Source organism: Spinacia oleracea, chromosome 1 (assembly GCF_020520425.1).
Source record: "Spinacia oleracea cultivar Varoflay chromosome 1, BTI_SOV_V1, whole genome shotgun sequence".
Lineage (NCBI taxonomy): Eukaryota > Viridiplantae > Streptophyta > Magnoliopsida > Caryophyllales > Amaranthaceae > Spinacia > Spinacia oleracea.
This window is the reverse complement of record NC_079487.1, coordinates 131,247,013-131,301,944: the sequence shown is the minus strand read 5'-3', so window position 1 is coordinate 131,301,944 and position 54,932 is coordinate 131,247,013. Positions and strand designations below refer to the sequence as shown.

The 54,932-nt window shown below is 34.5% G+C and overlaps 3 protein-coding genes, 2 long non-coding RNA genes and 1 pseudogene across 9 annotated transcripts; 1 reads left to right on the top strand and 5 right to left on the bottom strand.

Moving 5' to 3' along the window:
• Nucleotides 1-1,368: 1,368 nt before the first annotated feature.
• On the bottom strand, nt 1,369-19,480 carry LOC110803078 (nuclear pore complex protein NUP107). 2 transcript variants are annotated; one of them, XM_056828836.1, is made up of 25 exons: nt 19,248-19,480; nt 17,707-18,035; nt 17,550-17,619; nt 16,003-16,118; nt 15,055-15,086; nt 14,822-14,947; nt 13,012-13,170; nt 10,687-10,779; nt 10,445-10,612; nt 10,193-10,291; nt 8,912-9,147; nt 8,769-8,826; nt 7,497-7,585; nt 6,934-7,065; nt 6,399-6,521; nt 6,205-6,303; nt 5,931-6,119; nt 4,640-4,814; nt 4,361-4,517; nt 4,032-4,234; nt 3,508-3,649; nt 2,145-2,305; nt 1,901-2,017; nt 1,693-1,781; nt 1,369-1,578 (listed from the first exon to the last, which is right to left on the bottom strand). In XM_056828836.1, the coding sequence occupies exons 1-25, from the start codon at nt 19,325-19,327 to the stop codon at nt 1,533-1,535; spliced, it is 3,288 nt and encodes a 1,095-aa protein (XP_056684814.1). In that variant the 5' UTR covers nt 19,328-19,480; the 3' UTR covers nt 1,369-1,532. The 2 variants fall into 2 exon arrangements, with proteins under 2 accessions (XP_056684814.1, XP_056684816.1); XM_056828838.1 differs by having other exon boundaries at nt 17,707-18,040; nt 19,248-19,463.
• On the bottom strand, nt 12,076-13,001 carry LOC130460989 (uncharacterized). The gene is made up of 2 exons (XR_008921269.1): nt 12,383-13,001; nt 12,076-12,283 (listed from the first exon to the last, which is right to left on the bottom strand). It is a non-coding gene; the product is annotated as an uncharacterized lncRNA (long non-coding RNA).
• A 1,535-nt stretch (nt 19,481-21,015) lies between the features above and the next one.
• Nucleotides 21,016-25,733, top strand: LOC110804213 (protein FLUORESCENT IN BLUE LIGHT, chloroplastic). 2 transcript variants are annotated; one of them, XM_056828833.1, is made up of 6 exons: nt 21,107-21,245; nt 21,794-22,603; nt 22,861-23,063; nt 23,640-23,802; nt 24,557-24,877; nt 25,410-25,733. In XM_056828833.1, the coding sequence occupies exons 3-6, from the start codon at nt 22,872-22,874 to the stop codon at nt 25,607-25,609; spliced, it is 876 nt and encodes a 291-aa protein (XP_056684811.1). In that variant the 5' UTR covers nt 21,107-21,245; nt 21,794-22,603; nt 22,861-22,871; the 3' UTR covers nt 25,610-25,733. The 2 variants fall into 2 exon arrangements, with proteins under 2 accessions (XP_021865468.1, XP_056684811.1); XM_022009776.2 differs by lacking the exon at nt 21,794-22,603 and having other exon boundaries at nt 21,016-21,245.
• Nucleotides 25,734-26,075: 342 nt separating this feature from the next.
• On the bottom strand, nt 26,076-33,760 carry LOC110804208 (oligouridylate-binding protein 1B). The gene is made up of 12 exons (XM_022009771.2): nt 33,472-33,760; nt 32,397-32,458; nt 32,106-32,208; nt 31,132-31,208; nt 30,990-31,051; nt 30,810-30,897; nt 30,609-30,684; nt 30,497-30,527; nt 29,819-29,938; nt 27,700-27,785; nt 27,079-27,255; nt 26,076-26,694 (listed from the first exon to the last, which is right to left on the bottom strand). Exons 1-12 carry the CDS (start codon nt 33,571-33,573, stop codon nt 26,404-26,406), a joined length of 1,275 nt encoding a protein of 424 aa, XP_021865463.1. The 5' UTR covers nt 33,574-33,760; the 3' UTR covers nt 26,076-26,403.
• Nucleotides 33,761-36,157: 2,397 nt separating this feature from the next.
• LOC110780162 (uncharacterized) lies at nt 36,158-39,549 on the bottom strand. 3 transcript variants are annotated; one of them, XR_008926236.1, is made up of 6 exons: nt 39,194-39,548; nt 38,464-38,591; nt 38,281-38,389; nt 38,027-38,204; nt 37,567-37,862; nt 36,158-36,806 (listed from the first exon to the last, which is right to left on the bottom strand). It is a non-coding gene; the product is annotated as an uncharacterized lncRNA (long non-coding RNA). The 3 variants fall into 3 exon arrangements; XR_008926234.1 differs by having other exon boundaries at nt 36,160-36,806; nt 37,567-38,204; nt 39,194-39,549; XR_008926235.1 differs by lacking the exon at nt 38,027-38,204 and having other exon boundaries at nt 36,162-36,806; nt 39,194-39,539.
• Nucleotides 39,550-45,565: 6,016 nt separating this feature from the next.
• LOC110802882 (protein TIFY 10A-like) lies at nt 45,566-47,342 on the bottom strand (annotated as a pseudogene).
• Between the last annotated feature and the right edge of the window lie 7,590 nt (nt 47,343-54,932).

The window sequence follows — 54,932 nt, the reverse complement described above, 5'->3', positions numbered from 1 at the left end:
GTGATGCTTATGAGACTTTATGACATCATGTTTCTTTATGTTTATCCATTTATTTATAAATTAATGTGAAAATATAAAACACAATTGGTGGTTGGTTAAGATGGTAATGAGTGTTGTCATCCACATTTGAGGTCTGGAGTTCAAATCTCATTGTATTGATTTTTTGTTGTCCATGACATGACATACCATTTGATGAGTGAATAATGTGGCGCAAATAGAAGAGTACTACGTGGCACATAGACTTTTTTCACAACGCCTTTTAATATATTAGTATAGATAACAAGCAAACAAAAAATTCTTTCAACAAAACTACGCTTTTTGTGTAAGAGGTTGAATGTCATATGTATGTGATATAATTTTATTATACTCTGCATCTTAGTCACGGAATATATGATGTGCGGTATAAGTCTATGTGACTTAAAAAATCTATGATGATACTCTGTATAAATAACCTACACATTGTAAAGATGCATTCAATTCTTCTTTTATTTTTAAAATTTCAAGCAAGAGTTTAAAACAAGCTTATACATGAACACTAACGGGCTTACAAACGAACAATACTAAGTTGTTCGCGAACTTAGCAAGTTGTTTGTGAACATAGTCGCTCGAGCTAACTTGTTTTATAATTGAATGTAATTTATTTATTTTTTGTTAAAACTCATTCTCGTAGCAATGACCTTCCCTCTAGGTTGGTCACAAGTGTATCGGCTCATTAATACTCATTTAGTTCACATAAGTTAAGTTAAGTTAATTCAGCTTAACTTATTGGAGTCATCAAGAGTAGGGGGTTGACAAGTGAACTTAGAATAGATTCGGCCAAAGTTTTGTTCAATATAGGTTTGTTCTCGTCCGGGGAGTTTCAGCTTACAGTCTAATGACTCGACACATACATATCATGATGGAAATTAATTCAACTTTGCATGTTAAATTCCCTAGGACTTAAAAAAGTGGAGGAAAAGATAAGACACTTTTTTTTAATGCAAGCTGGGTCAAGACACTTTACTACTCCATAATAGACAATTGAGAAGGGAAATACAATAAAACAACTACCACTATATAATTAGGAGGATTTCCTAGTAATAGAGTATTTACTTCGTATTGCGTCCTAATATTTATGTAGGTAGAATTTGGGAAGGTAATTTTTAATTCTAGTCAAGCTCCACCAAAACAAAAATATTTCATTTTTACTCATATACTGTATAGTCCAATCGTGCTAGGTAAGTTACTAAGTTTGAATAATATGAACCCTCTTCACATGAGAAACAATATAATATACAAATAAAATATAAAAAATCCATGAATTTATTTTGGCAATGTCATTTAAGTTGAGATCTGAAGGAGGGTTAACTACGACAACACCTTAGCAAATTGATTTCACCACAGTAGATTTATACATAGATTTATCTTTGCAACAAGTTACTAAAGAGGAGAGTTCTTACTCCAAAGAATTAAATCAAAATCAAAATCAAAATCATTTCCCCCCCTTATCTTTGTCCTTTTATGTTCCCGAATGTACATATTTTCTTACAATTTTACTGCCCTATGACACATGTCGGTGGAGGGATTCGAACCTGTGACCTATAACAACACAACAATTTACTGGTTATATAGATAATAATTTTTCATTTGACAGCAAATGTATTATTGTCATTAAAGAAAAAGGTATTATTTTAAAAAAATACAAATCAATACTGGTACAGCTGTTCATGGGCGCTCATAGAGCGTTCTTCCTGAAGCTCCATTGCGCATATTGAATACTCTCTCTCAAACAGCAAAAATTCCTGGATCAAATAAAGATGACTTCAGTTAGCAGCACTAAACGTGATATACAACAGTGATTAGTATAGTATACGCTTAATAAGATGTAATTACATGAAACTTTATAGGGTAAATGGTATACCTGCAGTTGCTGTTGACTGAATAAACGAATAAATCCTGTTTCCGGACAAGCAACAAGCTCAATCAACTCTTCATGCCTCTCAGGAACCTCAATCAACTCCACCAATGAAACAGACATCTGCAAAAGTAATCACAAGCGGAATTCAGCATCTATTGACGCATTTACCCTTACAACAATGCAAATAACAGAGCATTTAAACTAGGATCTTCATCAAAAAATTCCATTGTTTACAGAACACACTTACCTGCATGCAGCGTAAAATCAGTTCTGGAAGACAACACCTGCGACAGAGACCACGCACAATGTATGCAGCTTGATCTTTCACGGAGCCTTCAGCATTAGAATACCAAGCATCCAGTCGTGAAATCTCCATTGTGACACCAGCTTGAAATCGAGAAAGTTCACCTGCATTATATAATCTCCAATTTGTCAATAACCGTTAACCAGTACATTTTTCATCCCTGCATTCAGATAGTAAAGCAGGGGACTAAAAAATAATACAACTAATTTGATTGGTTGATTAACGATCTTTCTTATAGTATAATTGGATTAAAGAGTGCTATTGGTGTAAGAAGCAACAGGTACAAGTGATTAGAATTGGTAAAACTTGAAGCAATTAAATCGAATCTCTAAAAGAGACAAGTGATCAACGTTCCCAGTCGCGAAAGGTCACTCAGAATTATTAGATTTCGAAACTAGAAGAAACCACTCCGAAAAAGATGCAAGTGTTTCCATTCAATCAAATGCACCAAACAATCACTAAAAAGGCATTACACACAGCATCTTCTCTCTTTATACCCACCCAAACCAACTCAGCAAGCATGTAAATGTCGCTACACTTACAGACTTACCACAATAGCCTAATTCCAATAACGCAACACAGTAGTACAGTACAAGACATACTTTAGGAACATGATAAATTTCTCACTCACAGAGGTGTACTCAATTAATTACTAGCATCACATTATTACCAACGGTAGATTAATGTCTGTGTACTCAGTTTTGTTGAAACTTTCATCTTGCAACCATACTGATACAGTACCACTACACAGCAAGAGATAAATTGAGGTAACTCAAATTTAATATTTTCATGTCCATTCAACTCTAAACGATTAATAAGTAGCAAAATCTCACAGTATCATCAAAGTTATTTCGCTTCATAACTATGCTGCACAACTCACCCAGTTCTTGTCTTTTTACTGATGGCCACTCAAAAAACTCTTCAGACATGAGATCAAGATAAAGAAACTATCATTCTGTCAAGCAGTGCATAATTATAGAAAATTTTCCTCAACTTTCAAGCTTTCAGAAGTGATGGTGTTTACCTAATGGTATTGCCGTAATAGTATATGTAACACATATTGTCTACAAATACAATTCCAGGCACCCTAATCCGAATCAATATTCACAAAAGAAGACAAAGGTGAGTCTGATATGCGTGAGTTAGAAATAAAATAGAGTATAAAAAATCTACAGTTATGTTAAAACCACATACCAAACTCTTTAGACTCATTGAACAATATAATGCATAACCATAAGTTTAAGCCAAAGCACAACTGCCAAAGTGAGAGTACCATATCATACTGATGCTATCGAAAAATTTCTACCTTTAAAGCCCGCTGCCATTACACTGGCAAGGATACCACCATCATTCAGTTCATGAGGCCCTAATCCATCGCCTTCAACTGCCAAGCAGCGAAGGATAACCTCAACACAGAAATTATTCCTAAAAGAAACCTTCACATCGACCTGGCAATATATATTGGTCAGAATTCAAGAAAATGCAAAAAATTATGATCTGTAAAACTTCTGTTTACGATGCTTCACAATCAAATGAGCTTTAGAAAGATGTTGTAATCATAATAAGACATGTAAGAATAACTTCTATTTGGAGAAGGGACAAATCAAAAGTTAATGCTAGCATTGATCTCAAATTTCCTAAATTATCGCTTATAAGACAGAAGGTTACTACAAGCACCAGATCAATATTTTTATAAAAACAAACATAACCCCAAGTGTGGATTATTTTCAAATAATTCCTAGTTTGATCTCTATCTAGGGATTAATTTTTCTGCAGAACACAATAGTTTGAATCAATTTGTAGCCAACTTTCCTGAATTTAAGGGTTTACCGTCAATTGTCGATTTAACACAACTTCCTCCGTCACCGAAGAGTAGAGGGCACTCATCAATGTGGCACATAAGGTGGCATCCGGACACATGCATTCACCAGAAGGCAAACACAATATCGCTGTAGCGTGCAATTCAAGGACCACAGGTTCTGTTGTGTCATAAATTTGATTTTCACCTGGAACCAACCAAGGATTTTCCTTCCCTGTAAAAAAAGTACAGCATGTTCTATTAGAGCCAGTTGCAAAATGGTAATGGTAATTTACTCTACGTCTAAAAGAAAACAAGCTTAAAAAAAGCAGCCCTTCCTATTTCATAAAATAATACTCACTCAGTAGGAGTAACAGTGAAGAGTTGAGTGCCTCTTGTGCCGCTACAATGACTTTCTGTTTTTCTTCCACAGATAGCTTACTGGGAGAAACCTCCGCATTCTCTAGTTCATATTGAAGCCAGTTGCGGTATGTTGCATCACAGGAGTAGTACTCACTCTGATTCAGGAAAAAAAAAAAAAAACCTCAGAGATATGCAATCTAATTATGATATCCTACGGGGTCAGATTAAGCAGACATAAATGAGTCAGAAAATTGAACAGTATTTCAATGATGCATACCCAATCACTGAACTCCTTCAGGTAGTCGGAAACATCATGATCCTCAAAAGCTAGAAGATTTTCAGTGGGTTGCTTCAAGGGTTCAGCAAGAAAACTAAGCAGTTTATGAGCACCTATGGGCATTGCTGGCACCCTCCACATGGATATTAAAGCAAATTCTCGGAAGAGTATGTTACTGGAGGGAGAAAACAATAATCAGCCAGCAATGAAAATCCAACAGGGGCAGGGGAGTGGAGACCTCTATAAAAAATATTTAATTAGATTTTCATATTGAAGCAATGAAAGTAGACATGCAAAAGTAAAAAACTGACTTGTCAAAGTACGAACACAACAAATGTTGAAGACCAAACAAACATAACAATGGCAGAAATATGATTGTCAGATTGGCAGGTTATCAATCACCCAATTCCTTCTGGGAATAAAAAGTATTCAGGTATTTTTTTTTAAAACAAAAAACGTAAGGGTCTGTCAAAAAGGTCTCAATTATTAGACCTAATCCGCCTTTCTGCACGAAATCTCCTTGCGTCAGGCCTGTCTCTCATCTTTCAGGCTGGTTGAATGGATCATAAAAGGCCCAAAATGTGATCCATTCCTTACTCTAAAGAGTCAGTGAATTGGAATTACCTTGATTAGACGCAAAAGGCAAGAATCGAGGGAACATCAGTTGTTCATCGGCTAAGTCCGGAAAAAAAAAATCTCCATACAGCAAACTATCTGTGAAACCTCCAAAAATTCTGACGCATTGTGAAAGCGCTTTTGAGCTTCATATGGACACTCACAAGCTTAGGTTTTCTAACAATTTGGATATATCCAATGGACGGAATGAGAAATGGATCTTCGATGTACCCTGTGGGCTGGTATAACTTAGTTTACAGAATGACGTCATCTAAAGCTATTCATCCAGTAGGAAGGAGTTTTTGGATTCCTTCTTTAGCTTTAGGCTGGGGTTTTTAGCCTACACCGTCTTTCTTGCTTGAACCTAAAACCATGCTATACCTGCGCCTTAGCTTATAAAAAAAATGTACGTAACTTTAATGCTTTACCCATGCCTCACACTGGCATATTATCATACCCACGCTTCCCTACCCCAAAGTTACATTTCTTGTCTTTATCCAGTCAAATTATGCAAAGCATAAAGACCTAAGCAAGTAAGCATTGCCAAGCATTAATTCTTAACCCTGCCGTTACCAAAGAAAAAAGGGATAGAAGCAGCAAGAAAATAATCATGTAGTTCATTATACGAGAAATGACATCTCATTTCTGAAGTATGCTAAAACTGATTATATAATACCTGTGCATAAGTGCTCGTAGAAGAAGCCTGGAACCAACAGTTTCAACATCATCAACTGTTGATGGGGGTGTAAAGCAAAGCCACTGTACAGTCATAGCTTTATCAAGTGATTGCAACCGATGTTGCTCTGCAACATCTGCTGAGTTATCATACTTGCTAACTTTGATTTCGCGAGATCTTGACAATACACTGTTGTAACAATTTATTGTAGATTAATAAGTTTATCCTGATAAGACCACTCGAGCTTCCAGACTAAAGGAGAATGAGCAATTACCTCTCAATAATTTCTTCAAAGCTGCCTCTTGATTCATCTCCAGGAGAAAACGGCAAATACTCCATAGCAGATACAAATAATTTGTACTTAATGTGTACTCTATTATCAGAGGTCAATCAGAGAGAAACAGTTATATATAAATGATGGACAAACAAAAAGGGATAATATGCTAAAAGATGAAACTGGAAAGTTACCTAGCATTCAATCGTAGCTCCATCATGTGCACAGAGAGGTCAATGCAACGATGACGTGCTAGGTGTGAAGCATATATTCCAACCAACTCCTCATGTTGTTGCGAAAATAGATACATTGCATAGCTGCGGAGTTAAAATGAGCTAAGCAACTAAGGATTTAAGGATACTGTTTTACAAAGAAAAAACCGTGTGTTGCTTAAGAAGAGCAAACCTCTTTGGTGCAAAGTTGGCAATTTTATGGTTTTCACAGTTGAAGAGGATAATAAAAATATTTTGGAATACACATTTTGGTTGTGAGTATTCACAGAGTCAATCTTTGGTGCTTTTTTGACCTCCACGGGTTTTGAGTTTAAATAAATGGTGTACAATACAATTGGCATGCTGCTTTTCTGTCTTTCACAAGTGTTTATAAAAGGTCTCCTACCAATGTAATATTTTCTTGCAGTTATTAATACGTTGTATAAATAAATTTCGTGATTCTTATTGTCAATTTAAAATGACAAATAAATTGAAATGCCAAAAAAGTTGCACTTACATATGAAGGATGAGATCACCAACATTCATTATTTTCTCCTTGAAAACATCCTTCACTTCATCTCCAAGCAAAAATCTAAGCACCAATACTAAATGAGCTCCAAAACGAATCATATGGGGATCTCCATGAGGCCTGAACCATAATGCAAGCCACATCATTACCAAACAAAACAAATGTTTGTTGACTTTGTTCTCAATTTAGTTATAAATAATCTAGCATTTGAGAAGCAACATGTACACTAAATTAGCAAGTAATCCAATTCAATGCTGTAGCCGAATAGAAAAAGCAATCCAAGCACACAAATTGAACTATACCAATCAAGTACTTCTTATAAAAGCACAACTTCAGCAACCACACACACAGGCCAACCTTGATTGAAGACTTTACACTTCAGAACTTTGAAAATTTTGTCAATGCACAAATATAAATTTATGTAAACTACACAATGTCCATAATCCTGTGTTTCAAAATGAATGAAACAAAACTGTTTGTGCCAATACTATGTCAAAAATCTTTTGGAGTACAAAATTCCAGAAACAACTATAAAAAAATACTTCTTTTACCTGAAGGCATTTTGATCATCATCCGAAGGTGATATCCATGACCAAACAAGGTCCAATAGATGTGGTATATCTCCAGACATAAGATTCATCTGATGGTCAATAAACAAACCTCAAATATAAGCAAGCATAAGTGTTACAGAAACAAATGCTTATTAAAGTTAAAGGAGCAATAGATAAAATTAAAAAAAGTATGGCACAGAAAAAGCACCAGCATAAGGCTAAGGAAAATCAATTTCCTACGGGTGACAGTCAGTCATAGCATCTCTGCAGCAACTTTGTAATTGTATTATGTAACTTGTTTATACTTTACACATTATATTTTGTATTTCCTGCTTCCCAACACCATCATTACACAAATGCGCTCTTCCTTCTTAACCATAGAGGGGATAAATATCAACAGTGACAGGTGCAAGGAATTGTTTTCTCTATTGGCTTTGTGGGATAGGGAGCATGGCTATAAAAGTTCACGTCTTGGGCTAAGCATCAACACACCACAGACTACCAGTTTCCTCTTCCATTCAGTAGGATAAGTAGACAACTCTTCTTCTAAGCTAGAAACACGTACAGTGGAGGGCCAGTGGCTGTCAATGTTTTATTAACTTTTAGCTGTAGAAAGGGACATTTCACAGAGACAGCAACACAACCACTGGCGGCAGGGGTCCCCCCTCCCCCCCGGGATCTTGGCCCAAACCAACTAATGTCAAACAAAATTAGTAAAACAGGTCCAGCAAATAGAAATTGGGCCATCCGAAAATTTGGCCCACTGCCTTAGCATAGCGCGGGGAACAAATACAATATGACGTACATCCGAATCCTTTAAATGAAAAGCATAAATTTGGTTGGGATCCTAGACAGAAAGGTGTCAAGAAAGAAGAGAGAGATAAAAGAGCAGTAGAGGGAGAAGGAGAAGAAGAGAGAGATAGAATGAGAAGAAAAATACCAGAAAAATTTTATTTAAAAAAAATGTCAATTGTGATAGTGTTTCACTTAATAAAGTTATTATTTTAAACTAAAATTACTAATACAGAGTACCATGTCATACGAAGTAAGTTAATAATAGAGTTAAAATTTACTACTTGTACCCGGAATGAATTTTACGAACTAAAGTATCATTTTCCAATTTGGCCACTGGTCTAAGGAGTCCAGATATACACATTACAGAACCTTACCTATGACACGTCATACAAAACAAAAAGCATTATGAAATGTTTACGATTGTTTAGCTTTATCTAACTAAAAGACATCAAATGTTCTAGTGAATTAAAAGCTTGCCTCAATCTGTCGGTGCTGCTCCTTGCATCCACGAGTAACAGCTTCATGTACCATGTCACTGCATCAGATAGAGAGGATGATATATATCTGACTACTGAAGCAGAAAAATAGAAGAGAAATATAGTAGTTGTTTTGCGGGCTACCTGGAATGAAGCTTTTGAATAAGAGAAGAAAGGTGTCGTGGTTGCTGGTTCAGAACTTGTAAAGGCCAATTTTCTAGCCCCCCCGAAGATCCAGAACTGCTAACTCTTTGACTAGGACTTGAACCATTAGCCTCTTCATAATTCTTCAAGAGTTCCATTCTTCCAGGCTGCAAACGGGCCAATTCCATGTCCATCTGGACATCAAGCCATGACTTGGCCATTGCCCAACATGCTGACTAGAAAATAGCAAGCATCAGGATAGAAAAACAGTTTTAAACCTTAACTGAAAAAAAAAACAATGAGATTTATATATATCTACTATGAAGTTCAATTGGACCTTTAACATCCACTATTCCAACATCCGACAGGACAAAAACGAAGGCAACACAAAGAAGGTAGGAAAAATGTAAACGATGGAACAGATATGAGTTATTTTTCTGATTGGTTCACTTGATGCCATGAATAACTGCATTTCATTCAGTAGGGAAAACGTAAAAGATGGAGCAGACATGAGTTAAACTTGTAACAAACAAAGGCCAGGACCCTGTTAAACAATAGTGCAACCCATGGACGAAGCACATGAGGCGCGAAGGCAGGCAGGCCGTGCCACACACCCTCCCCACCCCACTCTCTCAACTTCCACAATGTACCTACTGAGAATACTGACAACCCGTTTGGTTGGCAAAAATGGTGTTAATGGGAATGAATTTGTACTGTAAATATGTGAGAGAAGTCATATGGCAATACTCATGGAAATGCCAACTCACCTCAAGCATCTCATTTTCTTCAAAAAATCGTCATAACCACCCATTACCATTTGTGGGTGGTATTAGGTGGGAATGAAAATCTATGAAGAAAACCACAAGTTTGGGATGAGATTGCATTACCATGGACGTTATGATGTTACTTTCATTGCCAAATTACACTTCCATTCATATCCATTACCGTCTTTTTTATCGGCCACCAAACAGACTGAATTTACTTCTTCGAGTCACTGGATATTTTTTAATGAACTTAATAATTATATCAATTGTTTTACTTTTCATTTTGGACCTGCTATTAATATATTCGTACAACCCAAAAAACTTCTGCTGAATAAATTTGGACAGAGATGCAAATATAGTTGAAAAAATCAACACATGCGGCTACCAGAAGAAGTTAAACCAGGCAATTGATTTGGAATAGACTTGTACGTTGTACTGTTTCTGGGAAAAGGGTAAGGAAAGCGGTGAACAGGCGGACAATTTCTGAATGGTAAAGAATAGCTACAGACATATTTACCTCCCAATCCATGCAAACTGGAAACATTCGCTTTAAGTTGCTACACTGAGCTGCATAAACCGCTGTTTCATATTTTCCACCACCCTGGTCAGCAATCCTCTTGAAGTTGAACCAGATATAGAAAGAAACAGATCAATACCAACAGCAGATATGGAGAAGAATGAAGTTCTATACATAAATGATAAATATTAACAGATAACAGAGTAGCTAACAACATTAAACAAAAAACAGATGATACACTATTCTCTTTACCTCTGAGGCAGAGTAACATGCCCACTTCCAAAGGCGCCATTGGCGACCAATTCCACTTTCCAGTTCGATAGCTTGAAGGATTCTGTTTTTACCATTCTTTGATAGCGCTTCAACGGATGGGACTAAGTCTGACCCTCCAAACGGACATAAACTTGCAGCCCTCCATGGCTGTGCAAGAGACTCAATTTCAGAAAATGGTTCAATAAAAATGTCCAGGTTCCTCTTCGAGAGGAGAGACATACCTGTCCAGCAGACCTGCAGAGGTCACATGCTTCTTCTACTCGCCCGGCACGTAGAAGAATCCAAACATCTTCTAGAAGAGACTCATCTTGTTTCTGTTAATGGTAAGCTAGTCATCAGTTTCCAGATATGCGGACAAGTACTTTGAAAAAAGAATCTGAAACAATTATGCACATATAGAGGAGTTCAAAACAATTTGTAAGATAATAGAAACCAGGTAAAGAAAGTAAGAAGTAGGATTATTTACATTAAATAATCCAACCTTTGAGCGAGTTTCCAACATAAATCCAACCTTTTGATTATTATCTATTAATCTAACCTTTATACCCCTTTAACTTATATTGCTCCAAAAAACTGAGAACCAGCTGAACAAGTCAACCAAAGCGTAAGGTTTCTTTTGACCTTTGCATTTTTTTGATTTCCCTCCAAAACCAAAAAAAATCAAAGTCATTAATTTCTTCCAACCATCTTCATCAACCTTCTTCAGCACGCCTCTTCATTCACTCTCATTATCTCTCCACGCCACTACTGCATTCAACATCCCCAACCAAATCTGTACTAGCAAAGCGACGCGTGAATTTATCTCTCCTAGTTTTTTTCTTCTTATTACTATTAGGCGCAACTAGTAGTAGCAGCAACATGTAAATTCCCGACTGGTTAGTCTCAAATCACCCTTTTAATACTCTTCATCGTTTTCGTTGTTGTTGTTTAATTAGTTCTTCATTTTGTGATTCTGATTTTTATGGGTTTTGTGGGTGTTTTGGGTTTTCAAATGTTATAATTTGAATTTGGATGATATTCTAACCTACAGTTAAACAATTTTATTTTTCAGTTTTTATTTTAAATTTGTTTTTTTGTTGTTTTTTGGATTATACTCTCTCACGCCATTACATCAACATCCTCATTAATTTGAGTGTACTCCGTGAATTTTGAGAAGCTCCAAACCCAGCAGAGGTTTGCCCCTTACGAGATGCCATTAACCTTGAATTAAAAAAAAAAAAATTGAAGCTTAGCCTTCAATGGCGATTTCTGATGATTTAGGGAAGAAGAAGAGGAGGGATAAATGGAAGGGGAAGAATAAGAAGGAAATAAGGGGGGAAGTGGGGTTTTAAATGGCCCACACGTTACATTTTATAAAGGCCATAATAATATGCCATGTCTTCAATATGACCGGTTTTACTTTTACATGCTTCGTAACATGTAGGGTGCAATATAAGTTAAAGGGGTACATAAAGGTTAGATTAATATAATGTTGGAAAATCGCTCAAAGGTTGGATTATTAAATGTAAGTAATCCTAAGGAATATTCATACAAATTAATAAATTGACAAAAGATCAAGAGTGCTATGAACCAACTACTGGAAAAAAAATCAGCATCTGTATCACGCTTACTATCACTGGTAGTCTGATAGACAACCCCTGACATAAAGGAGACAGCTCCATCCCAGAAGACTAATGATCAGCAGATTTTTTTTTCCAATAAAGCTCATCATTCTTTTTTAACCACAAGACTCACATGATAGCCAAAGCAATCTCCTCTCTTTACCCCTCCCGCACGTAGATGCAAAGGCAACAACGAGCCTACAATTCAAAAGGAGGACTATCCCACAGAAATAGAGCAGCTCTTTAGTTAGACATAATTTAACTTATTGCTATACTCCAGAAGCAAGTTACAAAAGAAGAACCACCACTGATTTACCTTCAACATCAATGTTGCACTCAGGGGCACAAGCTTGGAAATAACATACTCCCACCAGGTTTTTTTTCCCACTTACTGTAGACTCTTGATTCTAGGTAACTTTGAAAAAGGTGAGTGCGTGTAAGAAAAGATGGATAGAGTAAGAGAGATGGATTAAGAAGGTGGGTGTATCATGTATGTAAGAAAAGGATTGATAAAGTAAGAGAGAGTAAGTGGAATGGTGTAAATATTGTGGGATAAGAGGGTAGGATGGTAAAAGTGGTTAGCCAAAAATAGAATGAAACAGAATGGGTAAACAAAAAAAAAGCACCTCAAAGCGGAAAGTGGGTCTGTGGGCAGAACAAAAATAACGGGGTCGAAAGAAAACATGTGCAGCAATGAACATTCAACTATGACTTTCTACAATAACGTAGAGAGGAACTAAGACTAAAACTAGTCCAGGGACACCATGTGGTACAACGTACAAGAGTACAAGACACACATTTTTCATATTTGTTTAAATTTTAAAACAAGGACCCAATTACAGTTCTACTTAATTCACAGAAGTCGTGAAAAGAGAGTAACATTGGACAGGTGCACACAAGGGTTTAGAAATTTTGACAACAAGACTAAAGGTTTCAGAAACATACTCTGTCATCAGGCAATGGCAGTGCATTTTCTCGCGTTGGAGCATCAAAATCCAAGTGCTTTACAGTCTTCGGACTTTTTTCATTCTTCTTAAGATGTCGTTGAGTATTATGCCAAATGCCTGAGCTAGGAAGATACGTACCAACATGTGATCCACGAACCTGCAAAAATAAACAGTTTCTTTCAATAAATAGAAGCACTTATCTAGGTAGAGAATGCAAGGTTTGCAACTTTAATAATATGATGACCAATTAATGCTGTCAGGACTCATTAGTTAATCTTTCTATCTACGCGAGCATCCATAGCCCAAGAAGTCAGATCCCCAATTATAAGCAAAAGGTATGATCTTATACCTAAAAAGATAAAGAAGTGACACTCAAAACTAAACCATGCCAAGCAAGACACCCCCTCAAATAGACACTCAAAAGCCATACGTCAGAAAGCAAAAGGCCAGTGCACAACGGATAAATATAATAAATGATACAAAGAAGGCTCTTTATGGGATTAATGATTCAACCAACATTTACTAGAAACTTCTTGTTTCAGATATCTAACAGCCATATATATGTCCAAGAAAATGAAACTATGGTAAATATAACAATATCAAGGCTCTTTCAGTTCTGAACATTAACCCAAGTAACTCCGTAATCTTACAGCACACACCTATCCTTCATTAACAAACATGCGCTCATATCAGACCATCAAAAGTCTCCTTCCCATCATCTTGACTATCACAGAGAAAATAAATAATACAAAAAGTATCCACCAGAAAAAAGCTACATACGCAGTCTAATAGTTGCACCGTCTCGACAAAAAGGAAGAAACTCAAAACAAAACTTTGAATGCACAGAAATATCCAAAAACTTCCAACTATCATAGGTAGGTTAAAAGTAACAGATCGCCAATGGTACAGCGACAGCCACATCCAACAGCTAGGTGATACAAGAAGTGAAGAAACATCATGTGTTTACCAGCAACATTTTGTCTGGCATGATTATACCTTAGCAGAAATGTCAAAGTCAGCTACAATAGCCATCAAAGAAGTAAGCTTTGACTGAATTCCAACCGCCAATTAGGTGATTATCTATATTACTCATACATGGGTATGAGCGACGGATACAGGTACAGAAGTACATGTCCGAGCATCAAACATGCTAAGATTCGAAATTCTGGACATGGGAACCTAATACTACACTTGGCCAAAGATGCGTGGACATGGCAATATGGCATTCATGAATCATATTCCTGATTCTAACAAGTACACATGCTTACATTTAAGATTTACTAGTTCACTGATTCTAGTTGAAACTCTCATCTCAAACCCATTTTCAAGCACTTATCATATGAACAACTCTACAAAGATGTGAATCAAGATAATTGAGGTGTCAGGACTCAGGGTGGATATCAAAGTGTCGGATAAGGAATCTATATCCTTGTCGACTGCCGAACACGAGTTATTAAGATAAACAAAAGAGTCAAGGTAACACAGCTGATGAAGATGAAGGAAATAAATTATACACCTTTCTCAGCTGGCCCTACAACTCCTACATCGGGCTTAGGAGAAAAAATCAATATAACATACAGACGATATACTGTTTTCAAGTTGCCACCAACTCAACATGTTTTAAATAAAAGCCAAGTTTCTTTCATTCAAATAACTTACAAATAAAACACACTAGTTTACAGAGAATAAGTGCAACAATCCCTTAGAAGTTGAAACTATCCACAGCGTCAGACTATAGAATGACAAGTTCGATGTAGACTGTAGAGTGTAGATATTAGGAAAAATAATACTTTTAATATTTAAATCACCTTGTTTTCCAATTCAAGGGCTTTGGATGCTAGGTCCTCCAGCCACTGAACAACTCGAAGGCACAATTGTGCAGTGAGATCTGACACAACAAATTGGCAAGCTTCCAGATGTGAAGTTGTTGGATACTACAAAATGGAATGCACATCAGTGTATTTACATCTCACCCAAATCTTTCAGTAAACAAATCAATAAGCATACCAAGCTTTAAGATTAAAATAGGAAAAAAGGTTACCAGAACAACATCTTCAGGAATTTCTTCGCTTCCTGTGGAAATAGGAAAAATTATAAATATTTTGGAGTAGGAAACTTCTACAAAAGTGACCTGATTTAATACGGATATTTGAAAGGAAATGATCATTTCTTGGAGCTCCAATGCTCCTTAAACTAGCCAAATATTCTATACATCAGTCCCAGTGAATAGAATGTGCATTTTTCCACTAAAATAAGCACTCAGTCCAAAGGAACCAAAGCCTAGAAAAACTATACCAGATTTCTTTTTTTACCCAGTTCACGATCACACCAACGAAGGACATCCCTAAATAGACAGGCAATTTAACTTTAGAAGCTCGGGTTGCTTATAGTCTTATACAGAATAAATTCAACTATCGTGACAGTGTACCCACAAACATCTTCCACAAACTATACATAGAAGGAACATTAATTCCAATAAACATACAATGACTCAACCAAACACAAAGGGTCATTGGGCCAAAGCATAAACTCCAAAGAAGATAACCTTTAAGCTCCTATTGTATACACTGGAAGTACTGCAATACCCAAACGTGGAATTCATTGCATGTCTATTAGGGCACAGTCAGAGTTCATATTCACTGGCAGCATAAAGGCACCGAAAGATTTCTTGTTACAAAAGAGAATGCACTGATGACCCTAACACTCAGAAATTATAAACTATAATACTCCAACAGTTTAGTATAAAGTTTCAATGAGTCAAAAGAGCAGAAAATTCACTCAACGGATTAGTCAAAACGAACATGAAATAAATAAACCAAATATTTCAAAATGCTTCACTTTGAGAAAATGCATGTGAATTGACCCAAATCTTAATAAGAATATAATAATAAACATTAAATTAAAACTTAAACGTTGCTCTTGCAAAAGCATCCTTCTTAAGTTTTGGGCCTTTGGCACACCAACCTTTGAAGAGTAGAAAGTTAATTACCTTTTCCATAGAGATACCAAAGAAGTGACCAGGAAGCAGCTTCGTCAAGCAAGAGCTGAGCTTTTTGTCGCATTAATCTGTCTTCTACAATCCGATGCCTCTCAGTAGAGCCATACCTGTGGCAAAATTGTGAGACAATACCATACATAATTTTTTTTAAAAGAGGCATGAAAATATAGCATCGGAGAACCAGTAAGAAACCTTTCCTACCCGGAAAAAGAAAAAAAGGAAAAGAGGTAGAACCAGCATTAAACTAAACAGCATTTAATAGAATGACAAGACACAGCTCAATGGCATACTTTCCAAATAGCACAATGAACTTTTTTACAGGAGGATTCTAGCATATGAATAATACCTACATTACAGAAGTCTAACACACAGAAAAAATTGTTAAAAACATTGAGAGAGAACATCATTAGAGGACAAAGAGTTCCAACAAACAGATGGAAACAGGAATATGCAGATCATGTTTACATCATTGAGAGAAAAACTAATGTATCCCATAAAGCCTCTGGTTTCCTCTCCAACCACAAAACTCAAATAGCAGCAAAGCATGCTAACCTCCCAACTTGGTTTCAAATCGTGGTAGCGGTTGCAATCCTAGTAGTCGTCGCATCACAGATGTGTCACATTTTCATGGTATCACATAACATTTGACACTACATAATTATAATGTTGGTCATATCAGCCTGTATCAGCATTTAATAGTTCTATATGAATTGCATGGCTAATGAGTGATAATCCCTCATAACTAGGAATTAAGAAACCAATGGTTCAGTAAGACTTTAAAAAAAACAGGTATCAGCATGCTTCATCTATTGGCATATTTTCTGAAACCATGCCACCATAGACTTCCTCCAAAGAGATCTAGGTTGACAATATAGCCTCAAGGACATCAACATCCAGATTGTCACTTTCACAATAAACTACGATTTATTTCCAACACAATAGTCATCCTTATTTCCCTGGAAATTTCTTATTCAGGTTATTGAGCACAGATAAATTTAACAATATTAAATTGACTAGTAAAACATATATAAGTAACATTAATGACTCAACAATTATTAGAAGGTTGATGGTATCCTCCTCAATTCCTCCTCGGTAGAGTCAATACCATCATCAAGGAAAATAATTATTCAAATATTTTAACTGTACAAGATTTCAATGGAACAAATATACAGTGAACATATAATACAGTCCATTCAAAACATCTAATAATAGAAAACAGGACAGTCACTCTGAGCACAAAAGGAGTAGTAAAGTCACCCACAAGACACACAAGTGACACAACAAATCAAGAATCCACAACTTCACGATGGTAATTTGATAACAAGAATCTTTTATGTACATAAATGTCACCGACAATATATCTGATAGTAACATTAACAACTAGTAAGACTGGTGTTAGAATAAGTTTTATACAAACAAACTTTCATATCAAATAAACACAGTACAAAAGGTTATGAGTATAATTTAACTTTATACAATAGCTTGTATATGATAAACGGAGTATATGATAACCAAAAAAATAAAAATAAAATATTTACCTTATAGTTTCAGAAACATCACGGCATGATTTTTCAAACTGAAGAATTAGGTCAGGAATTGATATAAGCCCTGACACAAACAACTCATAAGCTACATAACCAATGCGGCTAGAACTGAAGTACAGATATAGCTCAATAATATGGTTAATTTAAGCACCTCGGCTGGAAGAATCTAAAAGAGAAGCGAATAAAGAAAATGTTGTTTCGCCAGAATCCAGCACATCCTCCTCGATCTTGCATGCTTTTAACGAATGGCTTCCTGCCCGGTGAGATGAATCAATGGCACTGCGAAATTCTGGTATTATCTGACTATCAGGGGATCTTCTTTTGTAAGCAGAATGTGTCCTGGAAGGCGTTCCTTCTCGATAATCCAAACTCTCAACCTCTTGTTTGATGTTTTCAAGGAACAATGCAGTATTAGACATCCTTCCTTCACCATAGTTGGAGGCTGGACTATCTTGAAGTGGAGAAGTGCTTGGCCTCTTCCTGCACTTAAACCCAACGAATTGCAATCAATACAACCAATTGCCCATAACAGACGAAAAAATCTCCTGCTTTTCAATTTATCACCTTACAACTGAAAGCATATTTCAAGGACTTGAGCAAAACACATCCTCAGAGAGATAAGGGAGTAGAGGGAGGATATCTAAGGCGGAGCATCTGGAAACACGTAGGAATTGTTAACTTCAGAGCTAAACCCACATATGATAATACCATGTTAAGAAGGCTTTTTTTAGACATGTGTTATGTATAGAGAAAACCCCCTCACTTTGCCACTCATGAGTACTCACCCCACAAAATATTTTTCTGATACTATGGATTAAGGCTTTGGGAGAAAGTCTTTTTACATTGGTGTCTCTCTTGATGGATCATAAGCTTGCATACTTAATAACAATGCTCTTAAACTGGTAACACCCACGAAATCCCCATTTGAGATTTGTATTTTGCAGTTTGGCTTGGCTAAATTGACCATCTCTAAATCCCTATAGCCATAGGATTGTCCCTACACTTCCAATCTTTCCTCTTCCCTCCCCCCCCCCCCCCCCAAACTCTCTCACCCATTTTTCTCTTGAGAGGACCATGTCTGGGATAGGGTGCAAACACGGGACTTCAATCAGTTTTCTGAAGCTACAATCTACCGGCATAAAGCTCCCAAAGAGGTCTATATCAACAATAGTGCCACCTTTCTTTATTGCGTAACTTTACCCTTTTCTCAATTTCCCCTCTCTCACTTAGCTTCACTGGACTGCTAAAATACATACACTGCTTAATTCGCTGCTTAATTCACTGCTTCTTCTCTCGACAAACCTTTCTGCTAACCGAAATAATCCCCAATTCATCAATTCAGGTTTAACAAAATTCCTCACATCAATGAAAGTAGCTAAAATATCCCAAATAGGATCATTCCAACCTAATCCAACATAACCTCACTAGTCACTACAGCTAGACCGCTAGTATATACTACACGGAAAATCGAAAACCCCGAAAAATGGTGCTATAACATGCTTGAAGCATTAAAAAAGCAAACTTCATGGTTCAATAATTACTAAATCAGTCATTAGAATATCAATTACTAAATGCAAAGCCAAAAATGCTAAAAATTGAGATCAAATTCGACAATGTAAAGCAATTTCAACTCGGGGGAAAAGAAAAAAAAGAGAGTAGAAATACAAAAAATGAAATTGAGAAAAAGAATACCCATAACGACGAAATTGCTCCCTGATGCTGAGGTCATGAGGATCAAAGTAGCTCGGAGAAGTGTCCATATCAACGTCCATGATCGGAAAAACCCCAAATTGAATGTTGGATTGTTGAATTTTTCCGATTGTTTGACACTGAAACAAAACCCTAGAAACTGAGGTTTAAGCGCCAAAAGAGGCTAAATGCAAATGGATTTTAATGGGTTCATGGTTTAACGGGGACCCAGGTTTTGCAAACTACTCATGACTCATGACTCGTGAGTCGTGACTCGTGAGGCTTTCGTAGTACAGTTGATTAAAATGCTAAGATTGATTAAAATGCTTTTTTTAGGCTTTTTCTATTGAGTATGTTATTATTATACAATATATTCTCTATTCTATATTCTACAAGTGTGGAGGGTATTTTAGTAATCCAATGGGACATCAAAATTGGAATTACTAAAATAATTTCACCTCTTCAATTATATAATTATTATATAAATACTCGTATAATGTAATAGAGATAATTTATAAATTATATTGTAATGCTTTTGTACAAATATACAAATTTGTCCACCGTAAATTATAATGCCATTACAAAAAGTCTTGCACGCATAAGATTTTCTAGTGTTATTGTAACCGACATACTATTTGGTTGTATTAAAAAAAAAGGTACTGGATGACTCATGCGTGACCAATTTAGACACAAGAAACTTAACGTTTAGAAAACTTGTGGAACTAGCTCTGTATTTAGTAGACAATTAATGAATTAAAGCATTGATTTTACATATTATCTCATTCGTATTACACTGATCGAAACACTTGAGCGTGAACATGGTTGGGTTTGATTTCTCTAAAATCTCAATTGAATTGATGATTCGAGTTGTTAAAGATCATACGACATCAGTGGAAGATTTCATCTTGTTTTCTTGTGTTTGTCATTCATGGCATCGTGTTGCATATGCTTGTGATATAGCTAAATTGAGGAAAAGGTGGTCTCATCAAATGCCATGGCTAATACTAAATGATGGAAAGGAATATCATATCTATAACATGGAGGATGGAACGATCAAACCATTTTACATAAGGGATCATGATTGGTTAGCTTATTGTTTTCCCCTTTTGATTTCCTCCTGCCCTCTGAAAATGTAACTTGTACGGAGTATGGAGTAATATTTTTCATAAGAGGACCATCATCTTGTTATTAGGTACACTTCGAGTTAGGTGTATATCTAATTGTGTATTTCGCTTTTTTTTTCCAGTCGCTTGTGTTTATTCAAATTCTATAAATTAGTCAAATGAGAAGAAAAAAACACCCATTAATACACCTAACTTTAGATATATCCGGAAACATATGTTGAGACAATTCGTGAATATTTCCCAATAAAAGGATTTGGGCACAACCTAATAATCACTTAACAAATTTTTTGTTTGATAAAATATAAACGAACTACCTAGCTCACCACTTGTGATAACCTGCCCTTTTGCATGAAATACAATAAGGTCCTGTTCTTTCGGACTGAAATTTCTTGAACTGAATGCTCTGATTTAACCTTAACTAAACTCAATGTTTATAAACTAAAAGTTAACTTAACTAAACAATAATTATTTTTTATTTGGTGCAAATAAGCCACACGAACGGGGATGAGAATCGATCCCGTGATCAACTAGAACCGTGATAAAAGCTCTAACCAACTGAGCTATCCATGGTATGAATTAGCATTAACACATTTAGCATTAACATATCATTTATAAAAAAAATCAGCATTACATAAACATGTTATCCTTGTTTTATCCACGCCTTGAGGAATCACTCTACTCGGCCAAACGGCACCTTGTTTCTGACAATCGGAATTCATCTTTATCTTGTACAATTCCATTCCCCCTTCTCTTTCTTCTTCTATTACTAGAAAAACAATGGCGATGGTTTTTCACTGTTCCTCCCTCTTATCTCCTGCAAAGCAGTCTGGGATTTCTTCATGGCAACAACTTTTCTCAAAAAAGTTAAAGTTTTTGGGTCAGTGTCAAATTCTACTCAATTATCCCTCTTTTCAATTGTATTATTTCTGTAGTTTAAGCTTGTGTTTTTGTGATTAGGATCATAATTTTGTTCACCCATTTCCATAATTGATGTGTTTTCTTGCTGAATTCATGAAAATTCCATCTGGGTATTTAAGTTTTAGAAGATTGTTTATGAGTTTGGCTCTTATGTAAGCTGGATTTGGGAATGCTTTGTGTTTGGCGCTCGAAATTCGTGTTTAATCATAACCGCTTTGTATCCGTCAACCTTCTGTGATACTTCATATTAATCTTTTTGATTCAGCAAATTTGTTTTGGAAATCAAGAATATTATTTAACAGCAAAACTGAAGAATATGTCAGTGTATTTCACAAAAAATGAGTACAGTTCAAGTGTTAAGCTGAAGTACTGTATTATAATGAAGGGGTGAGGAGTAAATTCAATTTGGCATTGAGAGGATTATTTCTCAAGTTAGTGTTCATTTCCTAGGTAAGAAGTATATATCATAAGTGAGACTTATTGGTACCAATTAATTTGGTATTGCAGGCTGGAAAGGGTAACCCTTAGCCCTAGGGAATACTGTTGATGACCAACTTCATCTCGCAAGAACGGACGGTCCTTTCCATATGTTTGGATATTATTCTTTTTGTTGAGTTGGTTATGCTAAATGCATCCAAATAAGTGATTGATGCTGAATGCAAAATGCTTTTGCTGTTGATTTCATGGCTAATTCACATAGCCAGATGTTGATATCTTTTGCAGTCCATGAAATATACTTCCTCCGTCTTTTATTACTCCCAACGTTTGGACTTTTGCCACTATTCATATAATCTACTTTGACTATTCGTAGTGTTTTTTATATAAGATAAAACATATTCATGTGGGATCTTGTTAGATTCGTGTCAATGTGTATTTTCAAAATATCAACTTTTTATAATTTTTGCATAAAGAGAATTTAAGATATAAATGATCAAAGTTGTGCATTGGCATGCGTAAAACTAACAAACTTTGCGAGTATTAAAAGACGGAGGAAGTATATAAGAACTTTTGCATGTTTTTTCTTTGGATTTTTGAAGTGCTAACTGTTGTTTTCTGAACCTGCACAATTTTTTTTCATGCTTTCTGTTTTGTGGGTATAAATTCTGGAACCCTGAAAGTCCCAAGCCACAAGTTGCTTCTAAAACTTATCCTATGTGGGGTTTCTTGCAAGCCTATGAGAATCGACATCAGTTTCCAACTTGATCAGTATCTATTTCCATGACTTCTTATTTATGTTAGAATCTGCCACCAAGTAATGATCACAAATTCACAATTCTAAGTGGAGACGTGGAGTTCATACATCAGTTGCACGAGAAGGTAAGTAATTGATGGCTGGGATAACATCTTAGTAAACTGTTGAGAGTATACAACCATTTTAGTCACCATCTGAACTAATGTGCTGACTACTGAAAGGGGAATTTTTTTTTTTGGTAATGGTTAGCTATTGCTGTATTGGCAGTTTTGGATTTTGGATCTCTCCTCATTGGTTCTGAAACTATTTCTTGTTTATGACTACGTAACCTCATCTTTTATGGAGTTACAAATCTTATTTGGGTAATTGGTGTTTGGCATAGGGGATCCAGCAATGCTTCCATACGATCCAAGGAGTCTCATATTGGCAAGTGGAGAGGCTGCACCTGCATTGTCTAAGATTTACAGGATGTTTCCTGGAAAGTCATCTACAGAAGGGCACCAGAACAAGATTAACATGAAGAATTGCATTCTTATGTCTTCATCACTTTCCGAAGATGGTTACCAAAGCCTCTTTGTCAATCAGGTAGGCTGATAGTTGTGACTCAAGCTGCATGGTATTTCCGCATTTTTTTGCCAGTCGCAATTGAAACCTTTTCTCAATTTTATCTTCTGGGGTAAGGAGCTACTTAAATTTCACGAAGAAGAAATATGGAAGAACTGCTGAATAATTTCTTAGTTTCTTAATAGTTAGTTTTTTCTGTCAGCTAATTCGCAGGCAGATACTTCAGTCAAGCAGTTTTCTGAATATGTTGATTTGTATGACCTTCCTTTCAGTACTGGATTATTTCACTTGGCTTCCAATCAATTAATTTCAAGTATATTGGATTGTGAGCCAAAAGTAACAGCACTTTTTGGTGCATGTTGTTATCCTTCTCCAGGATTGATGCTTTTATCTAGCGATGTTTCACAAAGTCTAACTCTGTAACAACGAACAAAAAAAATAATTCTGTCATAAACTAGAATCCTAGTATGATACTCCAGCCTCTACTTATGAATCCATGTTCAGAGGAAATAAATCGTTTTGTATTAGTACTATGGTATCAACTATCAAGCTTTTGTCTCATAACTTGAAATCTTGAACTCTCTGTCAACTTGACAGGAAGCATGGATTGCCAAATTTCCTGGAATAGCGGTTCTTTTAACAAATGCCATGTTTCTGGCTATGCCTTCAGAAGCTCTTGCAGAAACAAGTGAGGCCGCCAATTCATTCTTCAATATGCCAGTGCTCCTATTTGTAGCAATTATCGGTGCTACTGTTGGAGGTGAGATTTTTTTTTTGCTTCCCATCCTTCTACAAAATTTTGGACCGCATTTTATGGTAAAATTTTCAGACGGACTGGAAAACATAGAATATGTAGAAGTTGATGGAGGGAACAAGACATAAAGTTTGCTATAAGAACATTGCTAAGAAGTAAGAAGTCATCCGAAGTCTGCTTTATGATTGCACTAGAACCATATGAGAGGCTGACGAGTGATAGAAGAGCTTGTATTAGATGAAATTGATTCCTGGTTGGGTCTCTCTGTGTTAGTTTCATGAGAAAAGCCATAACCTTCGCATGCCCAGAAAGTTACTTCTTAGTTCTTACGGCGAGAGGAAGACATCCTTGTTCATGGTTAAGAGGAGAGCATATTTGTTAATTGTTACTAAATGTTTGATTTTTCATATGAGATCATTAGCCTGAACTAATCATGGAAATGTGGAAGCCAATGTTATAGAATCGCTACATTTTGTACCCACCTTGATGTCTCCCATATCATATGAACTGGACTTGGAAGTCTGCAGTGCTGTTGCAACCATTGTCTTTTGGAAAAACCCTTCTTTTGATGGCTTTAGATGTATGCAGAGTTGCTGAGATATCAGCTGTGAATAGTTTTACTTCATAATGTGAATAGTGTGCAAACCTCTACCAAGTTCATCTTTGAAGTTGTGAAATCATATATTTATGCTTTGTATCTTGGATTTAAATATTATGTGCTTTTATTCAAAAAATAAATAAATATGTGCTTCTGTCACAGGCCTGGTGGCTCGGCAAAGAAAGGGGGAACTCCAAAAACTAAATGAACAACTGCGTCAGATTAATGCAGCTCTTAGAAGACAAGCGAAAATTGAGTCATATGCCCCTAGCTTGAGCTATGCCCCTATTAATAACAGAATCCCGGAGACTGAAGTAATAATTGATCCAAAGACAGAGGAGCTGATTTCTCATCTGAAGGCTGGAAAGACTTATCTACGAAACCAAGAACCAGATAAAGCATACACAGAGTTTAAGGTTGCTCTGGAACTCGCTAAGAATATGAACGATCCTGTCAAGGAAAAGAAAGCTGCCAGAGGCCTAGGTTAGTTTTTGCTTTACTTTATGATATCGCTTAAGGTCTGCACTTGGTGTTAACACGCGGCACTTTTTACCCCTCTAACTTCGCTTCTTTGCTAATTTTTACCCCTTTTAACTTTGCTTCTTTGCTAATACACCATCAAATGTCCAGTTAACAACCACCAAAGTGAGCCAATGCACCAGGCTCAGAGCTAAATGAAAAAACATTCAAGCAAAGAAAAGTTGGTGATATAGTAATAAAATCTTCATATGTTGTTTCTGCTACTCAGATGGTAATCTAAGCAGTAGGCAAAAAAAAAAAAAAAAAGGCACTCACATTAAGCATGCATACATTAAGCTGATTAAGGTAGCCTGTGATCCATGCATGTTTTCTATATCATGTTCCAAAAAGTATGATCCCTACTTGAGAGGGCTAGATCATGAAAGTAAAATATTTGAAAACAAAATCCCTTTTATTTAACTTGTATTTTTAGAATGTATACCACTTGCAGTGGTAATTATTATGATGAACTATGGAAATGTTTTTCAATTTTCAGGAGCCTCGTTGCAAAGACAAGGGAAGTATCATGAAGCGATAAGATACCATAATATGGTTCTGGGTATTTCCAAGCGTATAGGAGAAACTTCAGGAAATACAGACGCATATGGCGCAATCGCTGACTGCTATACTGAGCTTGGGGATCTTGAGAAAGCTGGAAAATTCTATGACAAGTATATTGCTAGACTAGAAGATTGACCTACTCTTTGCACCTATCCTAATAACTCTAGATATGTGCATTTTTAATCAGAATCGTTTTGCAAATGTCATGGTAGGCAAATTATCGATTCTTTTTCCAATCCCATGATTTTTTAAAGCTTTACTTCTATGGATTCACAGTCTGCAATTTCAAACTTGACACATGCTAAAATCTTCATAGTTAATTGGTAAAATTCTGTACTAACATTAGCATCAAACTCCTGTTCAAGGCAATATTGGTTTGTAACTTTATGGGTTAATTAGATGATTAAGATCAATAGCAGAAAGGGAACTTTGTTTATAGGTAAAAAGAACACAGTCACATACTGAGTAAATATTTCAGGCATAACTGTAATAAATATGGGAAATTAGTATACACAAAGCTTCCTCATATGAACTTCCGGATTGTCACAACTCACAAGGCTACACAACAAGAAGTACTCCAAATTGATAGAAGGGAAAAAAAAAAAAAAAGGAAGATATATGTATATATATATAGTGTCCATAATGGACATACTTCCTCTAGATCAACCATCAGTTCCTACAAGATAGGAAGAGAAAAGAAAGAAACTGAAACTTTAAAAGCCGAGGGGAAAGATTAAAAAAAAAAAAAAAGAAAAAGGGTTACATCATGCATCAACACACAGGACAATCAAGTACAAGGAGGGAAATAAGCCTCAATCCCACTCCCAATCAAGAGGAGAAACATAGATAGAGCTAATAAAACAATTTTAGACACACGAATGCAAATCGGCGGATGCAGAAGGAATCCAAAAGGGCTGTGCATCAAGATTTTAATGGTAGTACATCATTTGCTGGGCAGCTGCAACGTTTTGAAACCCGCCATCATAAATAGCTTGGCTAGCTCCAGCAGCTGTCATTCCCATATTACCCTTGTTGAGTGGATGTGGGCCCTGTGCATGCATAAGAGCATGCATACCACCCATCCCACCCATCTTACTCATTGCTAGTTGCCTCTCATAGGATAGAAGATCTGTAGCCGAAAGGCCTAAAGGTGCAGGAGCAGGTGGAGGAAGTGGATTTGATGCTGTCCCTGCTGGTGTTGGCTTGCTTCCCCAGGAGCACTACAAGCACACGACAGACCATCAGAAGTTGGGCAGCAGAAAAAGTTAAAGAAGAGATCGCAAGTGACAGACAATTCTACTCATCGTATAGAAAGAAAAATTCATTCAATTAGGTTACGTGACATACTATGAAGAATTGTATGTTCATCACAACATTAGCACAAGTGGGACTTGGAAAAGTTAGAAGAATGATCTAGATAGTAACCCGCTTTCTCATGTGTACAGAACAGATGCAATCGTTCAAACATCCGGACACGGGATGTAACAATTCTTTTTTATGTAAAAAGGCCAGTTTAAAATTACCAAAATAAATATTAAACATAGCAAGACCTAGTCTATCTGTGTAAAAACTAAATACATAACAAGATGCAGCACATGACTCACCTTGATTAGTTTGCCCAAAAGCATACTTTGTGTATTTCCAAACTGAATGGCAATTGCAGCTTCAGCATGAGTGCTGTACCTAACAAAGCCAAAGCCTTTGTCACGTTGCACCCTTACTTCTTCAATAGCTCCAGCACCCAAATTATGGAAATGGCGATGGAGGTCAAGCTGAGTAGTCTGCAAGTAAAACATGACCAATAAATGGTAAATTCAGCCTATTGTCTCTTATAACATTAGTCAAAAACTTTTGTTAAACAAGTATTTGTTTTTATTACTCTGCTTCTTATTGTAGCATTTTCCATTTGACTGTACTGATTAATGTTAATGCAATTTCACCCCACTCTCTCCTCACTATCAGAAACACATCACATATGGTCATATTTTTACAGCTGCATGAAAAGCTCTAATGGTCATTCTGAGTCGGATGAAATATTAACTCAAGAACACAGAAGCAAATTTGACAACTGACACTTAAACCACAAGAAGGATGCTACTGAGTGTAAGGAGGCGAGGGGGCAAGTAAATCCTTAAGTTATAAGCAAAGATGAATTGTTCCTTCAGCTGCAAACAGGGAAAGAGGGGGAGGGGGGGGTAAAAGATAAATAACTGACATTTCATTACCTCAGGGGCAAGATTCCCAACATATACAGTTGTAAATTGAGGATTATTTTCAGGGGCTTCGCTGTTTGTGGCCTCCTTTCCATCTTCTGAAAATTTCCAAAAGATTTCATCACGTAAACACAACAGACAGGCCTGTTTATATGGAATGATATGCATAGCAATCTAAACAGGTAAATATGCATTAACAAATGGGAAACTGAAAAGAGCAGCAAGTCCAAGATGATTTGGAATTAAAGTGTAAATATTATTGATAGTCCACTAAAGTTCCTATTGGTCACCAGCTTGTTTGTTTCATAAAATGTATTAGCCTTGGACGACAGGTAAACGAGTCATACATTACTTGAAACATGAAGTTGATTTCCAGATGGAAGCCATTGTACCATTCTCCAATCTGGTCACTCTCATCTAGAGGCAAACTCATTCAAGATATCCAACGAAAACTCTTACACCACACACACAAAGTCAGGACATATAAGTTTCACGACAAGCCTTCCTCTATTGAACAGTTATACTGTAGACCTCCAATCCTTTGGAAGAAGTACATAAGGTATTACAAAAAGAAAACTTGGCCACAAGTCTCCAATGCATTACCACATTGATGAGCTCAAAACATTGTGCTGAAGCACTTTATTAGCAGGGGATCTACTTTAAGATAATTAGGTAGTCCCTACACTCGGGTTTGGGCTATACAGATTGGCTTCAGCAAAAATGCTGCTGTATGGGGTATAGCAGTAAACAGAGTCGCAGAGAAAAAAATGCAGATGGTGGGTGCTTCAACAAAATCCAACCTTACCCGCTTGCTTGGTACTATTATTGGTACACATCATCTCAACCTTAAAGACTAAACTAATTTACCTTTTCAATTTCCTTTCCTGTCTATTTCGCTCCAACCCCCAGTGATTCATTGTACATCGTCCGCTATTCAAACCCAACATTTTCAGCTAAGAGGCACCAGGTTTGCAAATATAAGATGTGGCTTATCATTGTTTGATTTTCGGCTCCAAGACACTAGAAATTTTCATTTTATGGTTTTGTAAAAATGAAGGACGGTTCGCCATTTTACAAACAGTTATATTATTATTTGGAGATGCTGAGTGAAAGCACACTTATTCCAACTAAAGGCTTAAAAGCATATGTTTATGGAGAGTAGTAACAGAGGTTTACTAATGTTGTCATATCTTCCGTATGAAATATACCCTTGCGTTGCTGTAACAGGATAAAACAAACCCCTAGGCATCTTAATCAGCATTCTATAGCCAAAGAAGACTACTATAAAATTTGACCAAAAACGACTCTTTCACTGAGATGTACACCAGAGCCTAGTATCTATTAATTTTCTGAATCCCATCAAACTAGCCAGCAAGCTGAGCATGTAAATTCCTTTATGTACTTCGTTACATATTCTTCTCTTAAATCACCCCAAAAGCACTCCCATTCCTTGCGTGCTTTTTAATGTAAACTAGTGTTTAACACAATTACGGTGCATAAAAGTCCAACCCGATACCCTAAGCTGTGGCAATAGGTTCCAAGCAAGCAGCACTTAGAATACAGCATTGAATACCACAACTAATAAGGATACTTTCACTCAGAGCACCTTATGTCAGGATCTAATGAACATCATCTACATACCTCATAGTTTCTTGGTCAAGAGAGGGTCTCATGTAGGATGTAAGCAGCTTTACTCTTACAAGGGTAACCGTTCTGATATGCAAGAGCAGTTGGCATTTTATTCTAGCATCCTATAGTCAAAAATCCAAACAGTAGAAAATCCAACTCCATTGGAGATGAACATTTATATAACAACCTGTAGATATTTCCAAAAATCAGAACGTGCCCTCTCATGTTCATATCCTTAAATTTTGACCACTGCATATGATTCACATCACACTTGGTGTCTGCTGATACTTGATATTCACAGGTCACATTTCTTTCTACTACAATTCTCCTAAGAAAATCATGAAATAATTCCTTCCAGCTTCAGTTAAGTTAATATCATGGAACTAATTGCCTAAAACCAATTCACCAACTCAATTTTAACCCAATCAGGGAGTACTAGTACAGGCCAGGCCAGTAGAGAATTTTAACAGAAATCCTAGACCATGATGTGATAATTACAAACCTGATGACCCATTTGTCAATTCCACCACACTTTTTGAATCAGAACTCTGCTTATCATCGTTGGAAGTAGCACCTTTAGTGGCCCAATTGCAGCGTATCTGCCTACTACCAAGCCATTTTCCTGAAATATAAATAAATAACATTCTAAATGCTATGTAAAAATATAGATGTACAATAAATTAGAAAGGAATTCATGTTTCTAAACTACAGCGACGACATAAGGGAAAACACAACAAATACAGTATTAAAGCTAATAAAGGTTTAACTGACTATACTGTTCGTCTTTAGTCATATGATGTTACATCAGATCTAACTTCTGAACATAAATCAAGTCTTGAAAATAGACCAACTATACGACCAAATAAACCAGAAGGACATCTAAATCTAACCAATCCAAAGTCAAACTTTGAGTGAAGGAAAAATATTTAAGCAAAAAGTTCAAAATACATTCACTTTTCTTGCACGAAACAACAACTTTAACAATAAATAATGAAGATAAAAAACAATTAGAACACAAGTAGTTCTCCTCCAAAAAGTATTTACACCCCTCCGTGAATTACTCAAGAAAAAGGAGGGGAGTAGCATATGATGAACACCTTGCTCTGAATAATACAAGACATACAGCTGAAAGATAACAAAGAAAAAGACGAATAGCGTGCATGATTTAAACAGCACTTACCAGTAAGATCATTTATAGCACTTTGGGCATCCTGTAGCAAAAACATAGAATCGTTAGAGAAAAGCAGCTATAGAACAGATAAGCCAACGCGAAAAAAGGAATATGAAACCACCTGTTGGTTGCGAAATGAAACAAATCCAAACCCCCTGGAACGCGCAGTTTTCTGATCCCACATTACTCTTGCATCTCTGAAAAAGGAAAACATTAGGTACCAGCATTCAGCATTGACATAACCGTAGTCTATAGGTGCTTTTCAAATGTATAGAGCAAGGAAATTTTTCAAAGAAAGACCATAGAGAAGAACGACGCTTACGAACAACTATGGTAAGTGGAAAAACAAGCATACAGCATCGCATCAGTAACCTCGGGACTCAGATCACCAACGAACACATTAAAGTGGTCTGAAACAGTATTCACAAACGTAAGTAATTAAGCCATTATATGACAAAGCATCACATACAAAATTCTACCAAGTACAAAAGGATGAATTTACTTGAAGTGTCTTCTCGTTGACCACTAGTATACGCCCAATTAACCTTTATAGGCTGCCCAAACCTGGATAACAAATTCTCGACATAAGAAAAAGCATCATAAGATGTAGAATATATAGCAAAACTAAACAAGTTACCACTCACAAATGTCTTCCATTAAGTGTCAATATAGCCATGCTCGCAAATCTGCGATCATAGTAGTGAATGAAACCATAGGACGACTGCAGGCAGCAGAAGAGTTTTGTTAGCACCCAATCATGAGCTAAGAGCTAATCCTTAACATGTTGGCCATACTATTAAGATGCATAAACTATTTGTAGCAAAAGCAATGAAAGAATTTCAACAAGAAAGCATAAAACAAAATATATAAACAAAACCGAGAATCAGAGCTGAAATTCCTAGAAAGTATTCCCTTCAGCCCAAAAAGTTTCTTTGCACTTAGTGTTGGCATAAAGGTTAAGAATTACTCCCTCTTCCATAATGTCAAATATTTGTGGTCAAAGTTTATATTTTTTCACATGGAATATTCCAAATGGGACAAACATAAAGGAACCGATGGAGAATATAATAAGAAAGGTAACTTTTAAAAATGCTAGTTTGTGGAGTATTGGAAAACTAATTGAGAGGAAGTGTTGGGAAAGAGAGATCAAAAGGGTTGATGCGGTGAATAGAGAAAAGTTAAGTACAACTCAAAAATAGAAGTGTAATGAAAACATTTGGATAACAGAATAAAGGAAGGGTGCAGAAAATTAGGGGACAGAAGGAGTATATGTTACAAGGCCCGTATAAGTTGCCCCATTCAAGAGGATGAGCATTTTAAGAACAAAGTCTAAATAGTGGACCCACGCTGGTGCTTCATTTGGGAGGCGTAATTCTTGAATTTGAGGACAAAAAGTTAAACTCCCAGGTTACAGTTCTCAAAACGTGTTAGTTAATTTGTTCTTTGCCCTCCTATTCTACAAGGATGATGTCCTACTGTTGTCCTAGTTTACTTATCTTATCATAGTTCATCACGCGGAAATGAGAAAGGGAATTTATGTCGACTTATCTACTATCTTTCAGTCATATCCACGATTCGCAAACCTTTCACTAAGTGACCTAACAACCGTAGTGAATACCTTTTCCTTCCTAATAAGCTTGCAACCTTCGACAGGGCCAGCACTAGCAAAAACCTCTTGGATTAATGGTTCAGTGACTTGAGGATGAATATTACCCACATACCTGCATTTTCTCAAAAAATAAACAAACTAGAAAATTAAAGGAAAAAAAAAAAGAAAACAAGAAGAAAAAAATACGCTATAAGGAATCTTCATCAGAATATTCTCACACAAAAATGCACATAGAATCTTAAAAAAAAATCTAAAAGAGGCAATTTATAACAATTGTAAGACATGCACAACAACACTTACACACTGCGGCATGTAGAGGGATCAAAACCAGGAGGAAGGTTTCCACTGGGATATGGCTCAATCTGAAAATTCAAGGCAAGTAAATATGTAAGTTTAGAGAGGATAAGGAGGGATGATAAAAATAAACAGCACTAAGTTAACAGGATATTTCCAATTTTGCTCGACAAAAGTACAACATAAAAGAGCTAACGATTATATACTGATATGCATAGAATGACATTAGAACTTTCTCCTATTAGGCCTTGTGGTTACTCCGAGAATCATCAGCGGAAAACCCATTGATACCAACAAATATATGCATGCCAAAAAGCCCGGTACAATCCCTCAACAACTAAGTTAAAAATCACTTGAGTAGATCAGGGAAGTGACTGCTTATGCAAGCTAAGACCCTAAAATGAGTTTATAAGTATAAAATGTGCCTAACACAGGAAAACAAACATTAATAAGCCTAGCACCGTGAAACAAGGAGCTACATTACACCAGGATGACGATCAAAACAATTCAATCACCAACAGGAGATAATATTCCCCAATAACGATGAAAAAACTCCCGTACTGTGGTCTCAAGCAAACTCGGGCGTCATCCAAGAATGTTGCTTTAACAAGCTCAGCCATCAAATTTGTTCATTGGTTATATAATTGGCTAGTAGAAAGGAGACCAGAAAATTTGAGGAAATTAGCTCACATTTGGTGCATTAATACTCGTTGGACATGTTAAAATCAAATTAACAGTCTATTCCCACTTCTTAATATAGCAACAATTTCAAGTCCAAGCTAAATACGGAGTACTTCACAAGCTTAAATCAGCGAGATTGGCGAAAATAAATTAAAAAATCAAAATGATCCGACTAATACAAAATGTACAGTTTCCATGCTTCAAATCTTAGCTCACAAAAAAATATAGTATAAAATCATAGAAATCAAACCCCAAAATCAAAAGTTTCCAAAAACCCTAAATTTATCTGTACGGAATGAGAGAAACTAAAGCAACCCCAAATTCCTAGCTACGAAAATCAAGGAACTGGAACTTGAAAATCGGGCGATATTAGAACTAAAATATAGATCAAAAAATTAACCTGAGGAGCAGCAAGAAGACCAGGGTGGTAAAGAGACTGCTGCTGAATAAGAGCTTGCTGCATCAAAGCTTGCTGCTGTTGCTTCATTCTTTGGTTCTGCATTCTTAATTAACCCAGGAATTGAAATCAATTTGGGGGAAATTGAAGAAATGGGAGATAAATTATGGGGAGGTTTCTAGGTAATTTTAGGGTTCGAGAGGTTTTCGACTTCAGAGAAGAAGACCCTCGGAGAAATTTTGAGGGAAAGATGAGAGATAGAAATGAGAGGGGGGCCTCAAAAAGGGGGAAATAAAATTGTCCGATGTTTGTTTATGTACCAAAATGCTGTAAAAAAAAAAAAATTAGGTACTTTTCACCCAACGCTCAGATTGTGCAGGGGTGTGCATGGTGCTCTTGGTGCACCTGTCCCAAAACGCACATAAATAACAATAAAACGCAACAAAAATAAAAAGCGCAAAAAAAAAGAACATTAACAAAAGAACATTAACAAAAAGAACATTAACAAAAAGAACATTAACAAAAAGAACACTAATATTGACAAATCAGACAAAAAGTACAAATATAAAAAGCAGTTATATTTTTTCTTGTTCTTTTAAGTTCTGGAAATGTTCTTTTCCAACCAATTTACAGTATATTCTAATTAAAAAATAAAACGACGAACCTTTGATGAACTTTAAAACCAGATTTATATTTTTTCTTGTTCTTTTAAGTTCTGGAAATGTTCTTTTTCAACCAATTTATGTTCTAATTCCGTTATTTTATTTATCAAAAGATATCTGAAAACAACACTATAAATATGTAAAAAGAACAATTGCTGATTCTAAAAAAGAACACACTGTTTTGATGCCACAGAAATAGAAAGTTATAAGAAAAGAACATTAAAATTTAAAAAGAACATAGAATTAAGAACGAGAAAATTTACCTTAATCATCCGATGCACCTTCATCAACAGCATAAACCTCTTTGAATGAATAAAAAAATTCAAAAAATAGCGAAATTGAAATAGTATTTCGCTTAATAAACTAGTTTTTTGTAAATGTAATTCAATTAAAATCACATTTCAGAGAAAGAAGGAGGAGAAAATTTGTTTTGAACTTTCTCTCTCATAAAATCTCTCTTTTGTTGGGAGAAACTAAAAGCTCTCCTCTTTCTCTCTCAAGAATGTGTTTCTAAAATGAGAAGTTATGAATCCAATAGGAGAAATATTATATATATAGAAAATGAAAAATAAAAAAAATAAAACAAAAGAGGGGGAAGGAGAAGAAATACAAGTCATGTTCATGATAAGAACGGTGCACTTGTTTTTTTTTTTGGGTTTTGTTGTTCTGTTCTTATGTTGATATAAATCTTAATGTTCTTTTATTTTTGTTCTTTTTTCAAAAAGTACAGTATTGAAGAGCAAAGAAAGCTTTTACTTGACCAGCAACAAATGATGTTAAATCTTCAAAAACAGCTGAAAGAACAAGAAGAGAGGCTGAATAAACAGAGCAATTCCTCAAAAGAACAAAAAGAGGATGAACCTAAAAGAACATTATAAATAAAGAAAAAGAACATTATAAATACAGAAAAGAACATATCATGTAGAACACTTATTTTAACCATGTAAAACAACATTACCAATAAAAAAACGAACAACAATAGAGCATAAAAGAACATAATAAAGTAAAGAAAAAGAACATTAAAAATAGCAGAAAAGAACATATCATGTAGAACACTTATTTTAACCATGTGAAAAAAGAACAACAAAAAAGATAAAAGAACAACAAAAATGGTAAAAGAACAATTTGATTTGAAGTGTGTAATATCAAAAGAACAACAAGCTAAAGCAAAAAAGAACAAAGAACAACAAGCTAAAGCAAAAAAGAACATGTTCAATAATTATTTTCTGTATTATTACAATCTCTTAATACATATATGAGCACCAATATATAAAAGAACAAAAGATAAGACTAAAAGAACATGTAAAATCGAAAAAAGAACAGAAATCAAAATCATCAGAAATATATAATCAAGATACATTAATCATCAAAATTATCAAAATATAGAATCAAAATACATTAATCAAGGTTATTGAGAAATGCAGAAATCGAAATGATCCAAAAAATCAAAATAAATTGAAATGATGAAAATAATGAACATGGAAATCAAAATCATCATAAATAAGTAATTCGTTTTAAAAAATTAAAAAATTACCTTCACACATCGGATTATCAGCAGAGGAATTCAAATTTGAAGAAGAAGAATCAATAGAATTTGATATTGAAGTAGAAAAATCAACCAAAATCTGAGAATTTTCTATTACTTTCTCTCTCCTCTTCACAGTTTCTCTCTCCTTTCCATAGTTTTTCTCTCTCCTCTTCACAAATTCTGATTCGAAAATTATAAAAAAAAAGGTATATATACCAGAAAAATAAAGTGAAAAACAAAAAAACGAAAAATAAGGGACAGATCAGTCATTGTTCTTTTTTTTAACAAAAGAACAACGTTTGTTTTTTCACTACTACAAAAATAAACAAAGAGACCCTTCCAAAAGGGCCTAAGAGACCCTCTAAGAGGGGGTCTCTATCTCACAGGTCTCTTTGATAAAGAGACCCCCTCATATGAGGGGGTCTCTTTGTAAAAAAAAAAAGACCTCTTAAGTAAGAAAGAGGGTCTCTTATGTAAGGCATGGAAAAATTAATTCAGAAAGGGAAAAGATCCCATACCTAAGATATGAGGTCTCTTTGTTTGTTTCACAGAGACCCACTAGGTAAGATAACAGGTCTCTTTGTTCGTTTTATGGAGACCCACTAGGTAAGATAACAGGTCTCTTTGCAATATTTTTATTTAAAAAAAAAAAAAAACAATACCCTGCATCTCTGTCTGCGCACTAACCACTATTATTACGCTCCAATAATGAACTACACACAAAAATGACAAAATATTTTTATTAACAAACAATTAAATAAATAAATATTTCATCAAAATCTTCTACAACTTGTGTCACAATAAAAACCTTCTACAAAAACAAATAATTCATGACAGAACATATCTTTAGCCATTAGCCACTCTATAATGGAGAATTGAAATATGAGCACTTGGTTCAACTTTCACTACAATCAACGATTCAAGTTAGTCATCAAACTCAATTAAGGGTTCCTTGGGTACATTCAGCTTAAGTTTATGTGTGTTGGCATCCTTCCTCCTCAAGCAACTTCATATAATTGTCAAATCTGCATTCCATATTCATCAAGTTTTCCTCTAATGCTTCACAAACTTTAATGGAATCATCTCAATGTTCATATAGCCAATAAGCCTGCCACACTTTGCAAAACCGGCAAACTTGTGGCACCTACCTGTAAAATCAACCATTATAAAAATAAAATAAAAAAAACTAAGTTCAAAACTATGTTGCAAAGAATTCATAGAAATGCAAAAACCCAATTTTCACACAATCAGGAAATGTGATGACTAACAAACTAAAGCAAAAATAAATCAATATTTTGCTAAGAGATCTCATATTGATTTGTTTATTATCAACAAGGTACTAATGTTAATTAATTTGGTTAATTACAAAAATTATAGAGGATCATTTCCTGACTCAAGACATAGGAAACGTGATCTTCATGACAGTTTCAGTTCATCAAAGGTTCAAAACCCCACCATCAGCACAAAACAGGATTGCATCTAAACATACATTGAAAGAGACTAAAATCTCGAAATATTTCCTCTGCCATTGATCTACTGTAAGGGCATATTTTTCATTAGTGTAAAGTTTTAAGATCTTCTTCACCTGATTCATATCCATAAGTACAGATTCAGATGCTCATGTAACACCAACTAAAAGAAAGCTTTCACTCAGCTCTATAAATCAAGTATTGGAAATTTAGAGAAATCCTGAAAGTATAGAATAGAACTATAAGCCTGTTTATAAACTTTATCTTTGAAACATAAAAAATTCGATTGAATAACGCATTTAGCCAAAGTGGAAAAGTAGCAACTTCTTTATCATACTCGTTATATACTATGTAGCAGTCAACTGTTAATCCAGATTCTAAAAAGAACATTGCAAAATGCATACATAAATACAAACAGAAAACAAAATCTTAGACTTACTGTATTTTTGTTTTTGCTTGCTTGTGTTAGCCTTTTTCTTCTTATTATTCTTCCTTTTCACCCAACATACATTCAAACAATTTTTAACCTGAAGCAACGACACAAATGCAATTGCAAGTATATGTGGTTCAGAAATAATCTGTCTCTTGTACTTGCTTACTAAATTCATGTCTGAGAAGAACATCGGATTGTACCTGGAAAACTTGCACCGCAGCGCTCCCAATACCATTACTTATTTGGTCAGCATCTTCTTTCTTTTCACTTGATTGCTCTGAGACTCATCAGCAGCCCGATCACTTGTTCATGAAACGAGGAAACACAAAATAAGACTTGGAGGAGCCAAAATAAAAACAAATGCCTATTCTGAAAGAGTTTTGGAACTAAAACACCAAAATAGAGGTCGAGATAGCTATTTAATTGAAAACTCAAACAAATCAAGAGGTAAGTAGATCAAAATCACCTACGGCAGATTATTCGTGAGTCACAACAGTCTTGGGAAACACATTTAACCAGTACTATCAACAATGCGATGAACTGTACTATCAAAAAAGTTGAGCAATGCGATGAACTGTACTATCAAAAAAGTTGAGCAATTTAACCACTATCTTTCCTGGAGCCAAGTTAGCTGCATATCCACTCTGAAAACATACAAAAATGTTTAAAAACATTATACAGCACGCTGGACTTCTTAACTAGAGAAACATGAGGGAAAACCTGTTGGTGTGTCCTAATCCTCTCTTCGAGAGATGATAATAACTGTTTCAATGTATCTTCTTCCGGTGATCGTCCAATTTTGAGAGATTTGTAAACAGCTTGACAGTATCTGAATTATGCTAAAGCAAAGCAAAAAGATAAAAAAAAATTCAATTAAAAAAAAAAAGAGGCTCCAGTACATACTTCAATGAATCCGAAATCCTTCCAACCTCGGCCAACATGTGCGCATATACAAGTTTGTATGACTGGAGTTGAAGCAGAGAAAACTGAGAGTTCCCAAGAAACTTTGCATATTCAAAAAGCTATGTTCTCTGCAGTAACAACCAAAACAAGACGGTATCTTATTGATCATCTCTACTACTAATTATTTTACTCCAGAGACATAGATTTACGATACAAGCATAGAATACACAACTGCCTACAATATCAACAGTAGAAGACTACTATAACCAAAATGATTCACATAAATGATTCAAGCTGGGTACAAATCCATCATTTGTAGAACCAATAGCAATACGGAATTGGTAGACTTCAAATAAAACAAAAAAACTAACAAAATTAAGCATGACTAATCACATTATAACAATAGTTCTGGCATTCACACAGTACTAATTTCGCTGAAGAAATAGACAAACTAACCTAATTTACTCGTATTCTGACTAGTTCCTCAATTACCTTTAAAAACATTTAAACCATTCTGCTAATTTCGCTCAAATCCTCTTCAAGGTCGATCCCTCAAAACCCTAATCTCACAACACATAACCGTACAATTAAAAAAAAAACCCTAAATTCCGTGAAATCCATAACAAACAAGAAAAAAACGCAACACAATTGCAGCAAAATAACCATGAAGTTCAAACAAAATCGAAAAAAAACATCAGAAAATCAGAGATTCAAGCTAAAATTTACAGACCTGTAAAATAGCTAGAGCGATGAACTCTTCGAGGTTGAAAATTAGCATATGCCATAATTTCTTCTGGTTTAGATCTGAGAATATTTTGAAGCGTTGAACCTTGGATTCTCCAACATCGCGGAGATTTTCTACACTTTGGTCTCTCAGATCGAGAGGTGTGGTATGGAGGAAGAGAGATGGAAAAGACCTTATTTATTGCCATTTAATTTGTGGGGAGATTTGAAGAAGGAAGAGCAAAAGACCCGGTAAACAAATAAGGGGTCTCTTCCTTTTCTCCTTCTTTTTAAATCCGTGGCTCCGCATGGAGAGACCCGTTGCTTTAAATAACGGGTCTTTTAGTTCTCCCTTTTTATTTTCGGTGGAGAGAATGTGGGCCCTATGGTAAATTAGAGACCCGTTAAATCAAATAACGGGTCTCTTGCTATTCTTAATTTAGTTTAGGTTGTCTTATTTCATTCATTAGAGACCCGTTATCTCAAATATTGGGTCTTTTATATTAAAGAGACCCATTATCTCAACCAATGGGTCTTTTCTTTAGGGTCTCTTTGCCCATTTTTGTAGTAGTGTTTTTCTTATCAAAAAAACAACGTTTGTTCTTTTCTTCTCCGGATTCAACAAGATATCCGCGTTTTATATTTATTGCATGTCGTTTGGACACCAGTGCACCAAGAGCACTGTGCACACCCCTGCACCATCGTATTTGCGCTTTTCACCTACACGATTTACCAATAATTTTACAAGTTGTACGAGTTTTTTAAATTTATGTGTTAATGCAAATGACACATTTAGAAAGAAGAGCTATTATCAAAAAAATATAACATTTCATCTTTGGGTTTTTTTTTAAAGTATAAAATATATGTATTAGAAAAATTTAAGTAGATGTCAACTACTAGTTTAATTGGTAAAGTCATGAAAGCGTGGTACCTAAGACATCAGATCGAATCTCGTCTACATCATTTGTCGTCTTGTACTTTTTGGCTCTCTCTAGCATTAAAAAATCTTCTCTCATACGTATGCATTATGTAACTTCATATCTTTTAATTGCAACATTTGGACTTTTGTATTTATCTTCTAATAATACAACATTCAAGTACCTTGTATCAAAAGGAAAAAAAAATATCATATATCCCACTTAGATCAGCATATCTAAAAGAAAGTTGGATTGTATTTTCTAAAACATCAATTGTTTATAATATTTATGATAAACTCTGCAATAGATAATTGAATACATAAGTGGTCGAAATTCAAAATGGTGTACTTAAAAAATAAACATATGAAGTATTAACCCATCAAACTCTCATTTTGTTTCTTGTCGCAAAATGTGTGTTCATGTACACGAGATCTGCAATATAATGCATGCAATTAACCAGAGATTTTAGAATCCTTTGGTAAATCCGTCAAGAAATTAATTGTAACATACTGACTTTTTTTAGGGAATTGCAACATATGGTCTTTAATAACATTTTGTCTTAGACCCGTTACTAAATTCAATATGCATGTCACGTTACAATACCATTACTATTTTGTTGTGTTTGTATTATTGCCGGTATTTTCCTTACTTTTCTTTGACATATGATCTTATATCTGATATCATCTTTGAAAAGCTTATTTAATATAAAAAGAATTATAAGGGAAAATAATTATGAAAAAAACTACATCCAAAATGTTTCTTCATTGTATCCCTTTTAACAATCCATCTTAGGGACAAGGCTAAAAAAAGACGTTTGACCCTCGACACTAGCTCGTGTTAGAGTTCGAGCTGAAAAGCTACTATGCAATGTCATTAACTTATTCAAACACAGAACCGCATTTGAATTATATTCACATTCAAATGAAATAGAGAGGAATAAACCAATGAGGTCTCGGTCTGGTGGTTAAGATTGAATTATATTCACATTCAAATGAAACAGAGAGGAATAAACTCAAACATGTCCATGGAATTAGATCTACTTTTCCAAAACTATAAGAATTAATTTTGACATCAAGGCTTAATTAATTAATTAATTAATTATATTAGTGATCAAGAAGCATTGATTTTAGTTTTAGGTGTTGTTTGATTCATAAATAAAATAGAATTACACATTGATTACAAATTCAAGAGAACTATTTCGTAAGTTTCCTTCATTCTGTAGGAAGTTGAAATTCTTACGAAGTTTCACTTCTCCATTTTACCAAATTTGTCAACTAAAAAATTCAATACCTTGCAAATTGCAATTACTAGGAAGTTCGACTTCTCTTCTCCTTATTGTTCTGTTATGTCAACCACGCAACACCTCAATTCTTAATCACAAGCTAAAAAGTACTCTCATCCGTTATTACGGAATCGCGGTCGCAAATCTTGGGCTTTCTCGTACTATCTATCAGAAATTCATATTTATTTGATATTGTTAAAAGAATTGATTTTGTTTGGTTATCAGTTTGTAACTTATCAGTCAAATGTCAATTGTCAAACTTGGTGATCAGTGCTTAATCTAAGACTACTCTTTCAAACTATTGTAGCTTCCTTTGCCTTTTATTTGAAGGTGTTCCGGGGTTGAAACGATGGAAGGAGCGTCCTTGATGTCTTGAGTTCCGATCACGTACGGTGCCTGCAAGATGAACTCCGGGCCAAGGGGGGGTCCCCGAGGCGGAGCCTCCGACGCTCAAGTCAGTACAATTGATGTATAAAATGAGGTGTTTAGGGGAGAGAGAGTAGGGTGGCTTCTCTAGGGTTAGAGAATCGCCCCTTTACCTTGCCCTTTGAGGGGTATATATAGTGCCTTTGTTGGGCCTTTGAGGCCTTGTAAGGGATATTGGGCTTGAGTGGATTTTATTGGCTTTTAGGTTAAAATGGTGGGCCCATTTTAACACCCCAACAAATGCCCCCCAGACCCAATTCTATTTGAAAAATGGGTTGGGTTTTGATTTTGATCACTTCCAAGTGAAAGTTGATTTCAGCTCAGAATTTTAACCTCGGCTCGGATTGTAACATCGGTTCGAGTTGTAATCTCGGCTCGGGTTTTACCTTCGGATTTTTACCTTCGGATTTTACCTTCATCTCGGACTGTAACATCGATTCGAGTTGTAATCTCGGAGCGATTTTTCACCTCGCTCTTCAAATCCGGAGATCTGTTTAAGAACGTGCTTCTAAAATCGGCTCGGATTGTAACATCGGTTCGAGTTGTAATCTCGGAGCGATTTCTTTACTTCGGCTCGGATTGTAACGTCGATTCGAGTTGTAATCTCGGAGCGATTTTTAACCTCGCTCTTCAAATCCGAAGATCTATTTAAGAACGTGCTTCTAAAATCGGCTCGGATTGTAACATCGGTTCGAGTTGTAATCTCGGAGCGGTTTCTTTACCTCGGCTCGGATTGTAACGTCGATTCGAGTTGTAATCTCGGAGCGATTTTTAACCTCGTTCTTCAAATCCGGAGATCTGTTCAAGAACGTGCTTCTAAAATCGGCTCGGATTGTAACATCGGTTCGAGTTGTAATCTCGGAGCGGCTTTTTTCCTTCGGCTCGGATTGTAACATCGATTCGAGTTGTAATCTTTGAGCGATTTTTAACCTCGTTCTTCAAATCCGGAGATCTGTTTAAGAACGTGCTTCTAAAATCGGCTCGGATTGTAACATCTGTTCGAGTTGTAATCTCGGAGCGGTTTTTTTACTTCGGCTCGGATTGTAACGTCGATTCGAGTTGTAATCTCGGAGCGATTTTTAACCTCGCTCTTCAAATCCGAAGATCTATTTAAGAACGTGCTTCTAAAATCGGCTCGGATTGTAACATCGGTTCGAGTTGTAATCTCGGAGCGGCTTTTTTCCTTCGGCTCGGATTGTAACATCGATTCGAGTTGTAATCTTTGAGCGATTTTTAACCTCGTTCTTCAAATCCGGAGATCTGTTTAAGAACGTGCTTCTAAAATCGGCTCGGATTGTAACATCTGTTCGAGTTGTAATCTCGGAGCGGTTTTTTTACTTCGGCTCGGATTGTAACGTCGATTCGAGTTGTAATCTCGGAGCGATTTTTAACCTCGCTCTTCAAATCCGAAGATCTATTTAAGAACGTGCTTCTAAAATCGGCTCGGATTGTAACATCGGTTCGAGTTGTAATCTCGGAGCGGTTTCTTTACCTCGGCTCGGATTGTAACGTCGATTCGAGTTGTAATCTCGGAGCGATTTTTAACCTCGTTCTTCAAATCCGGAGATCTGTTCAAGAACGTGCTTCTAAAATCGGCTCGGATTGTAACATCGGTTCGAGTTGTAATCTCGGAGCGGTTTCTTTACCTCGGCTCGGATTGTAACGTCGATTCGAGTTGTAATCTCGGAGCGATTTTTAACCTCGTTCTTCAAATCCGGAGATCTGTTCAAGAACGTGCTTCTAAAATCGGCTCGGATTGTAACATCGGTTCGAGTTGTAATCTCGGAGCGATTTCTTTACTTCGGCTCGGATTGTAACGTCGATTCGAGTTGTAATCTCGGAGCGATTTTTAACCTCGCTCTTCAAATCCGAAGATCTGTTCAAGAACGTGCTTCTAAAATCGGCTCGGATTGTAACATCGGTTCGAGTTGTAATCTCGGAGCGATTTCTTTACTTCGGCTCGGATTGTAACGTCGATTCGAGTTGTAATCTCGGAGCGATTTTTAACCTCGCTCTTCAAATCCGAAGATCTGTTCAAGAACGTGCTTCTAAAATCGGCTCGGATTGTAACATCGGTTCGAGTTGTAATCTCGGAGCGGCTTTTTACCTTCGGATTTTTAACTTCGGCTCGGTTTTATCCTTCGGATTTTTACCTTCGGCTCGGATTTATCCTTCGGATTTTTACCTTCGGCTCGGTTTTATCCTTCGGATTTTTACCTTCGGATCGGTTTTATCCTTCGGATTTTTACCTTCGGAAGTGATGTAGTGCCATCATGCCAATGTATGCTGTTGTTACCAATCGTGCAAGGTGATTGTGGGCTCAGTTGAGTCTGAGTTGTGGAAACTTGCTTTATTTCCAAATTCATAACTTTCACGCGTGAGCTGTTACTGGCTCCAAAAATCTGTACTCAAGCAAAATGAATCCTCTTTATTCTGAAAATGAGTTTGCAGATCTGGGAGAGTGGGAAAGCATCTTTACTTGGCCTTGAGGCTACTGGGCCACCAAAATGTAGTAACGATCTGTAGCAACAATTTGTAGCAACATTATTTGTCACCACACTACCCATTATAACGTAATTTGTTGACAAACAGTAATTTTTGGTCGGCTATTTCAGATTTCCGGCCATTTTTGCGGTTGAACATAATAGTATGAAAATGTGGATTTTCATGGGTTATTGCTCTCGATCCCCAACAGAAGGTATACCAAATTACCAACGAGTGGAGATGGAGTCTCAACCTTTTTTTACCTACAAAAGTTGAGACATTTAAGGTACAATAATTCTAACTCCCACTTAAGTCTATTGATTCTAGAGACTGACCTATTCTTTTGAGACTATTCTTAGTAAAATGGTTTTGTACCGTGTTTAGGACATGCAGAGTCTTTTTTTTTTTTTCTTTTTCATAGATACCTCATCCGATAATCCAAAGATTTTGACTAATTTGGATTTGAGTAATGACATACCGTAATTGAGGAAAATATTTCCCATTAAACATTGAAGCATTTTTAAGGGTGGACATGATACTATGGTTAAGTTAAAACGTACAACTCTCTTACCATTTGATTCAAACAGTTGATTGTACTTAGGTGGAACAAATTTGACATTGATTGCTTTTAAAAGTTAATTTGTTATAGGTTAAAGTTTCAAATTTGTGTAGGGTTATTTTACAATAAGATTGTAGACTACTGGAGGTGACTAGGTCGTAAGAGAGAACAAAATGTTTGCTAGCCCTTCACATTACTCCTATAATTTCTCATTACTAGTGCTTGGTAGTGCAAAATAGGATTTCACACGGTGAACTAGTCCTTCGCCTATGTATGAACCTCGATATTCCAATGTTCGCTGTAAAAGGTAAAAGAATTCAAAATACCCCATAATGAGTTGGTATATAAATTATCTTGGTTGAATTCTTCGATTTTGTTTCGTTATTTTTAATTCTTTTTAAAATAATCATAAAAAGATTTTGTATTTTGAAAAGCTATCGTTAACCTCACATATTTGAACATCGGTTTACCTCAAATTTATTTACAAATCACAAGTATTAGCTTCAATAGAAAAATACAACCATTTCAATAAAAAAATATTAAATAAATATATGGAGTGACATGGAAATACTACATACCTAACTAATTGCGTAGAAATCACTTCAACCCATCATGACAACCTAAGAAATAATAATAATAATAATAATAATAATAATAATAATAATAATTACGTACATTCTAAAATGATTTGAAAAAAAAAAAAAAAAAAAAAAAAATAATAATAATAATAATAATAATAATAATAGAAAAAGGTATACATGCATAATCTCTCAAGAATTGATCTTTTAACTAATTAACAAGCTAGTAGTATATGAGATATATTTTTGAATTCTACAACTTTAACTCAAGTTGTTGCTGCTCAGTGCTCATACAAACTTCTCATTATGTCGGATTTTTGTGTGTGGGAATCAACCTTTTTCGATGATAAATGCTGAAGTTGGTATGGCGCACTTGCAGCAATCCTATGTTTTCTCTTTTCCATGAATCGGTGGAGGGAGACTCTCCTTGCAATAGGCAGATCGTACAAACTACACATTCCTTTAGAAACAACGCCTTGTGTAAGATGAGTTGGTACAATATTGTTAGGAGTTTGAGATTCAATTTCAATTTGGGAGTGAGAACTCATCGTCCCATTCTTAGCTAGAGACATGATTTCTAGAGCCTTGTCCTGGGGAAATTCATCAAAAACGACTACTCTTCCACCATAAAATATAGTCATACTCATACTTGGTGTAGATGCAGTGTTCTTAGACTCCTCATTTGAAATTGAGGATTTCCTGAATAAAAATACAATTTTAAGGGTTAGCTTTGTTACAAGTTTATACAAGTATTAAATAGTACTAGTACTCCAATTATTGCTAGTCTAAAACATGTAATTAAGCATATAATTAATCAAATAATCTCAAAATAGAAAATATATGCACATGCACCATGATAAAACCAACTTTAGTACTCCAACTTTTTAAAAAGTCACCTACCTTATTGTTTCCTTTTCTAAGGAGTCACATTTATTTTGTGGTTGATAAATCAAATTTAATTAGTAACTTTGGATCTAATTATTTTCTCTCAATAAATATTATTCATTTTATTGAAAATTAAAAGAAAAAATGAATTCAAACTCATGCGGCAACATAAATCAGATACATCTTATATGAACAAGATATTAGATAATGACATATTAAGATAAATAATCATGAATCTATATACTCCGTAAGAATTATATCAATAGAGTATTAATCTAGTGGTTAAAACTGAGAGCTTGTGTCCCATTTATAATTTATATGTTTTTTTACAAAAATCTTTGAGTTCCTTGAATTTGGTAGCTAAAACAGAGTAATGCTATAAACATAAAAGAATTCATTGAAAATATTAGATTGAACAATTAATTTATTTTGTTTTAAAATTTAAAAATCCTAATCATAAATCATAATTATCCAAAAGTAATGTAAACAATAAAAAATAAAAAATAAAATTGTCAGCTAATTTACCTGGAGTCGGTTGGAACCAATGAACTCATCAGAGGAAAGAGCTCCAATGACACCCTCTCTTTCTCCATATTCTTTGCAAACACATTTATTCCACCATCTTTAACTCCTACACAATCAATCAACAAATAAAAAACAATTAATTAAAAATACCCATTAACAAAAAAATGTTTGTATCAATATTCTTAACAAATCACACTACTTAATTAGAAATTTAGAACTAATAATATCGAGATTGATAAACAAGCTTAAATACATACCTTTGATATCAATCTCCGATGATGAATTAGCAAGAGTTTTAAAAGCATCAAGTTGTCCAAAAGACCTCCTCTCTTTCAAAAATTGGCTAAATCGATTGCACGTTTGATTGAAATTAGACTTAATTACCTTCTCGGAACCCATTTAATTTTGTTGAATAAAAACACTTAAAAAATAATTACTGTTATAAATGGTTTAAAATTGAGAAGGTTTATAATGGTAATGGAAAGAAGGAGAGGAATAGGGAGAATGAATGAGGAGAATATATATAGTGTTGATGAGAGAGGAGAGATAACAAATATAAGTGGGATTAAATTAGGTTTGAATTTAATTAATTAATTAATTAATTAATTAATTAGGTGATTAAGGGGGGAACAAGTTGGTGGAGTACTCCAAAACTCGTGTTTTGGGTGGGGTTGCTTTTTATTTTGTAAACTTGCTTTTCTAGGATTTGTTTCACGTGTTTATTGCTTGGGATCTAAGAATAATGGTGAATTGGTGATGTTGCCCATTTCAATTTCGACTACAAGTAGTCAAGTATTATTATTCAATCAAGATAAGGTCGTCGGTGTTTGCCTACTTTTTTTTTTTTTTTTTTTTTCTTCTTGAAACTTGGGCACTACACTATGTTCTAGATACTTTTTTCTGTTCTATTTCGATCCAAGTTAAGTTCGGCTTAGGGTATGTTCTATTCAACTTATATAGGAATTTATAGGACTTTATAGAAACTTATAAGACTCTATAGGGCCTTATTAAATTCTATTAGACTTTATTTAAAGTTTATTAGATATGATTATTATTAAAATTTTAATCATTAAAATATTGATAATAGTTGATTGCAAATATTAATAGATTTAAATCAATAAAGCAATTATTATTTAGTTCTTATATTAATTAATCCACAACTTTTGTGTAAGTCCGTCTTACTGGAAAGACAACTTTAATTGCTTAACTAATCGGTTTTATTGCTTAACTAATTAATTACAGTGCTAACTAATTAGTTCCAATGTTTAACTAATTACTTTCAATGTTTAACTAATTAGTTACAGTACTTAACTAATTGGCTCCATTACCAAGGTGGTCTTTTGTGTAAGATGACCGCTTTATATAAAAGTTTGTATTAATACTATGTTTTTATGTTTTTATTAATAATATAAATTATTATTCTGTGATACTTATTCAAATTTTATAAAATCCAAGTACGTATATACATTCAACCAATTTGTAAAAAAGTGTTGTGATTGGCTCTTTAATAAGCCTTTTTATACTCCGTAATTAAACTTTATCACAAACGAAAAACAACTCTTTGATATTCCCTACGAGTATGAAAATAAGGTCCTATAAGTACGTTGAAGAGAACAAGGTCTTAGTGGACAAGTAGACTGCCTTACATTTTTAAGGTTGAAGGTTCTTTCTTCACTACAAAGGACACTTTGTAGACAGAATTTTCCTTACCATTCCACATACTCTATACATGTTTACAACGTTAACTCGAACCGGGTAGACTTTAGAAGAGTATCGGAGTACACTATATATATTTCCTACTCGGTCCGTTTAGAACCAAGCTAAGTTCAGCTTACTGAAAGTAGATCATCTTACAACCTTATGGTTGGATGTTATTCTCCACTATCGGGTGGTCTATGGATACTTTGGAGATAGGAATCTAATTAAAATTCAGACCCAACATAAATTTGATTATTTGATTCTAGATATAATATTTGTAAATTCTTCTCAAAAATGTATTCGTTTGCAAAACTTGTGTCTAATAAAGTACATTTTAATAATTTATTTTTATTGGAGTATAAATTTGTACAACTATATTGTACTTTCTCTTCATAAAAAGAAGTTTAATGTACGTAAATTCGAATAATTTATTTAAGCGTAAAAGACATGACGTAGCACATATTTTAAAAAATTAGTATCAACGAAAAAAGTTAGTTAAAAACTCAAAATAGTAATGAGTAATTATACTACTCTCAAAAACTAAACCTAAATTAAACAAACACCAAAAAAGATACAGTAGTTGGAATATTAATCATTGTTTATTGTTTAATAGAGGTGGGCAGTTTAGGAATTTTTTTTTTTAAATAAAATAAACAAGTGTTGTACGGAGCATATATCCTAATTCCCAATATTGGGGGTTGTCAATTGGCAAAGGGGTCTTTATCTACAGCTTGGACCTTTCTTCGCTGTCCTTTGATAAGCAATTCGTTTCTTTAGACTTCGTCAATCGTCTTAATTACGTCTCACATTGGATTTTATTCGGAAATTTCAAATATACTTTCAACATGCACATGTTTATTTCAAACAAATATATACTTTTAGAATTTTAGTTGATATTCCTAACCGCAATTTTGATGGTGCATGCGTGTGTATATAGATCTAGGTGCATCGGGATCAAAACGACATAAAAAATACACAAAATGTGCGTGCTTTATTAAATCCCGAGAAAAAAAAAGAATAATTCTCTTGAACAAAAGAAAATCCCCTTGAAAAAAATAACATAGGCTCTGTTTTTTTTCAGCTCTGTTTTTCGCGTTTTTATTTGATTGGTTCTTCTTCTTGCGAATATATATATTCTTCTGGGTTTTTATGTTTTTGAATTCAAATTGTGAAGAGGAGAGAGAAAGTGTAAACTAGGTATTCTAAATTGTTTGTTAGAGAAATAAAATAATTATAAAAAGTTCGCAAAATTCATTGATTTTTCTGCTTTAACATCAAATTCAATTGATTCTTCTTCTTTATATCTGAATTCTGCAGCTGATAGTCGGATTTTGGGAGGTAAATTTTCAATTTGTAATAATATATTGTTTGTTTTCGATGATTTTGATGATTTTGATTTTCTAATAATCGGATTTTTTTTACGATTTTGACTATTTTGATGATTTTGATTTTGTAATAATCGTGTTTTGATGATTTGGATGATTTTAATAGATTTGATTATGTAATAACACGTTGATTTCGTTGATTTTGAAGATTTTGATTATGTAATAACGTTTTTTTTCTATAAAAAAAACAGTTTCACGTATTTAAAGAACATATGCTCGTATTAAAAAAACAATTTTATTATAGTAGAAAAATAGACCATTTGATTTTCATAATTTTTTCTTTTCTTTTATTGTGTTATGTTTCTTATTATTTTTAATTTCATTTGCGCTTCATAATTTTTTCCTTTTCTTTTATTGTGTTATTTTTGTATTATTTTCTATTTATCCTTACACGTTGATTTCGTTGATTTTGAAGATTTTGATTATGTAATTACATTTTTTTTCCAGAAAAGAACAGTTTCGATCACGTAATTAAAGAACATATGCCTGTATAAGAACAATTTCATTATAGTAGAAAAATAGACCATTTGCGTTTCATAATTTGTTCTTTTTATTTTGTGGTGTTATGTTTTGTACTATTTTCTATTTATCCTTTGTTCTTTTTCTTGTTATTACACATGTAACTTATTATTTTTAAGATATTATGAATAATGTGCTTGATAATTCAGAATAAAATGATGATAATGATGATTCAGAATCACATGTTGTTTTGGTGCAGGTGCACAGTGATCTATGCGCACGCCCCTGCACCATCCGCGTGTTGATTCCTAACTAGTAAAAAGCCTTTGCTTTTACCTAAATATATACTGATATATTAAAAAGTATTGATAAACAAATCTATATGTCATGTGACACCCTAATTCAAATGTTCCGTGTCATAATATTTATTTAAAAATGAGAAATATGGGTTGTACAAGACTTATCATCGGACCGATGATATTTACGGAGTAGTTTATAATCCAAATAGTTTAACATAAATCTAAGTCAAATTACTTTATATATGTCATATTTTCATAATAATACAATCAAAAGGTCTTGCATGCACAAGTTATACAATAAATTTATTGTACACCAACATAATTTTTACCTAGTTTTCTCTAACTTTTACCCAATTTTCTCTAACTTTTATATTATTAAAAAAAAAGTTGATAGATAAACATTTTAAAGGGCTAAATGATAAATATGATACATTATTAGTGTTTTTGAAGAAATAATTTTTATTAAAATGAAAAATTTTATCACTAAAAAAATAATTTTTACCTATATAAGGGTAACTTTTAAGCATTTTACGTTAACTTTAACTTCGGTGTACAATATTTATCGTACACCCCATGTAAATAAGAATTCGTGTAATACAATAAAGCATGTATTTATTTAGACTTGTTATTCCTATATTAGAATTGTAATTGATTCGAATTTTTGTTTATTTGCAAATGAAAGCAGCGGCCAAAAAAATGTTTTCCTTATTTCAACATAACCATAAAAAATACTACGGCTAGCATACTAAAGTAGTAGTTAAAAAAAAATAAAAAAAATACAAGTAGACTATATGGACTATATATGCACAAAAACAGAAAGGTATAATTGCAAAATAATAAACGGTCGACAGCTAACGTTGCAAAATAGAATTGGTCTACAAGAGTACAACATATTGTTCACATGTTAAATAAAAAAGCATAATCCCCTCAAAAAAAAAAAAAGCATAATAGTGAAGATCTCTTAATCAACGATTGTGACATGTAGTTGGACCGAAACAACTAAGCAAGGGTCATACTTTTGTATCATATCAAAATTATAAATTTTGTGGGACATTTTTTTTATTTTTGAAAATAATAAAAATATATTCCTTCTAGTTGTCACACAAAATAAAAGGTTCATTGTTTGAAAATATGACATTTTTGTGCTCACTTGTTTCTTCCCGTGACTACGTCGTCTCCGCTTATTGTCAACTTGCTATGTCGGCACTTACCACTCGACATTAAGCACGTCGGCGACTAAGTCGTGCTCCATATTATTATTGGAGGACCAGGTTCTGGGACGTGTGCATAGGGACGACAATCACATCCGAATTCGAATCGAGTCCGACCCGATCTGAAGAAAAAAATCAGATTCGAATCCGAGAAAAAAAAATCTGAACCCGAATTCGATTAAAAACATCTGAATTCGAATGGATATGGAGTATGTTGAGACTCCGACCCGAGTCCGAATCCGAGTCTAAAATTATCTCAAAGTATTTTTTTTTTCGTACTTAACTTTTTTTTTTTAAAGGAAGTTTCCAATGTAATCTAATATATTTAATTAACAAAAGGTCAAGATAACTTTAACCCCTTTTTTTGCAACTTTAACCTAGTTTTGATTAACTTTTATATTAGTAAAAAAAATTAATAGATAAATATTTTAAAGGGTTAAATGATTAATGTTATACATTATTAGTGATTTTGAAGAAATAAGTTTTACTAAAATGAAAAAATTTATCACTTAAAAATAGATAACTTTTACATATATAAGTTTAACTTTTAAGAATTTTGAGTTAACTTTTACTTCGGTGTACAATATTTATTGTACACCCATTGTAAATAAGAATTTGTGTTTAATTAAAGCGCATATATTTGTAATTTATTAATTTTAGAAACTCGTTAGATTTTGGTAAATGAGAAATAGGATTTCTAATTATTTTAAAATTAAAAAAATACAAGTTCTATCTAAGTGAAGTTAACACATGATTTGGTTTTGGATATGGATATAGATTCGGATTTGGATATGGATACATTTTTGGAGTCTGAATTTTAAACGGATATGGATATAGATATGGATATGGATATGGATGCAATTTTAGAGTCCGAATTTTAAATGGATATGAATGCAATTTTGGAGTTCGAATTTTAAATGAATCGGATACGGAGTTTACTACATCCGATCCGAGTCCGATCCACTGCCATCCTACGTGTGCGTGCCGAATATATACCAGTTTTTATCAGGTTTTAAGTTAAATTTTATTTTTATGAATAATGTATACTGGTTCTCGAATATTAGTTTATTTTAGAATCTTAATACTATTCACATTTGAAAAGAATCTTTTAATTTCTTTCTAATACGTATTTCAAAATATATTCATTGGGATCTTGTTTTGTTCGTCTTATGGTATATTTTAACAATATCAAATTTTTATATTTCTTAAACGTACGTATTTGAAATTTTTTAAGTTTAAATAATAAATCGAAACGGGTAAAAAATTCAAAAAGAGACTAATATTTAAGAACGGGGGAATAGGTGAAGGACGGGAATGTTAGTTTGATAAGGAGTTGTTTACATCATTACATATGTAAGAGTCCCATTCTTAATTAGTACTTTGTATTTCGTATAACGCATTTTTAATTCAAAGGGTATGGTATGACTATGGGCTTATTTTTTCTTTTTTTGGGCAGGTCATGGGCTAATACATGGATGACATGTTGGTTAAGAGACCCATTTGTTTTTTCGGGAAATTCTCTTTGGTAGCATTATACTTCTGCAAATTTTCGATGGTAACAAAATTTCTGTCACTTTCTCTAAAATAGCATTAGTAATCTATGTTTTCTCTAACATTTTTCACTTATTTTGGCATAATTAACTAATCTACCACTAACTATGGTTAAATATGGGTAAAACTACTAAATAACCCTCCCTTTAGAATAGCCAATTTTCCGTTCCTTTATAAATCTCCCTTACTCCGTATATCTCAATTCAATCTTCACAGTGGCTTCCAATATTGGATAAAGCTGGTAACTTTCAACTTTTGCTAGATCATTCGTCTTTCCTGAAGAGCAATTATTATTTTTGTTTAAACACTGTAAATGTTCTATTGGAGAAGAATGGTTTAAATTTGCAAATTATCTGATTATTTGAAGTTAGTTTAATTTTGTGGTTATTTGAAGTTAGTTTAATATAGAATTGAATTTGAACAGAACAGATGAAAGAGGAATAGAATTGAACGAAATTGGGTAAAAAAAATAGTTTAATACTACGTACGAGGAAGGAGATGAAGGGAGTGAGAAGAACAACACGAAGAGGATAAACATGAACTGAAGGACCGGCCGTTGGATTTATAACCGAGAACTAGAATTTCTAATGAGAATTGGTGATTAATGTTTTGTTGGGAAATGAGCTAACTATGGTTAATTGTAATTAGGCTGAAATTAATGAAATAATGTTATCTTGGAGAAAACTTAGATTACTAATGCTATTTTAGAGAAAGTGGTAAAATTTTTGTTACCAATGAGAATTTGTAAAAGTACAATGCTACCAAAGAGAATTTCCCTTGTTTTTTTTATATTTCTTTATTGTCAACTACTCCACTTGCTTCATTATTATATCAAATTCAACTATGCTTTCTTAATTCTCGTGCCAATCAACATGCGACTTCTGAAAAAATACTGAGAAAGTATGAAATAAAATGTAATGAAAATTAATAGTAAGAAGACAATTACTTTCCTCCACCAGACACCCAGAAGGCTTATAATGTTGATTTTGAGATAGCTAATCCTAAGTTGATGCAACAAGTTAAAGATGAAACGGGATACAATGCGACTCTTTCAAGAGCCAGATTAATCAATGTTGTGGTTGTTGCCGCTTCTGTTTCTCCTACATCTTTTACTTCTGCTTCTGCTTCTCATATTGTTTTTGGTTCTATTATTTCTTCTATAAAAGATGAAATTTAGGTTAACAATTCTGTTCCGATTAAGGATGTGAAAATTTTAAATGGAAAGAAGACTACGGAAAAATTTGTCCCCTTTATTGTTGGTGGTTCAACAGGTGCTCCCGTTTGTTGTTGAAATTGAATGTGGGGAGGTAACTAGCAACTAATTTTGAAAGGCCCCGAATTTCATGTTGGAATTTGGTTAGTTTTTGCTACGGAGTACTATATACATAGTGTAAAGTGTGGGGGTTTACTATTTGGGATGGAATTATTAGGTTTTATCCGTATTTTTTGCTTCTCCGTAGAGAGGCAGCTTTTGTAACAACTCCCTT

Bases quoted from the DNA above. Each gene is read 5' to 3' on its own strand.
- LOC110803078 (XM_056828836.1), bottom strand. From the start codon at position 19,327: ATGGACGTTGATATGGACACTTCTCCGAGCTACTTTGATCCTCATGAC. The intron at 10,613-10,686 runs GTATGTCTCTCC...TCTCTTGCACAG, and splicing joins TCTGCAGGTCTGCTGGACAG to CCATGGAGGGCTGCAAGTTT. The intron at 1,579-1,692 runs GTATTGATTTGT...GTGTTGTTATAG, and splicing joins GCCCATGAACAGCTGTACCA to GTCACAGGTTCGAATCCCTC.
- LOC110804213 (XM_022009776.2), top strand. From the start codon at position 21,146: ATGGCGATGGTTTTTCACTGTTCCTCCCTCTTATCTCCTGCAAAGCAG. The intron at 23,064-23,639 runs GTAGGCTGATAG...TCAACTTGACAG, and splicing joins AAAGCCTCTTTGTCAATCAG to GAAGCATGGATTGCCAAATT. The intron at 24,878-25,409 runs GTTAGTTTTTGC...TTCAATTTTCAG, and splicing joins GAAAGCTGCCAGAGGCCTAG to GAGCCTCGTTGCAAAGACAA.
- LOC110804208 (XM_022009771.2), bottom strand. From the start codon at position 33,573: ATGCAGAACCAAAGAATGAAGCAACAGCAGCAAGCTTTGATGCAGCAA. The intron at 30,898-30,989 runs GTAAATTCATCC...ATACTGTTTCAG, and splicing joins TCAACGAGAAGACACTTCAA to ACCACTTTAATGTGTTCGTT. The intron at 30,685-30,809 runs GTAAGCGTCGTT...TTCCTTTTTCAG, and splicing joins TCCACTTACCATAGTTGTTC to AGATGCAAGAGTAATGTGGG.